Source organism: Barbus barbus (genome assembly GCF_936440315.1).
Source record: "Barbus barbus genome assembly, chromosome: 8".
In the NCBI taxonomy this organism is placed as follows: domain Eukaryota; kingdom Metazoa; phylum Chordata; class Actinopteri; order Cypriniformes; family Cyprinidae; genus Barbus; species Barbus barbus.
Window position 1 is genome coordinate 3,163,429 of NC_136736.1, and position 51,771 is coordinate 3,215,199.

The following is a 51,771-nucleotide window of genomic DNA, read 5'->3' on the forward strand; positions in this document are numbered from 1 at the left end:
ACAATTTAAATGCAAACCAATTATATGATATTTCTTCAATTACCACTAAATAGACAACGAATCAATAGGTGGAGTCCTACCATTTCATCAGCAAGGATCCCGTTGATTCCGTTCTCATAGAGGGAAATGAGCCAGTTCAGTCCACGGACTTGGTAGTCTCTCATTTTGCCATTTTTCACATCTGTTAATAAATGTTCATTAGCCACAATAAGCTTTCCTTAAAATTACCAAGAGGCCTTTGACCTAATTTCATATAAAAACACTGTTCTAAGTGTTTATAAAAGAGATGAAGGGTTTTAATGTGCATTTAACTCACAGGAAGGAGAATCATCAAAACGTGTGCAAACGCTGGTGGCCTTGCTGCTTTCACTCAGCAACTCCTCATCCTCCTCCTGCTCAGTCCGACGGTGGCGGTTACTAAAAAAAAAAAAAGAGCACACAATCAGTCAGGAGGAAGCGATTATCTGATAGACACATTACTAACACATGGAGCTTAAACTACTGGAGTTACGAATTAAATCAATAATAACGGCTGCATGATTTATGGCAAAAAAAATAAAAAATCTAATTGCAATTACAATTTAAACGGATTTAAAAAAAGAAAACAACTCCAAGTTTTGCTCTGCTCGTCTGCAGGGATGCACAATTTGGACACAAATTTGAGATTAAATATATTAATAGGACTCTAATACTAATATAATTACCAAATAAAAATATTATACAAAACATATTACTGACAGAAACTACATAAAAATAATAATAACTTAAATTATTACTAACGCAACAGACAAAACTGAAGTTACAGTCACTCTAGGAAACAAAAGTGTTCCCTCAAGTAAAATTCCCATTATTTTTCTCCATGGAAAATTGACTTTTAATAACATATGTTGTTGTTAAACATCTATATCACTGGCAGCATGATCTTTATGGAGAACACAGATGGGAAAAATACTTGTGAAAGCAATTCTGCTGGAACAGTGTGGGCACAAACTCACTCTCCAGCAGAGAGCAGGTTCTGCTTCTCATCGTTTTTAATGCGAGGGCGGCCAGGCTTCATCTTTAGAGGTGAAGTCGGGGTCTTCTGGGCAGCTGGTTGGATGAAATGAGCAAACAATTCAGTTTGCTTCAGGAGGTACTCGAATCTGTTGGTCCGGTCTGTTTTCTGTTGAAACAAAGCAATAGAAGTCAACAACACACACAACGTCACGTCTACTTATGGATCAACATTCTTGCATAACCATAATATGCATTTTATACCTCGACTAACTTTGATTTTTATGGAAGGCTAAATGCATTACCACTTTTTCTTCATATCCACCCGGCTGGTCCTTTTCCTTTGCCAAGGGAGGTGATGACGACTGCGCTTCACTATCCATCGCTGTATCCGATGCTTCATCTTGACCGTTTTCTGAAGCATCATCCTTAAAGAGTCGTAGTATATGTTTTATTTAATGCCATGTCTGCACCTTAGGTTATTTTCATGGCAAATACAATAAAAAAATAACAGCAAACAAACATTACACTTTTGTTTTCATCCTTAAAGAGAAACAATGTAGTTTATGCTTGAACTGCAAGATAAAAATGTAAACCATTTTAAGAAAATAACGATTAACTGTTTCTTTTATTTTCCATTTCCTAATGACACAGGAAGTTTAGACAGGGCAAAGTCGTGAGGAAATTTAACTAGAGACAGATATGTTCTTCTGTATTGTGATGTACAGTTAATCAAGTTACAATATTTTGTTTTAAAAATTACCAGGTCAAAAAAACAACAAAAACAGCTGAACCATTCATAATAAGATCTCCAACATGCACATAGAAAATGGGTGAATTTTCATAGCATGCCGACTTTAGGTTAGGGATATTTCACTCAAGAAGCATTTGATTGGACAATATTGTGGATACGCCCACGAGGACACAGTTAGGTCATCATTACTTTTAATCTGTTTTCAGGAAAATAAACATACATAAATGCCTGCATCCTATTTTAACGACATACAAATGACCTCAAAATATCGACACATCCCTGCTGGAAAAAAAAAAACAGTAGAACCCTGCCCAAAACACAATGGATTTAATGGTTATAATGGGAATTGTATTGGTTTTAATGGAAACTATAATGGTGTGTACTGGTATGTGATGGATTCTATTGGTGGGATGTTAAATCCTATTGGGAAAATGCCCAAACCACACTACAAAAAGGAATTTTTAAATGTTTTACTGGAAAAAGCTAATAGTTTATCATTTTAATGGAAACCATTGGAATTTCTGTGATGGTTTCTATTGTTGTTTTTAGCAGGGATGCTAGTAAGAAAATATCATGAAGGCATAACCTGAAGATCATTCGCTGAAGGCCATTACTGCGATTCTAGACGTTCAGTCGTACTAAAGCTCAGTTTAATAACACGGTTACTGAAGGCGGCACAAGCCTAAACGACAACGTAGTAAGCATTAAAGTAGGTCTAATAAATGTAATTGCGGTGACTTTTGTGGCATGGCGTCGCTCCGATGGCGGGTAATTCCCTTCTCAGCGTCACATGAAACCCCACAGAACGGAACTTTTATTTTGAATAAAGTCTACAATAAGAAGAAGAAGAAGAAGGGTGCAAACTTACTGCAGCTCAAGCCGTAAAAATTATCTGTCTGACCCATGGTTAATTTATGGTACCGCTTTAAAAGCAGAAGAATAACACCACCATTGATTGACATATTAAGTTTATTTAGACGATAATAACGGCCATCTGTCCAACTCCATCCACAGATCTGCTAATTTACGGGTAAAAGTGATCAGATGTTGTTATGAGTGTGAAAATGGACGCCGATCTGCTAATCTATTCATCTGAGCCGGAACAATACATGCTAACAAAAACTTTCAGCCGCGCTCGTTTCCAGCTCCATCAGCCCGTGTTTTAAAGTCCCAGATAAAGTGAGATGTTAGTTATGAGTGAGAAATTATGGGGAAGAAGGGCTCACCTCTGCCGGACCGACCGACTCGAGTTGGCTCGGCTCTTCCCGCTGTTGCTGCTCCATGCTAATTTCTGTTTGGGACATGATGGGCTGGCTACTTCCGTTATTTCGCTATGGACACGAGTAATTCCGTTTAAAACGGGTCCGAAAAGCCGAAGAAGTATGTAGGTTTGATTGGGAAGTTTCGAAATATTGCCCAAATAGAGCAAGTACACCACGCGTCATTCACGGCCCCCGGCTTTTCTGTTGATACTGTTCCCGCAAAACGGGCCCGGCTGCAAACTATCGCGAGATTTCAGACGCGCGTGGCGTCATTCGTACGTGAAATGCAAATCAGCCTGGAGGAACAAATTTTGGATTGATTTGGCCGATTTTATATTTAATTTGATGAATATTAATTATTGCTTTACTTTAAAGGATGTTACCTTGTTTTATGAAAATAAAAGCAATAAGGATCTAGAATTTATTGTTAACCTTTTTATTTTATTAGCAAAATTTCACATACATAAACAAAAATTTCTTAATTCATCTCCTATGTTAAATATTTCTGTGAAATGTTTAAAATGCTATGATACACTCTTCGATCCCCCTGGTATTTTGTAATATTCTTATTTGTTAAAATTGATTATGAGCTATGCTTTTATGTATTATTTACTTTTTCTTTTGTCTTGTTCGTTTATATTTTTCTGTATGTTAACTTGTTCTAAAATAAAAAATCAGCCTGGAAGAATGTTTGATTGATTCCAAATAGATTCTTAATTACTAATAAGATACAAGAAGTTTCCTTTCGAATGATCTATCATCCTGTTAATACTTTCTTAAAGAAATATAAACAAGGTATTGATACAAACTGCTCTTTTTGCAAACAGCACCCAGAGACTATAGTGCATTTATTTAGGCACTGCTAAAATTGTTGTGGAAAAACCTCTCTTTATTTGTTATTGAGAATAAAGATTTTACTTTACTTTGGGAAAATGTTTTGTTTGGTTTTGTAAGTTCAAAAAAAGTTCATTTACAGAAAAATAAATTGTCCTTAATTAATCTTGTTAACAAAATTTTATATACATAAATGTAAATTTTCAAGTCAGAAGTCATTGTTTTATGTACATACAGCACTCCTTTGAGACTATTTCTAATTCTTGTAATAATAAAGCTTTAAAAACTGTTGAAATTTGTAAACTGTTTAATATTTTCCTTTGAATACAATGTATTTTATTTTATACCCCTGTCTTGTAATTTATTTTTGTTATAACTTTATTATTATTATTTAAATTTATTTTTATTATTATTATTATTATTTTGTATTTTTGTGACTGCTTTTTATTGTTTGACAAAAAAAAAAAAATCAGTCTGCACGTTTATTGCTATAACTTACTAAATTTTACCTTCATAAATTTTCAAAGAAAATACAAAATTTTTAATTTTCATAAAAATGTTGATGTATTTGAATTCTTAAAAAAAAAAAAAAATTCACTTGTGTAATAAGTTTTAGTTCATTTAAAACATTTCATAATGTAATAATCCACTTATAATTATATTGTTTAAAATATTTTGTTTGCTTTTATTCGTGTAAATGTTACCTTTTCTGGTAATTTTGTTTTGAGACTGTCTATATATATATATATATATATATATATATAAAAAGTTAGCTTTTTTTTTTTATCTTGGGGATGTCCATTGTTTTTTAGCAATGCTCATTTTGGTCAAAAGAAATATATTTTACTGTTGCGAAAATTACATACTGAACCTAATTTAGTAAACAAACAAACAAACAAAAAACTGCATATGTAAATTCATATAATAAAATGAATACAGGTTAAAGCTGTTTAATGGTTGAAAATGATTTTAGTAGTTTGCTGATAGAATATATTTATATTGTTACACATTTGTTTCTTAATGTGCATTATTTTTTAACATGTGACAACATGCCCCAATATAGCACTGTTGAGTTAAACTGTCACAACAGGTAGCTGATTGTTATCTGAATGCATGCTTGTGCGGTCACTTGTTTCACAGCTATTACAAAAAATACAAATAATAATAAATAAATATATATATAACATATAATAATATATGTTATTAGATCAAACAGAATTCACAAAATTTATTCAAGTTTTTTGTTGTTGTTTTCAAAACCATTCTAGAGACAACCAGCACTTTTGACACAAATCGTTGTAACTACTAAAATAACTACTGATTCTCCCATTTACCATTTAATAATTACATTATTAATACACCATATTCACATGGTCCTGTAAGTACTTTGAAGAGTACTGTAATAATACCATTACGCTTTTTCTTAACTATTTTCCCAGTTTGCTCATTCTCACACCATAAAGGTATATTTATTAAGTCAAAAAACGAATGGAATGTGACTCTTTTCCAAAGAGGATTCATATCATAATTTGAAATCCGTTTCCTATACCCCCTAATTTTTTTATATGTTTAACAGGATTCCAAAATACACAAACAGAAACCCGAATCTTTTATAACACATAAATGATGTTCACCAATACAGACTCCTGTAGTGTTTGTAGCGCACGCATTCACGCCGTGTGCATGTCTTTAAATAAGCTCGCGCGCCAGGAATCTTCTGCCGTGTTGAGCGCGCGCGGCGTCTCGCGCAGCAGAATCAAACGAGATCATTTAAACACAGACACATGTTCCATTTTCAGGTAAATGTTTTCTTTCTTTACAAAGTGTATGTCGAAATGGCTCTTGTCAAGGAGATTTAATCTGACAAGTGCTGTTGAGAAGATTTGCTCTCATATTTTGATGGAAAATCGCGGCTTTGTTTTACGACACTACAGTTAGCGAGCTAAAATTGTTTGTGAGGCCTAACCATCAGTTTCCTCTGGTGTTAGGATTGAACAAGATGTAAAAGCTTCTTGAAATCTGTAACAGCCACCTGTCCTTAGCGAATACCCGCTGTTTTGAGTTTAGTGTGGCCCAGATGTGTGTTATTAAACCTTTGGCATTGTTAGCATGTTAGCGAGGCCGTGCTAGTATTACGTCAACCAACCGAGGCAATGGAAACGCACTGGCATCGCTTTCGTTTTCCAAGCTTTTTTATTTATTTTGTCACTCTGAGAGTGATGTTTTCAGGGCGAAAGAGTTTCTGTTAGATTTCTTGTTTTCTGTAACGTTAAAGGTTCCTGTACTCAGCATTGGAAACATGTAAAAATCGTTTCTAAGGCGCGATGCATCTTTTTAGTTGTTAAAAGACCTAAATAATTAAGATTAATGTCTTCTACCACTGATCATGTTGGTTTTTGGTGAGCACAAGGACCTGTGCGTGTGGCTACAGCATCATCTTTCCATAGGACCACTGTTAAGTTAGATCCACCTACTTTTTTATGACATGTTGAAATGTGTATATTTAATCTATATTGCTTCTGTGTTATTTTGCAGTCTTTTGACGATGACTGCACCCTGGAGGAGGAAGGGTTGGTAGAGGAAGATGAAATTGACCAGTTCAATGATGACACTTTCGGTGCAGGGGCAATTGGTAAGTTTTTCTCGGCAATCCTTACACCTGGACTTATGAATTTACTCAACAATAAATCTACTATATCACATTTGTGACCCAGGACAACAAAACCAGTCATAAGAGTCTTTTTATTATTGAGATTTATACATCATCTGAATAAATTAGCTTTCCATTGATGTACGGTTTATTAGGATAGGACCATATCTGGCCGAGATGCAACTATTTGAAAATCTGGAATCTGAGGGTGCAAAAAAATCAAAATATTGAGAAAATCGCCTTTAAAGTTGTCTAAATTAAGTTATTAGCAATGCATATTATTGATCAAAAATTAAGTTTTGATATAGATTTACGGTAGGGAATTTACAAAATATCTTCATGGAACATGATCTTTACTTAATATCCTAATAATTTTTGTCATAAAAGGAAAAATCGATCATTTTGACCCATATAATGTCTTGGCTATTGCTACAAATATACCCGTGCTACTTATGACTGCTTTTGTAGTCCAGGGTCACACTTGATGCATGGATTTCTGATGCCTCTAATGGTTAAAACTGCTGAAAAACCTGTTGTACATAATCTATTACATGCAACTGATAGTTGGTACTTTTTAGCAAGTAAGAGGCTCTTTAGTGCAATTGTAAAAATGTTCATCTTCAGGTCATGATTCACATGTCTTTTTGCTGTGAAGTCTTTTCTGATTTTTATGAAGTAAACATAAGAATATCAGTTGTTGTGTTAATATTTCACAATTTCAAGCAACTTACACACTATGAAAATTTAATGTTTCTTTTTGGTATAGATAAATATTAGCAAGTGCACCAAATTGCGTATTTTGCTCTGTTTAGGCCTCTGAATAAAATGTAAGTGTAAGTTTCATATTCTCAGAACTGAGTCATAGTAAATGATCTATAAAAGTAAGAGGTGCATATATTTTGTTTGAAGGTAATGTTAAATTTAAAAAATGTTTTCTGACTATTATTTCATGTCTCTAAGTTACATTGGCATATCAGATTGTAACATCAGCTCGTATGTTCCTCTGTAGATGATGATTGGCAGGAAGAGCACACCCGCCTCGCAGAGCTTGATGAGCGGGTACGAGACGGAGTGCATGGAGCGAGCGACGCCTCCTCCGTTGACCTCCCTCTCACTGGCAGCAATGCCCACTCTTCGGCCCTCCCTCAACCCTCCTCTTCCTCCCGGCTTTATCCTGACATAGATAAACGGGGTGGCGGTGACCTGGCGGAGTCGCTGACTCGGCTCATCTTTGGCTCGGATCCTGCTATAGCTGGAGTAGGCACCGCCAGGTCGGACAGAACTCACTTTCCTCCTCAGCCCTCAGCATTAGCTGAACAGTCTTCTCTGCTGCTGCTGAGCTACCAACAACAGCAGCAGCGCATGCACAGAGGGCCGGCTCCTCTTCCACAGGTTTGTGTGATTGTATCAATAAGCGATTATTGATTATAATTAGTTTGTAAAGCTATTTGTAAACATGAAAATGCCATCATCAGGGTGTGGACTGCAGCAGGTAACTTTAAGAAACAGGTATTTTAAGGGTGTGGCGATATGTTACATGTTTGCCACATGAAAAATAGCGTTGCACAATTAATTAAAATAAAGCAAAAATAGTCTAATTATTGAATTGCAAAGACTGATTTAATAAAATATATTCGCTATATAAGTGAAGCACAGTACTGTTCTTTTACATGAGTAGCTCATGATCCAGTGTTTTCAACATGTTGAAATACAATTTCTTAGATACATTTTTACATTAAAATTACAATAGTAATATTTAGTTTTAATATTTTTATTTAGTAGTAATAATTAATTGTCAAAGAAACTAAAGGTTTTTTTTTTTTTTTTTTTTTTTACGTTTTAATGACATTTTTTATCAGACAAACTCATTTTTTTTAAGTTATATAAAAGCATAGTACATTTACTATGTGTGCATATAATCATAACACCGATATACAACAGGGTCTGAAGCCAGGACTTATTAAACAAATGTGCATATTTAATTTGAATTTAATTACAGAAAATTACAGAGAGCCCTCTGTTGGAACTTGATGCATGTTTTATATTCTTTGGATTCAGTTTTAAGGAACCTACCCTCTCAAGTTTGACCTTTATAATAAAGGGCAATGAGCATTTGGGAATTGCCGGTTCGATTTACATTTTCTTACCTTGATTTTATGTTTAGTCTGCCCTAGGGGTGGGCGATATGGAAAAAATATCAGATCACGATTTTTTTTAGAAATATTTTTTAGAAAATTCTTTGTCATGTTGGTTTTACTATTTTGGTTTTACAAGTTGTCTGAGCATTACAGCCAAACTAGAAAGACAAAGCCTTTCGAGGTAACAAAAAAAAAGACATGGCAGATATTTAGGCCAAAGTGGGCGAAGATAAAAAATCTTCGTCATTATTTTATCTTTTTTATTAAAAAATAAGAACAAAGATACACATGACAAATACATATATAATCTATAAATAAAACAAACAGTGCTTTATTTTCAGGTACAATAGGTGTATTTAGCAGGAGCATTCAATGAAATTGAATGAAGAAATATAAAAATAAAACACTACATAGACTGATTCCTTAAGCAACTGTATTAAAGTTTTTCAGTCAAGAATAATGAGTGATTTTCTGTATGCAACATGTGAGTGAGTAAATAATGACAGAAATTAAATTTTAGGGTGAACTATCCCTTTAATGACAGTCGACAGCATATTTAGTGTCCTGTCCCTTTAAGAGCTGCACGCATCTAATATACAGGCACGCATCCATTTCTCTCTTAACTATTTACTTTAATTTTAGAGATAACCAACTGAGTCTGTATGTAAACCTTGTGTGTTTTGATAGTATTAGCGCAAAAGATAACTTAGTTGAGTAATCAGACGTTGTTAGACGTTTTAGTGCGCGTGCTTCAGGTGTATGCGCTCAGAAAAAGCACGTCAGACCAGCGCGCGAATTAAAAATGTAACCAGCAAGGCTTGTATGCAAATAATGTACTTTTGCGATCGTGAATAAGTGCAGTGTCCTGTCAGAGTAACTCTACTGCTGTATGTCGTGTTGTACAGTAAATAGAGACGGAGGCCAGAACTGTATTTGACATAATGTGTGCTGTTGCACGATACTGAGATTTCTTCAAAAGCAGAACGTGGAGACATTTTTATCGTCCACGATCAAAAATCGTCATATCACACACCTCTAGTTTGCCCTATATGAAAGAATCTAGTGTGCACTAAGGTGGATAAAATAACATTTAAACATATGTAGGAGCCTTCAGGTAAAATTAGTAGTATGCTTGGCTTTATTTTGATACGTAAAGTCGTCAACTAAAACCATATGGATTCGTCTCTGTGATATTTATCTTACAGCTCTTGAATATTCAGTATAAACGACCAATATTTCCCTTTTTCTCCCTCTCCCCCCCCATAGATAAACACTCACAGTATTTGGGAGAACAGTATGGGCTTCAGTCCTGTTAGTTCTGGACTAGTCACTCAAAAAGAGGTAAAGCACTTTTGTATATAAAAAAAGCTTTCTTAAGTTTGCTTGATTGTCTTTCTGTGCTGTTCTTCTAAACTTCTTGATTAACTGCTCAGGACAACACGCTTATGTCCATTATCAAAGAGGTGGGGCTTCCTAATCGGCCTCCCGCACTCAGCAGAGAAGGGCGAGATTTATCCGAAAGGGTTCCGCCTCCTCGCTCCAGCTCACCTGTGATTGGAAGTCCACCTGTAAGGGCTGTACCTATTGGAACACCTCCGAAACAGCCCATGAGTCAAGTCCACAATCAACAGGTAAGATGTCATCCGAAATGCATTCAAATATTTATATTTAATCATTTAGCAGAAGCTTTTATCCAAAGCGACTTACAAATGAGGATAATAGAAGCAATCAAAACCAACTAAAGAGCAATGATATGAAAGTGCTATCACAAGTCTCGGTTAGCCAACCAGTTATTTAATGTATTAAGTAAAAGTGTACTTGAAAATTTAGTATTTTTTTCTAAATTAACCTAAGGAATGTTGAAATGTTTGTATTTAATATTTCTGGGTGATGCAGTGATTTACATTGAATTAAAGTGGTTCATTGACCTTTCTTCTTTTTTTCAGAATAATCATCCTTCAGCCATTCACGTGAGAGCCTCTGTGCCACTACGCTACCCGTCTCACTTCCCTGAGCGTCTGTCCCCTAACCACCTCCTCAGCATCGCTGTGAGTCCCAGATCAGTTCAGAATCAGTCAACTCCAGCAGCCTGATGGTGGTGCTATAATACAGTGAAAAAAGTGAACAAATTTCCACACTTTCATGCCTGTTTGCTAATGCTCGAGGAGGCTCTCTTTAGGGGACATCTAATGTCTGCCTTGTAGGGCTGCAGCGATTAGTTGATGTCATCGATTGTGAAAATACATCGATTAGCATGGAATGTGCCGACGAGTCGCACCTTTAGCCACGCCCATTGCGCGAGCCTGCAGTTACCCCTACTTAAGACTGTTTTTCCTGACATGTTTAACACAAAACAAGGCTCTAGAGCCGAAGGTAAAGGCTAGTATGGCAATATTACTTCATAGAGCATTTTATTATACAACCGTCAGAACCGCATATAGCCGAACTGATGCCTTTACATTGTCAGGATTCACAACGGCATTCAAAGCTGCACTGAATGAACGGAACAGCACGGGACATCGAGTTGCCTATATAATCATGAGGGGTTTAATTCACGCACAGAGACGGAGGAGGAGAAATGATTCGCGTTCATCTTAAGATCCTCTGGAGCTGCCGTCAGTGCAATAATAAAAAAAAATAATCGATAGATTAGTCGACGATAAAAATAATCGTTAGCTGCAGCCCTACTGCCTTGCTTTTGGGAGGAAAATAGTCTGGTTTCATATCTATTTTGAACAGTATTGAAATGACAAATTATGATAAACCCTTTTTCTGCTCTCTCAGAACTCACCGTTGTCTCATTCTCCATTCCCTGCTGGTGTTGGTCCTGTTCTGTCTCAGATACAGCGAGCCCAACTGCTCAACTCTCAGGTATTAGTATATACCATTTAATAAGAGTGATTCTAGAGCTTCCAGCATGTCCTAACCATAGAAACATGACAAACTTTCTTTCTATCTTGTGCTATGCTCTTCCGGTTGGTCAGTTCCCACGCGGTCCAGCTCCCCCATTATTACAGGGAGGTGTCGGGGGTTTCAGGCCGTTCTTTGGGCAGTCTGGTCCTAGAATGGGTCTCCATGGGCCACCTCTTGGATACGCACCCATCCGACACAACACCACACACCTCCACCCGCAGCACCGTAGGATGCTCAACCAGAGGATGCAGAACAGAGGCTTGGGGTGGGTACCATCTGTCCTCTCTCTGAATGAAGCCTCACTTTGAATTGTCTCATGTAAATGTTTCTGTGTCTCTCATACGCTCAGTGATCACGTCGGAGGGAGAGGTGTTGGAGACAGGAAAAACAGAGATCCTTACAGCAATCTGATGACTCAAAGAGAGAAGGAATGGGTAGCAAGAATCCAAATGATGCAGCTTCAAAGCACCGATCCATATCTGGATGACTACTATTACCAGGTAATCACTCTTTTACCCATACTTACCCAAGACTGACACATTTCAAAAGAGAACCTTATTTTTCAAAGTTTTTAAAACTATTTTAGACTTTTAGACAAGGCTTGAAACAGAGTTTGTGTACCGTCTAGTTATTTTGTAAAAATATTGTGTAGATAATTTTATTGCTGGCTAATGATGGCTTTTAATTCTTGTTTTGCAGAATTACTATGAAAAAATGGAGAAGCGTCAAGAACGAGACAGAGACAACAGGAAGGAGCACACCACCAAACTCATCACTCCTCAGGTGGCTAAACTGGAGCACACCTATAGGCCAGGTAAAAAAAAACAACACATGGCAAAATGACAATACAAAATGCCTGTCTTAGCATTCTTATAACTACAAGCAAACAAAAAATGTATATTTTGCAAGCAAACTTAACATTTAGTTGTTAGCGATTTAATTATGCATTTCTGTCTGGTCTATCATTTCTATCTGTTCAAATGGTCTAATACTCTGATTGTGATTTTCACAGTGCAGTTTGCCGGCTCGTTAGGAAAACTTACTGTCTCCAGTGTGAACAATCCAAGGAAAATGATTGACGCCGTGGTGACCACTCGCAGTGATGACGAGGTCAGCACTCTATTCCCTCACCCTTTTACATAGACAATTCTATAAAACCACTTATGATGCTGTTTTTCAGTAGCCCCTCGCTGCAGAACAAAGATCCAGGGGGCGGGGTTGGATCCACATCTAGGGGGTGGAGATTGGTAGGTTTAGGGGTGGAGATGGGTGTGTTCAGGTATCAGGGGGTGGCGACGGGTAGGTTCAGGTACACGTAAGGTTGGAGGAGTTGGATCTAGATCCAACCACGCCCCCTGGATCTTGTGTTCTGCAGTGAGGACCATCTCCTGTTTTTAGTTACTTATGAGTGGACCCATGCAAACATGCAAAAAAGAACTCAACAGATTCTTTTTGGTCCTAGTAATGCATTTTTCTTCATGACTAGTTTATTCAAAAGGTTCATGTTATTGTTGTACCGTTTCTTTGTACCAATGTTCGTTCTTTTGTCATTTTCAGGAAAAAAGAGAAAAGCAAGTGTGGAACAAAAGACGGCAAATCCTTTACACTGTGGAGAAGGTAAGAATGGAGTGAAGTGAAGCTTTTGTAACCGTAGTATTTTTGATTAAGGTGATTCAAAAATATATATGTATGTATGTATGTATGTGTATATGTGTGTGTATGTATTATTATTGTAGTCCTAATTTTGGGCTCAAGACTAGGCATTATTTCTACTAGCTCAGTCAGTTCAGTTGTTCAGATTTTTTATTTTCCCTGCTGAATTTTTTTTTTTTTTTTTTTTTTTTTTTTTTTTCTGGCCACAACTAAATAAACACAGTTTTCAGAAAGTTATTGTTGAGCCCTGTAATTAAATCAGTATTCCACAAACTATACTAAGTGTAATATGCAATACAGTAATAACCTGTAAATTTTATTATGCAGATGTACAGTCTACTATTAGAAGTGCAAGACTTTGAGAAGAAGTTCTTGCAGACCCCTGAGCACCAAAGAGATGCCCTGCTAGAACAGCATAAAACCCACACGCTGCAGCTCTACAACTCCCTCCGAGAAAAAGAGTGGGACGACCGGTGAGTGTGACAGGAAGAGCCACACGAGTAAAAGCACATGAACTAACCTAGTTGAGAGTTTTATAGTTATGTTTTTAAATTTAGATTGTCATTTAGCAGATGCTTTTATCCAAAGGGATTTAAAAATGAGGACAATAGACGCAATCAAAATCAACAAAAGAGCAATAATAATGTAAGTGCTGTGACAAGTCTCAGTTAAACTAATGCAGTACGCAAGGTTTTTTAATATAATAAAAAGAAAACAAGTAGATAGAATAGACAAAGAATGGAGAATGCTAGTGTTAGAGGGTGATTTTTATCATTTTAAAATGAAAATAAGTAGTTGGAGTAAAAATAGAATAGAGAGAGCAAGTGTTAGAGGGTCAAAAGAAGATTGAAGAGATGTTTTTAGCCGTTTCTTGAAGATGACTTGGGACTCAGATTTAGTTGGGCAGGTCATTCCACCAGGAGGGAACATTTCATGTAAAAGTGATTTTGTGCCTCTTTGGGATGGCACAATAATGCACTGTTCACTTGCAGAATGCAAGCTTCTAGAGGGCACATAAGACTGAAGTAATAATTTAGGTAAAGAGGTACAGAGCCAGTGGTGGTTTTGTGGGCAAACATTAATGCCTTGAATTTTATGCGAGCAGCTATTGGTAACCAGTGCAAATTGATGAACAGATGTGTGACATACATTCTTTTTGGCTCGTTAAAGATTAATCTTGCGGCCGCTTTCTGGATTAATTGTAGAGGTTTGATAGAGGAATTCCTTGTAGAGGAATTGACTGGAAGACCTGCCAAGAAGGCATTGCAATATTCCAGCCTGGACAGAACAGAAGCATGTTCCGAAGAAAGGGCCTGATCTTCATGTTGAATAAAGCAAATCTGAAGGATCGGGCAGTTTTAGCAATGTGGTCTGAGAAAGTCAGCTGATCATCAATCATAACTCCAAGGTTTCTGGCTGTTTTTGAAGGAGTTCTGGTTGATGAGCCTAACTGGATGGTGAAATTGTGATGAAACGATGGGTTTGATGGAACCACAAGCATTTTGGTCTTGGCAAGGTTGAGCTGAAGGTGATGGTCCTTCATCCAGTTAGAAATGTCTGTTAGACAAGCTGAAATGCGAGCAGCTGTCGTCGGATCATCAGGATGGTATGAGAGGTAGAGTTGAGTGTCATCAGCAGCATAGCAGTGATATGAAAAGCCATGCCTCTGAATGACAGAACCTAGTGATGCCATGTAGACAGAGAAGAGAAGGACTGTAACTACCAATTATTTTCATAAACGATTAGTTGGCCGATTATTTTTTTTCGATTAATCAATTAATTGGATTTTTTAAAAAGAAAAAAAATTTTTTTTATTGACAACCCATTTCCACCGCCTGAAATTGGACGTGCACTGTGGGCAGACCCGATTAATCGATAATGAGAGAAGTGGTCCAAGAACTGAGCCCTGAGGCACCTCAGTAGCTAGATGTTGAGTCTTGGACACCTCAACCCTCCAAGATACCTTGAAGGACCTATCTGATTAAACCTAACTTATTTTTAAAAAATAAACAAGCATGTTAAAACAGCATAGTTTTGTGCTGTAGCCAAGAACTGTGTGAAGTCACTGATATTGGTATCAACTATTAGAAGGTTTGTGATTTGTAACAGACCTACTTTCCACCCTTCTGCAGAGTGAGCGATGAGCAGTGCTTGATGATCATGTCTGTGCGTAAGGGGAAACGCCTCATCTCCAGACTCCTCCCCTTCCTGCCACAGCCCCAGGCTGCTGCTGTTGTCATGGGAATAGCCAGGAACCTTCCAGCTCTGGCCAAGAAAGACAAACAAGACCAGGTACAGTCACAGACGAGTGGGTCTTTTATGCTTTCAGTGAAGTGAATGAGATGTGGCAAGTTCTATATGTTATGATTAGCACTAGGAAAAAGGAGTCAGCTTAAGTTTTCTCATTTGCATGTTCTCTATCGTAGGTACTGTGTTGGTTGGTAGAGCCAGTGATGGCAGTAATCCAGTCCATGTCGAGTACCTCTCTCACTGATCTCCTTCAGGAGCTGCAGGGCAGTGAAGGACAGCTTCCCCTTGTGCTGCAAAATAAGGTATCCCTGTCAAATTTGATTTTTTTTTTTTTTTTATAAATGGCAAACTTGCGCAGTCTCCTCTGGCTTTTTGTCGAACTAAACCAATGATAATTCAGTAATGTATGTGTTGTGTTTGTCAGTTTGGCGTGACGTTGCTCTATCTGATTCTGAGTGAAGGCGAGAGGATGCAGAGCTCTGATCCCAACTGTCAGCTCATGGACGATAACCGCTGGTGAGCATCTGTCTGTGTATTATCTATTTCCCCTACAGGCATGCTTGGTATTCATGTGTGAAAATGACTAGTGTTGCAGGATTTCATCATGATTCATAGGGCTGGGTTTTGACATTTCATTATTCGATTCTCATTCACAAGCTTTTGATTTGATTCAATATCGATTAGTTTGGATGTATATCAGGTACACATGCCAAATTTTCTCATGGAAAAAAATTATCTGAACTAATGCTGAAAAATATACATGAGAGTCAGTTGGTACTACATTACTATAATCTTGACTGGTATAACTGACTGATATTTTTAGGCTGTACAACTGCTTAAATTACACTTAATTTTTTATAATAAAAGTTACAATTACTTAATATTTCTACTTCAATTTGTTTTGTTTTTTTTAAATGTAAGCATTTAAATGGTGGCTGTCATAAAAAAATAAACATTGTAGAACAGTAAAGAATTATAATGAATATATTTTGTGGTGCATATATTTAGCAAAATGCCCCTCTCTACAGTTTATTTTTCTAGTTGACTGTTAGAATTTGAGTAGATGCAGTCTAGTTGAGAGATGGAGCACAAAAAGTGGGTACCCAGGACCAAGAATGATACAGACACATGTAGTGTAGTTCACTCAAGGTACAAAGCTTTATTGTGAGGGTACATTATATGGGTAGTAGAGGAAGTGAAACTTTCAACTCGGCACAAATAAAGGAAAAAGATTTGTATAACCAGTTAAGGAAGATAACATGTCCCGTGACCACGATGTAATTCTGCATCCTTAGGAGGTACAGAAGAGCATAGGGTGTGCGAGAATCTAGAACCGGATGTCTTGCCTATCGAAACATCCCTGTGCCTTTATACAGAAAGTTTAAGAAGCTACTTAATATTGCCTTTTAGTCAAGATGTATTCTATTACATGGCAAGCTAAGAGGAACTCTAGTTAGACATATTTACATTTCTCTTTCTGAGTCTACATGTTCTTCAGGTTCCAAATGAGAAGTATGAGCATAATCCTCATAAGTATGAGTAATGAGTTTATGGTCATCGAATATGTTTTTTTCTGAGGTAAATGTGACGTTATGTGACATTGTTTACAAGCCGCTATATTGACGTCTTTGCGGGGCTGAAACGCTGATTGATCCGATTACATGAGACAGGATATGGATTATAAAGTTTTAACTTGCCTTCGGATGTTTAGTTTATTTTGTGCTGAAACTGGTGTTAAATTGGAGGAGATGATCAGTTCAGTGAGGCGCTACAGCGATCTGTCACTCCAGATTAAACCGCGCCAAAATGGCATTTATTGTTTGAATACTGAAATACAATGGACACAATTTGAAATCCGTGACTTCATTTCATATTTAGAGTACCAAAGCACAATGCTTATTGCAAATTATTGTATGGGAGGTGCCCTTCAATGTTCCGTCCATTAACTGAAAACAGGCTAGACTAATCGTTTCTTGGGATTTAAGAATAGATTTTGTTCCGTAAAAATGAGAATCAATTAAAATCGAGATATCAATATTTCTTTTTACCCAGGTCTGATTCGATTTGTCCTGTTCTTCATACCAATTTTTTTCATTCTGTTTCCAGGACTGAGTTGGTGTTCTCTGTGACGCGGGAGCTTTTGAAGGTCCCGTCCTCTGCGCTTTCATCACCGCTGTTTACTCCTCCAAACCTAGTGTCACTGTTCTCTCGATATGTGGACCGGCAGAGACTCGAGCTCTTGCAGGAGAAGCTACAGTGAGTTTGTCCTCTAAAACTCAAGATTTCAAATGGATATAACACAATAGAACTGTTCCATATTTCTAACTATTCTATTTTAGAGCAAGTAACATTTATGTGCATTTCAAATGTTAGTTATTTATTTGTATATTTAATATATGCATGAATGCTTGATTAAAGTAAGCATTTTTGCAAATATATAATCACAAATATATCATATCGACCAGTCCTGGAATGTTTGGACATTGACTTGACATATTGAGATTGACTTGTCTTCATTTTCTTTTCAGGATCACAGCCCTGTCCAGGTAGAAGTGACCTCAAATGTGGCAGTTGTTGAGAGACTATCTGTTAATGTATTTGTGAATGAGCAGTTTTATGTGTGATATGTATTGGAGGGTGAGGCCAGGTCACTTTTCCTTTCTCGTTATAAGAGTCACAATAGATAAGAATAATGACACCTGTAATAAACTGTTGTCCATAGGTTTGTCAATAAAGGCGATCAGGTATATGTATTTTAGCTTCCATTAGGGTCAGCTCTGAGCAGAAGAGCCAGGAAAGGGGCCGCAGCGTGTGGCAATGGCTCGATCATGACAACATCCAACCTTATTTATAGACATAGATTTGAGGAGAATTTTGCTGTACATTAATATCTTAATTTTCTTATACGCTGCAGCTTGCTGTATGTTTGCAAAAGAGTGACTGTGCAAGTGTGTCTGTGAGTTTAAACAAAGGTATTCTTCATTTTTAAATATCTTGACATGATGCCTGTGATACACATGAAATTAAAACTTTCTATTATACAAAGATTGGTGTATTAGTGTTTTGATCTTAGCACACCTGGACATTTCTAAGTGAACTTCCTCCCGAATTCTCATTGCTATATTGCATATTTTACATACTAATTTTCCTTAATTAACATTCTCAATCTTTTTTTTTTAATATACTTTTTTTCTAAACACCTGTACGACACATTTTTTCATGATGTGTATAAAGGTGACAACACTTACCCTAAAAAACTTATCCTCATCCAACTTTATGTCCCAAGAAGTGACAAATATTAAACATTTACACCACCACCATAAACAAGAATCATTCTTTTTTTTCTATTTTTCCTTTATAGTGATACTTTCTTTTTATTTTTGATTTGGAGGTCTTAATTTCTTTGTGCAGAGCAGACTTTGTAACTTTGAGAGAACAACTGTATCATCTCATACACTGATTCCCTTCAAGGTCTTAACTAGTCAACAGGAAATTTCTGTCCCTTTTACTAAGACCTTGAAAGTTTTCTCTTCATGCGCTGAAACAAGCTGATTTGTAATGAGAGCTCATGAGGATCCTTCCAGCCGTCTTATCAGCTGACCTTCCTGATGCACACGTTTTTATAGAGCATTCGCTTGTACTGTAAGTGCATTTTTTATAACCCAAATTTTGCCTTTCAATAGTATTTCTAATTTGAATTTATTTTTAATTATTTTTGTGATAATCAAAAAAATGTCACAAATACTGTCAAATGAACTCTGAATATAAATTTAAAATCATGGCTTATTGAGGCTTTTCACACTGTTTAGGTAACCCTGGATCATTCTATAAACCCTGCTAATGTGTCTGTCTTCTGGTGTCATTCACTTCCAGATATTTTTACAAGACCGCTTGTTTTGCATCCATTTTATACTTGTCTGTCTAACCGAAATTGTTAATTCCAGTTCTTTATTGGCAGAGATGGGCAGTATTTCAATTAAATGTATTTGAAACACGTATTTTGTATTTTGCTGGGGGGGAAAAATCTAAAGTAATGTGTAATTAAATACTTTGAGAGACAGTATTTTCTTTTTGAAATACTCAAAATACATAAGTAGGCCTAGTTCTTTTTTTTTTTTCTCAGATAATACAATATCTTTCTTCAAACACACAAAAAAACACTATTTATGCATGCATTTATTTAATACACCAAGCATTTACATTTACTTGCATCAATATATTGTGTAGTGTTGGGGTTAAAGAGTATGTTGTGTATAAGTCATTTATCTTTCTCTTTTATGTGTATCTAAATGTTATGGCACGGTCTGCTGCACTTGATTGCTTGAAGAAATTGTATTTTCACATTACAAATTACTTATTTTAATGAAATACAATTCTCACAACAGTTTTTTTTGTATTTTAATTAAATACATTTGATGAGCTTGTATTTGTAATTTGTAACTAAATGCTCTTTGATGTAATTGTGCCCATCTCTGTTTATTGGTTGTGCCTGTCTGGTTTGCCACAATTAATTACTAGCTGGTCCATTTTTAATGGAGGAATTTGGTCAAATAAGCCATTTAAAAAAAAAAGCTTTTATTCCGCTGCCTCCTATTGGTTGGCGGTGGTCACATGAGACATTCATCACAGTTGTTTACATGTACCTGTCATATTCTGGAAATCACCTAAAGTTCATAGAGTTATTTAAGTTCACTGGTACTGGAAACCATCAGTACTGCCCAGGATGTTAGTGGTGCAAAAGTGGTGGTTTCATAACCCGCTTCTAAATGAATAGTGTGAATCGTTCTTTTACCCGGTGGGAAAAACCCTGCTTACTGAGATTTCACTCAATCTGCCCAACTAACATAAGGTCTCTATAGCAGAGTGGTTGAATAAACATATATAGTGCTGCTCTTTTACAGCAAACACCCTGACAAGACGGTTTTCTCTTTTGCCTGCATTTATTCACAGCTGAAAGTAACAGCGACTCAACGACCAAAAATCCCATGCATGTTTAAGTCAAAAGAAAGCACAAAAATACTAAGGTTACATGTTTACTTCATGACAAGTTCAGTCTGTAGATGAGCACATCTTTCTGTTACTAAGCATATAAATGTTACTGTTCCGCTAATCCAGCTAGCACTTGTTTCAGACCTTGCACATGTATCTCAGAGACTTTCCCTGCAACTTTTCCTCCCAAATAATTTCAGAGTATGGTACAGCTACAGACACAGTTTCGAGATGGTGTATCAGTATCTGTGGAAACATCGCAAGTTGCTTCCAACATAGCCATCTGGAAAACTAGGTCCTGATAGCCAACGGTCTGCAGAAAGTCTTCTAGATTCTGGAATGATTTGATGTTCTTCAGGAGGCTCCTGGAGATATGAAATGTGGCGTATGGATCAAAACTTGACTGATCTTTGTGCGTGGTCATGTAAATTTTCCCAAACCTCTGCTCTCCGTGAGCGGTGACAATGATGCGGTCTGCGTTGTTGTGGTCTTGCTGGTAGGTGTTGTGTGCCTTAATGTAGTTTGGCAGCATATCAGCTCCTGGTGAATTCAGATTGCCCAACAAGTAGTAGGGAAACTCCACATCTGGAAGAAGTTTCTTTTTATGTTTAGTGAATCTATTCTCAAAGAGGTGAAAGCCGAAGACTTCCTTCGCCGGGTCACATGCCAGAAACATGTCGTCGTCATTAATCCAAATACAGTCTTTAGCAAACCAGTACAAGAGCTTGAGTCCATGTCTGGGCCAAGGCTGACCGAATCCACACTCTCCTAGCTGGGATATAGTTGTGATTTTTTGCAGCATGGGCTTCATCTGATGGAAAGATGAAAAGATAAACAATTGTTAGTTATTACATAATAATGCATTCATTACTTAAAAATGTAAGGGTTTTGAAGCAGGTGTTTGATAAAACATTGTTTTACTTTCTGCATTCTACATATTTTTCTACTTTGTCTGAGCACAAGTAGTGATATGTAGAATAGTCTCATCCTTATCTCTTTGACCTCAAATTCAGCTCTACACAGTCGTCTCTGCACACACATAAAACTCTGCAATGCCTTAGAAATCTTTGCACATCAGACATGATGCAGTAAGCTTTAAAGGGTTAACCTGAGTCTTTGTTAACATTTGACAAATTCCCTTTATAACAACTATCCCCGGTTCTAAATTTCAGAGCTTTATAAATGGAGAGGTTACTAATGATAGTAGCATGCTTAAACTTCATCACACACGACTAATCTCGCAAGAGTCAAATCAAAAAGTTACAGCCGAAATAACTTTTTGAGTGCAAACAGAAAAAGAATAATAAAACCCAAAGGCTACTGTACCTCTGTTATCAAATATCGTTGTAGTTGCAGAAATCTCTTCTGTGTTGCTGTTTAGCTCGCCTCAGCAGGAGTGGGGTAGAGGAAGAAGAGAAGCTCAATTGGGAAGGAAATGCAAGCAAATGAAAGTGGGTTTGTCTTTCTTTCTTTTTCTTTTTTTAAACGTTCTGGTTTCCTCTAACAGTTGTTTTGAGTGCCATCATCCGGTATAACAAATACGATCCAAGTCAGCTAACTGATCAACTGTTAAATGGTGCAGTTGATATTATTTCCACTGAAGTTAAAGTTAGGCACATTGCATTGTGGCATGCTTTATTTCTATGGCTGTATATTTCATCAAAAGTACAGTAAGAAAAAAAAAACTGTAATACCATGCAAATTGTATTGCTATTTGAAATATATTTTAAAATGTAATTTATTGCCGTGATCAAAGCTGAATTTTCAGCATCATTACTCTAAGTGTCACATAATCCTGGAGAAATCATTCTAATATGCTGATTTGCTGCTCAAGAAGCATTTCTGATTACGGTTTAAAACTGTTTTTGTTGCTTTTTGTGATACGTTTTTATTTACAGGAGTGACTGATGATTAGAAAGAAGAACAGCATTAAAAAACATCAATTAACTTGTTAAAAGCCCACGATGACGACATTGAAGGCACTGCATGAACTTACAGTATTTGTGACCCTGGACATGAGGTCATGAGGGTCAATTTTTCGAAATTGAGATTTAAACATCATATGAAAGCTTAATATATAAGCTTTCCATTGATGTATGGTTTATTAGTATAGGACAATATTTGGCCGAGATACAACTATTTGAAAATCTGGAATCTGAGGGTGCAAAAAAAAATCGAACTATCGAGAAAATCACCTTTAAAGTTGTCCAAATGAAGTTCTTAGCAATGCATATTACTAATCAAAAATTCGATTAAGATATAATTATGGTAGAAAATTTACAAAATATCTTCATGGAACATGATCTTTACTTAATGTCCTGATTTTTGGCATAAAAGAAAAATCGGTAATCTATACAGTGTATTTTTGTCTATTGCTACTTAGGACTGGGTCCAGGGTCACATTTTGGATAAACAGGAATGTTTTGTTTTAACTACGAGTGACTTTGGGTCCAGACTGCATTGCATAGATAACACAAAACACACACACACACACACATAACACAATGTCAGTAACGAAAGTGTAGATTACGGCGCTGCTTGATCTTAACTTGGCCTATGAAATCTGATCATTGCAGCAATATAATTTAGCCAAATATAACAAAGGATACTGCACCTGACAGCTCTCATGCTCTTATTCTTCATATCTCTGTTAGTGGGCAGAAAACAAGTCAAACCTCCTTCTGTGTACGGAAACTGAAACTGGATTTTTACGTATTGTTCTCAAGGAAGAATCATTGAAATGTTTCTGTGCAACTAAACTACACAAGACTCATGAATGTCAACCTAAAGTTGAGTAAGAAATAACAGGGCATTGTTTTAATAGGATACAATGCATTATACCTGCAAAATACGGAAATGCATTGTAAGTGTGTCTGGTGAAAATAGTCAAATAAATTAATAAACAAACCATTATTAGAGTATTTATAAGTGTCATGCAAACCAACTGTTATACTGAATATTATAAACTGACATCTGTATATGTCACACTTTATATTTCTGTGAATATTTTATATATAAAGCTAATTTCGTACACATCATACACTAACACATATGCAGTAAAGCAGCTCTAAAAAGAGGACAAAAGTAAACAGTCTATAGTTCAGTTAAAGTCAGTTCATCGTTGATTCAGTGATGTCATCATCCAGCTCAGTTCCCTTCAAATAGCGTCTCTGCAATCAAGTCATTAATATTCCCAAAAATGAAGTATCCCCAAATAAACAAGCCAAATGTGACAGAAATGGAGAAAAAACGTTGGTAGAAAGCAGGCTCAGTCGGGGAGCCAGACGAACCATCGTGGTCTTTGCTGAGGTTTTGTGCCAATGGCCGTATAGTTGATGAGGCCTGAATTGGGGGAAAATTTCAAATTCATTTTTATTTCAACTGCAATTAACCAATTAAAATTCTGGTACATTCATTATTCATGCAATAGTCAAGTGTTCACAAAAATAACACCTGCATTTATTCCACAATAGTGCACACATCAGGGCCTCCATACAGACAGAGTCTGGTATGGCAGATGGAACTAGAACTAATTTATTTTTATTTTTTTATTTTTTTATTTAATGGGCCACCCTTTGTGCAGTGTGAAGACCAAACCAAATCTCTATGTTCTCTTCTGAAAAATGAATGTGCACCTCTGTCTATAACATGTCATGCACAAAGGAGCCTTTTCATTGAACACAAAGAAATGAAGTTTATTGAACTTAATTGCAATGCTTTAAGTAACAGATTGTAATAACAACTCGATCAAACTGAGTAATGTCAACAGAGCAGAAACAAATCAGATGAACGTAATTTTACTAAGTTAACAGTGCATTATCGTTTACAGTGCATTAACCTGGCTTAATGCGTCAGTTTATGGGCGTCGGAAGCAAAATAAATACGGGTGGGTCCTCCCCCAGAAAAAAATTACTGGAGTATATCATGGGATCATATAGCCTAATCACCCACCCAGACAGCAACATAGTTTTGGCCCAGATCCGGCCCACATGCGGGCCAGATGTGGTCTGGATCTGGGCCGACACTGCTTGCTGTCTGACCCCGACGATTTTACTCTGAGTACCGGCAACATGTCAGAAGTGTCAGTACGCACAAAAAAGTGCAGGTACTCTAAAGACTAAAATATAGAAGTGCCGGTACCGGTGCATACCGGCCCACTTCAAGCACTATAGTGATAAAAAGAGCAGGACGGTTAATGAATTGTAATGTCTTATAATGTCACTCTAAAATGTAAAATAATTTAAGAATTGTACTTAATGATTTATACTTAATGAATAGACAAGTTTACATTGTTAAAAAAACAAAAAAACAACACACACACACACACACACACGCACACACGCACACACACACGCGCACACACACACACACACGTCAATTGTTTTTGGAGTTTTATTAATACAGTCTCTGTATTTTTCAAAGAATAAACACAAACAAATACAAATACAGAAAGTAAATTACTGTAAATTAAGATATTGATTGAGATGTGATGTGTAACCAAATATTCAGATTAATATCAATATTTATATTGATTCTTATAGTTTTAAATTTGGTCCTTCTAAATCTTAAAATGTATTTACATAATTGCAATGAACCATTAAAAAGTATGCTGATAAACATGCCCTCAACATTGCATTTCATTCTATATAATATTGAATGTGTTAATAAATGTTTCATTTCATTTAAATAAGCAACTGACTTAAATAAAACAAACTACAACATGAATTTTCAAAATTAGCTAGAATAACAAACAGCAGTGGAGGAAAACTATATTTTCATTTTGACAATGAATAGACAATAGCAGCAATAATAAGCAACAGTATCAGCAGACCACAGCAAATCAGTGCACCGCAGCATTTCTTACTCTGGCAGGTGTTTGTCTGGTTAAGTTGCACTGACTGAGGAATGTCTATGGAAGGATCCGAGTGCTCTCTGAAGAATTCTTCACGGCTCAAGTCTTGAATGTCCTGTATGAGTTCAGTGCTAATACTCTGACAGCTGTTAGTCTGAGCTGACTCATGCATGTCTATGGGTATATGTGAACAATTCATTTCTCTGAGGAAGTTTTTACGGCTCAACACTTTAATGTTCTTCATGAGACCAATACTAATGCAGTAGGTGTGATTCTGGTCAAAGTTGGTCTGATCTGAGTGCTGTGTTACATAAATCTTCACAAATTTGTTCAAATTTGAGGAAAAGGAAACAATGATGCGATCTGTGTTGCTGTTCTTTGACTGGCTGTAATTCTTAGTGACATATTTAGGCAGTGAGCCAGGGGTGCTCAGGTTGCCTACTTTATAGTATTCCAGGTGTCCAGTGTCTGGAAGAAGTCTTTCCCTATTATAGAATCGATCAAAGCCAAAATCTCCATTTGCAGGGTTGCAATTGGCAATCATATAGCCATTAGAGTCAATCTGAACACAATTATGAGCAAACCACCACAACAAGTTCAGACCGTGTCTGGGATGCGGCTGACCAAACCTGGTCTCTTTCAGATCAGACACGTCATACAGGGTTTTAATGTCCATGACCATTCTGTTGGGAAAAGAAGTGCACTTTTTTAATTACAGAAAACTGCAAAATATAAAACCAAGAAGGAACATTCTTCACCAGATTCTGCAGAACTGGAACATAAAATTCTGTAAATCCCCTGCCATTTACATGTTTATTTATTTAATATTTTGGCTAATTTGATAGTGTTTTCAGTAATAGTGCTAAAGATTTTAAGCAGCAGATTTTTTTTCTCTCAAAAGCAGCACATTAAAGTCTGTTTTGTCCTAGAGTGACCAAAACCAAACAGCAGGCTAAAGGGAACTATTTAAAATACATTTACAGATACTGACCACTTACACAAAACTGAGAAAAACTGACCTTTCAAGATTACTGCAGTGAGATGAAGGGTTAATCTGTACTGTGTTGATCTACCATTTCTGTAAAAGTATAAAAGCAGTTAAGAATGAATAAAAAAGTATATATATATATAAATATGATGATATATGAGACATCTTACCTTATGGACGCCAACCTAGATCTTTGGCACTGACTGCTTCATTTATATGACATGATAATAATGCATATTTGCTGATGTCACTGAACACATGACATAAACTACGCTATAATAACACACACAGTAGTTGTCCTACAGGTTGTATGTGAATGTGTGTGTTTCTGTTTTGATGAATAGAAACCCATACTATGGAAAGCAAAACTTGCAGAAACACATTAGAGCAGATGGGACAGATAGTGAGGAGATTTACATTAGAGCTACTTCATATTAAACTATAATGTCTCACTCATATTCAGACTTCATGTTATATATTCATTTTATTATACAGTATTCATAAATGTTATCAACAACATGGCATGGCTTTTATATTTATGATATATAAACCGTCTTATCAAAGTTTTATCTTCGGCCTGCCTCGATCTGGAACATTTATCTACATCACTGTAATAAATCATTAAATGAATCCAGTGATAAACATGCAAAGCTCAACATCATATCTTACATTTATAGAATGATGAACATCTATTTATAATTACATTTACATATCAAATTATACAGTTACTCATAGCAGACCTTTTCATTCAAATAAGCCATATGTCCAAATGGAGCTACAACACAGCTTCAAAATGAAAAACAAACAGCATGAAAACTATATTTTCATTATTAAAAGCAAGAAGAAGACAGCAAAAATGAACAAAAATTTAGATTTTTTTATTGATATGTAATATTCAAATTTTCTGAGACACTGAATTTTGGGTTTTCATTATCTGTAAGCCATAATCATCAATATTTCAAGAAATAAAGGCTTGAAATATTTCACTCTGTGTGTAATGAATCTATATAATATATGGGTTTCACTTTCTGAAATGAGAGACAAAAATATTGACATTTTTCAAATTTCAAATTTTTGAGGCGTACCTGTACCTCCATCTCCATCTGTTTATCAACCTCTCTCTCTCTCTCTGTCAGCTTTTCCTTGCCTTTTTTCTGAACTGTTATTCATAATTCATTTACACATTTTTTTCTCTCTTGTTCATCATGGCATATTTTCAAAGCTCAGAATCGAATTTAGATCAGTTATGTCAAAAAGCTGCTAATATTAACAGGTAACTTGAACTCAAAGCTCCCAATGCTGAACATGAAGAAGCTGCCAGGGAGGCTAAAGTCCTTCAAAGGTTCAACATTTTCTGTTTTCTTTGTTTCAGCTAAAAAGGAAGACCAAAGGAAGGCCTGTCAAACTCTTGTCTTGTCTTGTTTGTGGCGAGGGATGAATTTGGCCATCTTGTGTGTTTACGAAGAAGACCAAAAGCTGTCTTAGATCTGTCTTAGAAGCAATGTCAAATCAGATCTTCAGTTAATTTGACCAAATCAGATCACTTAAAGCTGTTCACGCCAAGAACAAGGACTATAATGAGAACTACAGTTCATAATTAAATGCATTGGTAGAAATGCGACAGACAGATAGTTCCATTAGGCCACGACTTCCCATACTGTAGTTATCTATAAGGAAGGTAACACCAGTGACTAACACCAGTGATGCTGCAGTGATACAAAATGTCTGCTGCAAGGTATCAAACCACATGTTGTCAATCATGGTATACTCTCTAAATTAAGTAGTTTCATCCATTTGTATTCTATTTTTTTTTTTTTTTTGTTTACAATTCCCTAACAATGAGGGGGAAGTTGTGGCCTAATGGTTAGAGAGTCGGACTTGTAATCCAAAGGTTGCGAGTTCGAGTCTCAGGTCCGGCAGGGATTGTAGGTGGGGGGAGTGAATAACCAACACTCTCTCCACCCTCAATACCACGACTGAGGTGAGACCCTTGAGCAAGGCACTGAACCCCCAACTGCTCCCCGGGCGCCGCAGCATAAATGGCTGCCCACTGCTCCGGGTGTGTGTTCACGGTGTGTGTGTGTGTTCACTGCTGTGTGTGTGCACTTTGGATGGGTCAAATGCAGAGCACTAATTCCGAGTACGGGTCACCATACTTGGCCGTATGTCACATCACTTTCACTTTTTTTCTCTTTCAATAAATAGGTCATACCAGTGACGTCAACTAAAAGCTTCATATGAAATCATGAGATAAATGAGAAAATTTCTGATAACTGAAAAGAAACAGTGGACATAACATGGGCCTTTTTTTCAGAGATGTTTATTAGGAAGGAGGAAGCCATGTGATGTCATCAGTGTGATTTTTATTTCAAAATAACACCAGTGACACAACTCCAGGGGACCACTGTTTTCATTATATATTTTATAATATTTATTCAGCATTTTGTTTTATTATGCCATTTATATCATATATTTAATAGTTACGAACACATTATTGTGTTTTAAATAGTAGAAAAACGTGTTTTTGACCAAAATAAAGCACTTTCCCGCTATGCATGTCTGTGGGGACGAGCAGTTTTGTGGTTCTTGGAATTCTATATAATCGATTAAAAACCAAGTATTGCCACATTGATGGTTCACGAGGGTGTAATTGTTCAAATAACATATAGTTTCATTTTAAAATATAAAGAAATTGTAACCCTAACGTGTTTTTCAAGTGTTTTTGTAAAGGCTAGGGACAGAAAAATGGACATTTCCATAGAATGACCCATTAACAGAAACAATCGGTCAAAGTGTGACTTTCCAAAGTAATTTTATTTCAAACCAAGCCAGAGAAACCATACATAAAACAAAAGAGACCATATATACAACTTTTATTAATCATAATCATGACTCGAGATCAACTTATATTACCCATTGTCAGCCTGCTTTCAAAACAGTAGCCTTGTTTACTGAAATCACGTTAATTGTTCAATTTGATGATACCAATGATAATACGTCCACTGCGTGCGCGATTCAAACCAGATCATTCATAAAGGTTTCAAATCTTCGTAAAAAAAAATTTTTAACTCACCCATCACAGATACTTTAATCAGTTCTATATATAAAACATAGTAGTATTATTATTAATCATAATCATCCAAGGACAGAACGAGAGAATATTAATAGTTAACAGCTCTTGGTATTTAAAGAATGGTACATGAGCAGGAATTGTCTTTAGGCGCAATCTGCTCTCTACTTGTTTTGACATCTTCCTCTTCGGTGTCAGAGAGCTGGAGAAACTGCTCCAGACTCGTGATGTTCTTGATGATCTGGAGGAGGCCCTGGCTCACTTGGTAGGTTTTGCTGCTGTCGAATCGTCTCGGGTCGTTGTGTTCAGTCACATACACTCTGTTGAAGTTGCCACTGGTGTCCTGACGCACAATAATGCGATCCTTGTTACTGTCAAGATTGTTCTGGCTGTAATTTGCTCTGACATAATCTGGGAGCTTGTCTGCTCCTGGAGCGTTCAGGTTGCCCACCTCATAGTACGGGAGACTCTGACTGGGCACAATGGGATCCTCATCATCATTTTCGAACTTGTGAAAGCCAAAGCATTTATCTTGAGGAGTATATTTGAAGACAATTTTCTCGTTTCTGAAGTCGATATAGTCATGAGCAAACCAATACAACAGATTCAGGCCATGTCTTGGCTTTGGCTGACCGAAACCTGATTGTTTCAGCTGGGACAGTTTAGTCAGTGTATCTTTCACCATGATGATGACTGTGAGAAAGACAAATAAAGACACAGGAATAGACTCCCACTACATTTAAACAAATAAAACATTCAATGAGGCAGTAAATACAAATCAATCAGTTAAATATAGCCTTGAAGCAGAAAGTTGAAAATCTCAACTGTACCTTGAGAATAAAGACTAATCCTTCAAACTTTTTTGCAGAACTGAATTTTCTCTAAGGGAACGTCTATGAAAACCATGAAGAGAAATAGAGGAGTTTTAAGCATTATGGCTGTTTAAAATTTGAACACAACAATTTGAACATAAAATTATCCACACTTTTGGTTGGCAAAAACAGAAATGAACAAAAACAGTCGAATGTGACTCCAATTTAGTAGAGTAAAAAAAATCCAAACCTACCTGACCTTGTACTTTTTTCTAGAGACGTCTGTAATACAGAGATGTCATGTGTGTTGGTGTCTTTAGAAGATGAGGAGAGTGAAAAACAGACTGAACCAGATTGACAATCCTGAGGGTGTACCCTTACGCGACGTGTGTGTGTGTGTGTGTGTGTGTGTGTGTAGATTTTAGAGATAACAAAACCAGTTGAAGTTTGTCACAAAACATCATCAAAAAATGAACTTAATACATAATTATTCAATGGTGTAGAGAATGTTACAGCGATGTTCAGTAAACGAGGAATTATCTTTCACCTAATGCATCATATACATATTTGGCCCTGAAAGTATCATTGAGAACAATGCAAAAACTATTCTGTAGTAACACCCTAGTTATACTTCTATTATGCTTGAAATTACTGCACTGTGAATAGATTATGGCATATTTCTGTAGGCCAACCCAGAAGTTACTATCTCTTGTTCCATCAACAAAAACCTGATAAGATTTTCCATTCGATTACTGCAGGAAACAAGCTCTGTGATCAACAAAAGTTTAGGATTCCTACATGTTTTGCTCATAATGATAATCTTCACACATGAACACAGCGTTTGAGTTAGAATAGCTTGAAAGAGTGCAATTATAAACACAATGAGGCTGTGAAAGCAACTAGTGAGTAGATTAGTTGACCTGTTCTATGCGACCCTATATCTGTAGTCCTATTTAGCCACTTGCTAGCAACCATATTTCTGATGCATTTTATGTTGTAGATTAAAGATAAAATTTAAGTTAAAAATTGGTCTGTGTTCACCACAGACCTTACTTGTTTCTAGGTTTTTGGCCTACAAAAATACATCCTCCTGCTGGACTTTAATAGCATGAGATGAGCAACATATATGTGCATGTGACCCAACTGTTATAACTATTTATAAACCCACAAGCCAGTGTCATACAATTGAATTCTATTATATAATAAATTATTTATATTATATTAATCACTGTAAATTGCAGTGAACATTTTCTGGGTCTGCTTGGTTTTGAAAGTCGGTATATTGTAAATAATGACAAAATTTAAATTTTTGGGTAAACATTTCCTTTAATGCAGTGAAATTAGATATAATTAAAAATAAACATTTAAGAGAGAACACAATGCATTATATTAATTATACATAAAGAATCATAAAGCTTCTCATCTAGAGCAAAGTAATGAGACAAATGAGCCATTTATGACCCAAATCAATTTTTATTTGAACAGATTATTTTTTTATTTGTTGTGAAAAGTCCAGCATTTATTTGGATGGAATGTTTGATTTCAACTATGAGTGTCTGCAGGATCCAGACTGCATAGATGAGCGTGCACACATAACACAAGCTCAACGACGACCACGCCGCTGCCGGATCTTCACCTCCCTGATGAAATCTGACCATTCTTTGTTCTGAATGATCTTAATGAGGCCTTTGCTAATGCGGAAGGTGGAGTTCTCATCGAAGCGCCCCTGACCTAAATGATGTGTCACATAAATCCTGTCAAACCATGTGTCATTCTCATCTGAGTTGACCGAAGCAACAATGCGATCTGCGTTACTCTCACGCACATCTCTGTCGTAATGTTTAGTAACATAATCAGGCATTGCACCCGAATAGCGCAGGTTGCCCATTTCAAAGTACTGTAGACCATTATCAGGAAGAATTCCTTCTGAATTATGGAATGGATGGAAACCAAAATCTCTGTCTTCTGGGTCACATTGTGCAATCATATTGCCATCATCATCAATTTCAACACATTCATCAGCAAACCACCACAGCAGAATGAGACCATGTCTGGGATACGGCTGACCAAACCTGGTCTCTCTCAGATGGGCCAGTTCATTCAGCGTTCTCAGTTGGGCCATTCTGCGTCTAGAAAACAGACAGGGGGGAAATAAATAAGTAAAAGAATAAATGGGACTGGGTTGCAGGATGGGACAATGGGTTGTGCAAAATTGCAGGACTTAATTAAATAGAATGAATATCACAAGTATGATGGTATAATATGTATAGCTAATTTATTAAAATATATTAAATAATATAACCTAAAAATATTATTTTATTTATATATGTGATGTATTACATGTATATTTTTTTGTTAAATTGAGAAGGATCATAATAGAGCACTAAACTAATCAGCCTTCATTCATTTCCTCAATAATGTGCACATGTGGACCTTGAAGAAGACTGACATGGTAATGTTTCTTATATATTTGCCTTCAGCTTGGCACATGTTCTGTGTATCTTCAGTTTGTTTGTTTTTTAAATAATATGCTAAATAAAATGTAATAGGCCTATGACAGATATTGATTGCATAAACAAGTGTGCAGGGTACAGATCAAAATGAAAAACAAAAATGCAAAATGTAAAGCAAAATGGTCAAAAGATGGGCCAGTATATATATATATATATATTTTTTTTTTTTCCTTGACAGTTTACCCAGCTATAGTTAGTATATTTAGGTTGGCTATTCATTAGTTAGTTAGTCAGTTTTACAGCCATTTTCAATCTAGTTTGAATCCACTCTAGTATTATTTGAGGTTTCGTTTCTCTCTAAACACACAGCCCATCTGCTACAGACTGCAGGCAGAGACGATCAACTTGACTAATTTACTGAACAGCTGTTTGCCGTTGTTTAATAAAGCACATTTAAACAGTAATATCCCGCGTTAAGTTTAAAACGAACCTCTAATGTAATTAAAGTTAGTCTCGATAACAAAAGCAATTCAAATCAGACAAATAGACATAGAATACTGTACCTTATTCCTGCGCGTGAACGATCCGAGTCTGTGCAGCGCACGCGCTCCTATTAATATTCATGTCTCTGTCAGTGGGCGGTGACAAACACAAACTTGCAACTAAACATTTCAACAAGATCAGGCTACACCAAGCGATGGAACCGATTCCGCCACTGAATAAAAATAAAAAAGGTTATAGTTTTTATCTCACAATTCTGACTTTTTTTCCCCGTAATTGCGTGAAAAAAACTTTTTTTTTTTTTTACAGAAGGAGTGTTTATTTTCTATAGCAGCGGAAAAGGAGAATAACCAGGAAAGTGAAAGTAAAGCAGACGAGGAAAACACACACCAAAAAACAAAACAAAGAAAAAACTCCCACAGATATTATAAATAGATCTTGACCGCCTCATTTTTGTGACATTGATAATGCATATTTGTTGATGTCACAGAACTCATGACAGGAGCTATAACACACAATAATTGTAGCTGCTACAGGTGTGTGTTGAACAGAAACTCATAAGAGAAACACATTATTGCAGGAAACCAATGAATTGTATAATGCCTTATATTCATATATTTCATATCAAATAATAATATGATATATTTTTCATTTAAGAATATATTAGGAATGTAATTTATTAACATTTATAGTTAATGACATTAAATATTGTTGACACTTATGCCAAAGTTAATAGACAAGTTTACATTGTTAAAAAAAATATATATATATATTTTTTTAATCACACAAACACAAGTCAATGGTTTTGGGATTTTTAGTTCAATACACAAGGTAATACAAATAATATATTTAAAAAAATAAGCACAAAAAGTACAACAATTATCATAAATCAAGACAATGATTAGTATGTGATGTGACACCCAAAGTCTTAAAATCTTAAAATGTATTTACATCATTGCAATGAACGTAAACGTGTTAATAAATGTGTTAAAGCTCATTTAAATAAGCAACTGACTGAAAGGAAGCAAGCTGCAATTTCCGAAATTAGCTAGAACAACAAACAGCAACAGATTAAAACTACTTTGTTTTTAACCAAATATATAAAGCAACACCAGCAATGAGCATTAGACCACAGCCAATCAGCGCACAGCGGCATTTCCAACTCTGACCGGTGTTTGTCTGCAATGGCTGAGGCATGCTTGTGGAAAACTGTTCAGAACGATTTGTTTGTCCTCTGAGGAAGTCTTCATGGCTCAAGACTCGATTATTACTAATACTCTGACCGGTGTTTGTCTGCAATGGCTGAGGTATGTCTATGGATATATGTTGAGATTGAGAACGATTCTTGGGTTCTCTGAGGAATTCTTCATGGCTCAAGTCTTGAATGTCCTGTATGAGTTCAGTGCTAATGCAGTAGGTGTGATTCTGGTCAAAGTGCACCTGATCCGAGTGCTGTGTCACATAAACATTCGTAAATCTTCTCCGCCATCGGTCAAACGAAACAATGATGCGATCTTTGTTGCTGTTGTCTGAATGTCCAGTGTATTTCTCAGTGACATAATAAGGCAGTGAACCAGCGTTGTTCAGGTTGCCCACCTCATAGTATGGTAGATTAGTTTTAGGAAGAAGTCTGTCCCTATTATAGAACCGATGAAAGCCAAACGCTCCATTTGCAGGGTTACACTGTGCAATAATACGATCATTAGCGTCAATCTGAACACAATAATGAGCAAACCACCACAACAAGTTCAGGCCGTGTCTGGGAGGTGGCTGACCATACTTGGTCTCTCTCAGATCAGACAGTTTATTCAGGGGTCTCACCATGTTCCCGACAATCCTGTTGAAAAAAAAGTGCACATTTAATGCAATAAATGTTACAATATTGTGTTTATATATATATACGTTTTATTGATTCTGAACCATGTTTATACTTTTATAGAATTACAGATTAACACTTCACCTCAGTTTTTCGGAAGTTATCAGTATCTGTAGTTCATTTTGAGCTATATATATATATATATATATATATATATATATATATATATATATATATATATAGAAGCATTAAAAAATGATGCATCTTACCTTGTAGAAGCCAATCTAGGTCTTTGGCATCAACTGCTTCATTTACATGACAGCTTTGCATGTTTGCTGATGTCACTGAACACATGACATAACTATAGTAACCCACACTAGTTGGCCTACAGGTTGTACGTGTGTGTTTGTGTCTGTTTCTGTTTCTGTTTTGATTAATAGAAACTCATACTATGGAAACAGAAACTTGCAGAAACACATAAGAGCATAATGAGGAGATTTACACAAAAGCTACTTCATATCAAACTATGTCTCACTTATATTTAGGTTTCATATTAAGTATATATTTTTATAGTATTCATAACTGTTATCAACCGCATAAGATGCAATTTATAGCTTATGATATATTAATTGTATTATTTCTGCTTTTTAAATGATAGAGTTGTATCTTTTGTCTCCCATGATCTGGAACATTTATCTACATCATTGTAATAAATCATTAAAAGAATTCAGTGATAAACATGCAAAGCTCAACATTATATCTCACATTTATAGAACAATGAACATCTATTCATAATTATATTACCATGCATCAGATTATACAGTTATTCATTTAGCAGGCCCTTTCATTTGTACAAATGGAGCTTCAATATACAGCTTCAAAATGAAAACCAAACAGCATGAAAACTATATTTTCATTATTAAAATCAAGAAAACAACAAAAATGAACAAAAACATACAAAACAGCATTTTGCAACATTTTGCACAGACATCCTTGATAGATTTAGACTCTTGACTCCGGTAAGGTTCTCTCTTTACAGACTGAGCTGGAGATGGAAACGGTGTGTGTCTGCATTGCATTTGGTAAGAAATCTGATAAGAATCATTCATAGTTTCTCTGAGGAATTTTTTCAGGCTTAACGCTTGAATGTCCTTCAGAAGATCAAGGCTGATGCGGTAGGTGTGATTCTGGTCAAAGTTCACCTGATCTGAGTGCTGTGTTACATAAATCTTCTCAAATCTTCTCCACCATGGGTTAAAGGAAGCAATGATGCGATCTTTGTTGCTGTTGTCTGAATATCCAGTGTAATTTTCAGTGACATAATAAGGCAGTGAATTAGTGGAGTTCAGGTTGCCCACTTCATAGCATGGTAGATTAGTTTTAGGAAGAAGTCTTTCCCTATTATAGAACAGATCAAAGCCAAAATATCCATATTCAGGGTCACACTTTGCAATCATCTGACCATTGGAGTCAATCTGAACACAATCATGAGCAAACCACCACAACAAGTTCAGGCCGTGTCTGGGATGCGGCTGACCAAACCCCGTCTCTCTCAGATCAGACAGTTCATTCAGGGTTCTCACCATGTTCCTGATCATTTTGTTGGGGAAAAAATTCAAAGAACAGATCTAGTTTTATTCAATCAAATGTGCATGTAATGCAAAGAATGGTATATATTTTTAATATAATATGTACAGTTACAGAAAAACTGCAAAAACTAAGAAGGAACAAAACATTGGAACTCTGCAAAATCGGAAAGCGTGTTATGCAAATGATTTAATTCAGATCTGCTGCTCTTTGAATATTCATTTATTAAATATACTGTATAGGCTCATTTGATTGTTTTTTTCAGCTATAAATAAAAGTGTAGCAATATCGGCTCACTTTTTGACGTGTTAAAATACATTCAGACGATTCTCTCAATATCAGCAGAATAAAGTCTGTTGGGAGCTATAGCCTGACCATCTGCATGCATTGACCACTTACACAGAAATACAGCCAGAAAGATCTCTGAAGCAGTAGAAAGACTGATCCTCTAAGAATCTTTCAGTAAGATGAAGGGTTAATCTGCAGTTGGAGTAAAATGTAAAGTAAAAGCAAGAAAGTCAAAATCGGCTGTTGTAGTCCAGCTAACTTGATACTAATTCATACATTATTTTTTCAGACTAAGTAAACAGCTGGGACAATTCAGTGCTCTTACCGTGTTTCTGGTCACGAACCGTTGTGTCATATAGTTCCTTGTATGTAGCAACTTCCACTGTGTCTTGTGTGAGGTCAAAAATACTGCTATAGATGCTCCAAACCGGATCTTGTAACTATTGTAACTGTTAAATTGAGAAGGATCATAATAGAGCACTAAAATAATCAGCCTTCATTCATTTCCTCAATAATGTGCACATATTTTTTATTTTTTTTCCCTTTACAGTTAGTTAGTTAGTATATTTAGGTTGGCTATTCATTAGTTAGTTAGTCAGTTTTACAGCCATTTTCAATCTAGTTTGAATCCACTCTAGTATTATTTGAGGTTTCGTTTCTCTCTAAACACACACCCACAGTACAGCCCATCTGCTACAGACTGCAGGCAGAGACGATCAACTTGACTAATTTACTGAACAGCTGTTTGCCGTTGTTTAATAAAGCACATTTAAACAGTAATATCCCGCTTTAAGTTTAAAACGAACCTCTAATGTAACAAAAGCAATTCAAATCAGACAAATAGACATAGAATACTGTACCTTATTCCTGCGCGTGAAGGATCCGAGTCTGTGCAGCGCACGCGCTCCTATTAATATTCATGTCTCTGTCAGTGGGCGGTGACAAACACAAACTTGCAACTAAACATTTCAACAAGATCAGGCTACACCAAGCGATGGAAGCCCGATTCCGCCACTGAATAAAAATAAAAAAGGTTATAGTTTTTATCTCACAATTCTGACTTTTTTCCCCATAATTGCGTGAAAAAAACTTTTTGAATCTTTTTTTTTTTTTTTTTTTTTTTTTACAGAAGGAGTGTTTATTTTCTATAGCAGCGGAAAAGGAGAATAACCAGGAAAGTGAAAGTAAAGCAGACGAGGAAAACACACACCAAAAAACAAAACAAAGAAAAAACTCCCACAGATATTATAAATAGATCTTGACCGCCTCATTTTTGTGACATTGATAATGCATATTTGTTGATGTCACAGAATTCATGACAGGAGCTATAACACACAATAATTGTAGCTGCTACAGGTGTGTGTTGAACAGAAACTCATAAGAGAAACACATTATTGCAGGAAACCAATGAATTGTATAGTGCCTTATATTCATATGTTTCATATCAAGTAATAATATGATATATTTTTAATTTAAGAATATATTAGGAATGTAATTTATTAAGATTTATAGTTAATGACATTAAATATTGTCGACACTTATGCCAAAGTTAATAGACAAGTTTACATTGTTAAATATATATATATATATATATATATATATATATATATATATATATATATATATATATATATAAATCACACAAATACAAGTCAATGGTTTTTGGATTTTTAGTTCAATACACAAGGTAATACAAAGAATATATTTCAAAGAATAAGCACAAAAAGTACAACAATTATTATAAATCAAGACAATGATTAGTATGTGATGTGACACCCAAAGTCTTAAAATCTTAAAATGTATTTACATCATTGCAATGGGCCTCATTCATGAAACACGAGCAGAACGAATTTTTGTGTAAATCGTTCGTAAAGCCGTTCTGACGTAAATTTTCGGATTCATAAAAATGTTCGTATTTTCAAAACGTTAGTTGCTACGAAAGAAATTTACACCTGCTCCCTACCAGGTGTAAATGGTGCGTAAAACATCCGAATGTTTTTCTCATTGATGGCGCTACATTTTAATAAAAATATTTAGGCCTACCTTACATAATCACGTATGTATTACGCAGCATTTTTGTAAAATAATATACAGTAATTATATACAGTATGTTGTGTTTTTGATTTTACTATTATTATGAACAACAGTAATTGAATCTGCAAACTTAACACTTAAGCCTAATTAAATAATTAATTACTTCTGTTAGGGATGTATAATTAGACTTACAATTATTACAAAAATGGTTTTCTATAAAATCGTCAGAATCAGGCAGTAAACATTTTCTATGGCTGATATAGCGCTATTGCTTGATTTGGCAGACAGAGCGCTGCATAAAAGACGTATTTTTAGAGACCGTGCAGACTTGCTTGCAGAGAATGATGACTGGTTGATTAGTCGTTTCAGACTACCCAGACCACTTCTTTTGTATTTATGCAATATATTGGAGGCCAAACTCAGAAGGGAAACCAGAAGATCCCACAGCATTCCTGCACACTTGCAGGTGCTGTCCGTGCTTGGTTTTTTGGCAACAGGAACATTCCAGCGGGAGATTGCAGACAGGTCAGGAATATCTCAGTCATCCATGAGTCGCATCATCCCAGATGTTCTTGATGGCCTAATACGGCTACTGCCTCAATATATAAAATTCCCCTATAATCTGGTTCATCAGTTGGAGGTGAAGCAGAGATTCTTTGCAATTGCACACCTGCCAAATGTCATCGGGGCAATTGACTGCACACATATTCGCATCAAGGCGCCATCAAATGATGCATTTGCATTTCTAAATAGGAAAAACTATCATTCCATCAATGTGCAACTAATTTGTGATGCTAAATGCGCACTACTTAATGTAGTGGCCCGCTGGCCGGGTGGAACCCATGATAGTTTCATCCTTCGGAGCAGCTCAGTTTGCAGACATTTGGACAGTGGTGCAGTTGAAGATGGATGGCTAATTGGTATGTAAACCCTGTTTTTATAAATAACTGTTGGCCTGTTTTAATTTTTCCCTCCCCCTTCACACTTAGGTGACAGTGGTTATCCCCTGACACCATGGCTTATGACCCCTTTGATAAATCCCCAAAGCCGGCAGGAGCAGGCATACAATGAAGCACACGCAAAAACCCGGTCAGTTGTTGAACGCACAAACGGGATCTTAAAGGGACGCTGGCGGTGTTTGGACACATCAGGTGGTACACTACAGACCAGAAAAAGTTTGCAAAATAATACTGGCCTGCTGCGTTCTACACAACATTGCCATGGAACATGGTCTGCCAGACCCAGAGGATATACTTAGACCCGATCGAGCGTGGTATGGTGCCTCCAAGGTCGCCTATCCGAAACATGGTCATACCCGTGGCTGCAGTTGCAAAGCGACAGGAACTAATTCTACATTTCCAGGGGTGTATGTATGCGATTTAAAACAAGCACACAAAATAGTTTCTGTAAAGTTATTTTTTATGTTTAATTACGTCACATATTTCTCGGATGCTTGCATTTATTTCCTTTAACGTGTTATTTATTGCCAACACAGCTTCACAAATTTTGTCTTGCTTATCCAGCACTTCTTGACTTAAAACCGTCTGTGCAGAGCCAACACTGCGGGATGGTGCGGAATAGGCTACCGGTCCAGGTGCCGTAGAAGTTATGGGTCTGGTTATCGCTTCAGTGGTCTCATGGCCGGACACAGTTGGCATTTGTCTGTCTTTACAAAGAATAAAAAAAATAAATAAAAAAAAATCAGCTGAAAAGTGCATTTCCTCAAATTATTATATCTCTTAGTTTTAACACTTTCAAATTGACCTAAATTGTTTAATAAAACTGTAGCCTTACCACCTGACTGTGGCGAAGTGTTTTCCTGCAAGGGAGGTTCATCACTGTCACCATCGGGAATTATACCTGACAGAGAGGGTTCACCGAGTATACTGATGATGCGTTCATCGCATGCAGATACGTTCGATGATGATGGTGGTCCTCCTCCTGTTTGTATACGATTTTGTCGAAATTAAGTAATGCGTTTTTTGCAGTCAAGCTTCATGTCGAACCATTTCCTTTTAACTTCCGGGACAGTTCGATTAACAGAAGAAACTGCATTAACAGCATCTGTAATGTTCTGCCAAGATTCCTTTTTTTTAGGACCTGATACTCCAGTATGTACACTTGAAAATAAAATGTTGCGTTTTGAATGCACTTCTGATATTAAAACTTCAATTTCTGCATCTGAGAAATTCTTCTTTTTCATTCGCTTTTGAGAGGACATGATGAAATCCTTATTTTCGTTTCATAATATGATGCCCATATATAGTTGACAGTCGTAATTCATAGGCGGGGATTATGCTAATTGTGAATGAGCGTGCACGAGCGCCCTATTTACCAATGATTGGAATTCATTAACATACGCATGTTTAACTATCAAATCGGACGTTTACGAAGCGTTTGTGAATCCAGAGGAGAGTTTTCGGGAAGGTCTGTTTTACGCGCAAATTACTCAGAATTTACTCCTATATTTACGAATGTTTCATGAATGAGGCCCAATGAACGTAAACGTGTTAATGCTCATTTAAATAAGCAACTGACTGAAAGGAAGCAAGCTGCAATTTTCAAAATTAGCTAGAACAACAAACAGCAACAGATTAAAACTACTTTGTTTTTAACCAAATATATAAAGCAACACCAGCAATGAGCATTAGACCACAGCCAATCAGCGCACAGCGGCATTTCCAACTCTGACCGGTGTTTGTCTGCAATGGCTGAGGCATGCTTGTGGAAAACTGTTCAGAACGATTTGTTTGTCCTCTGAGGAAGTCTTCATGGCTCAAGACTCGAGTATTGCTAATACTCTGACCAGTGTTTGTCTGCAATGGCTGAGGTATGTCTATGGATGTATGTTGAGATTGAGAACGATTCTTGGGTTCTCTGAGGAATTCTTCATGGCTCAAGTCTTGAATGTCCTGTATGAGTTCAGTGCTAATGCAGTAGGTGTGATTCTGGTCAAAGTGCACCTGATCCGAGTGCTGTGTCACATAAACATTCGTAAATCTTCTCCGCCATCGGTCAAACGAAACAATGATGCGATCTTTGTTGCTGTTGTCTGAATGTCCAGTGTATTTCTCAGTGACATAATAAGGCAGTGAACCAGCGTTGTTCAGGTTGCCCACCTCATAGTATGGTAGATTAATTTTAGGAAGAAGTCTGTCCCTATTATAGAACCGATGAAAGCCAAACGCTCCATTTGCAGGGTTACACTGTGCAATAATACGATCATTAGCGTCAATCTGAACACAATAATGAGCAAACCACCACAACAAGTTCAGGCCGTGTCTGGGAGGTGGCTGACCATACTTGGTCTCTCTCAGATCAGACAGTTTATTCAGGGGTCTCACCATGTTCCCGACAATCCTGTTGAAAAAAAAGTGCACATTTAATGCAATAAATGTTACAATATTGTGTTTATATATATATACGTTTTATTGATTCTGAACCATGTTTATACTTTTATAGAATTACAGATTAACACTTCACCTCAGTTTTTCGGAAGTTATCAGTATCTGTAGTTCATTTTGAGCTATATATATATATATATATATATATATATAGAAGCATTAAAAAATGATGCATCTTACCTTGTAGAAGCCAATCTAGGTCTTTGGCATCAACTGCTTCATTTACATGACAGCTTTGCATGTTTGCTGATGTCACTGAACACATGACATAACTATAGTAACCCACACTAGTTGGCCTACAGGTTGTACGTGTGTGTTTGTGTTTGTTTCTGTTTCTGTTTTGATTAATAGAAACTCATACTATGGAAAGCGAAACTTTGCAGAAACACATAAGAGCATAATGAGGAGATTTACACAAAAGCTACTTCATATCAAACTATAATGTCTCACTCATATTTAGGTTTCATATTAAGTATTTATTTTTATACAGTATTCATAACTGTTATCAACAGCATAAGATGCAATTTATAGCTTATGATATATTAATTGTATTATTTCTGCTTTTTAAATGATAGAGTTGTATCTTTTGTCTCCCATGATCTGGAACATTTATCTACATCATTGTAATAAATCATTAAAATAATTCAGTGATAAACATGCAAAGCTCAACATTATATCTCACATTTATAGAACAATGAACATCTATTCATAATTATATTACCATGCATCAGATTATACAGTTATTCATTTAGCAGGCCCTTTCATTTGTACAAATGGAGCTTCAATATACAGCTTCAAAATGAAAACCAAACAGCATGAAAACTATATTTTCATTATTAAAACCAAGAAAACAACAAAAATGAACAAAAACATACAAAACAGCATTTTGCAACATTTTGCACAGACATCCTTGATAGATTTAGACTCTTGACTCCGGTAAGGTTCTCTCTTTACAGACTGAGCTGGAGATGGAAACGGTGTGTGTCTGCATTGCATTTGGTAAGAAATCTGATAAGAATCATTCATAGTTTCTCTGAGGAATTTTTTCAGGCTTAACGCTTGAATGTCCTTCAGAAGATCAAGGCTGATGCGGTAGGTGTGATTCTGGTCAAAGTTCACCTGATCTGAGTGCTGTGTTACATAAATCTTCTCAAATCTTCTCCACCATGGGTTAAAGGAAGCAATGATGCGATCTTTGTTGCTGTTGTCTGAATATCCAGTGTAATTTTCAGTGACATAATAAGGCAGTGAATTAGTGGAGTTCAGGTTGCCCACTTCATAGCATGGTAGATTAGTTTTAGGAAGAAGTCTTTCCCTATTATAGAACAGATCAAAGCCAAAATATCCATATTCAGGGTCACACTTTGCAATCATCTGACCATTGGAGTCAATCTGAACACAATCATGAGCAAACCACCACAACAAGTTCAGGCCGTGTCTGGGATGCGGCTGACCAAACCCCGTCTCTCTCAGATCAGACAGTTCATTCAGGGTTCTCACCATGTTCCTGATCATTTTGTTGGGGAAAAAATTCAAAGAACAGATCTAGTTTTATTCAATCAAATGTGCATGTAATGCAAAGAATGGTATATATTTTTAATATCATATGTACAGTTACAGAAAAACTGCAAACTAAGAAGGAACAAAACATTGGAACTCTGCAAAATCGGAAAGCGTGTTATGCAAATGATTTAATTCAGATCTGCTGCTCTTTGAATATTCATTTATTAAATATACCGTATAGGCTCATTTGATGGGTTTTTTCAGCTATCAATAAAAGTGTAGCAATATCGGCTCACTTTTTGACGTGTTAAAATACATTCAGACGATTCTCTCAATATCAGCAGAATAAAGTCTGTTGGGAACTATAGCCTGACCATCTGCATGCATTGACCACTTACACAGAAATACAGCCAGAAAGATCTCTGTAGCAGTAGAAAGACTGATCCTCTAAGAATCTTTCAGTAAGATGAAGGGTTAATCTGCAGTTGGAGTAAAATGTAAAGTAAAAGCAAGGAAGTCAAAATCGGCTGTTGCAGTCCAGCTAACTTGATACTAATTCATACATTATTTTTTCCGACTAAGTAAACAGCTGGGACAATTCAGTGCTCTTACCGTGTTTCTGGTCACGAACCGTTGTGTCATATAGTTCCTTGTGTGTAGTAACTTCCACGGTGTCTTGTGTGAGGTCAAAAATACTGCTATATATGCTCCAAACCTGATCTTGTAACTAATAAAGCAATAAAAATCAGCTGTATGAACATAAAATGACTCCATCTTATTCTGTGGAAGTGACGGACGGGAGTGTTCGCACTCTGATAATGACTTTTGTGGGTGGAGAAACGTCCTGCAAACAGAAACTGATGCTGCTTCGTGCCAGATATAGCAGAGAAACTGACAGGCAGTTATGTCTGAAGTGGAGTAATTGTTTCTTGCATTTTAACACTAAAATCACAGTGGCGCCTCAGTTCAAGCGGGACGTGAACCTATAATCTCTAGTTATAGCATGAAATAAACATGAATGAACATCAGAACGGATATTGTTTCAACCGTGGAAAGACGTCAGCACACACCATTTTTCAAGTCTGGTTTGTTGCTCCGACAAAAATCACAGATTCAGCGTTATGATTGGTCAGATTGATTGTCAATCAAACTACCTGCGAAAGGTCAATTCAATGAAAACACACTGGCCTTTTGTGACCGTATACCCCAAGAGTAGAGTTTTGTGTATTCATCTACACTGAGCAGAGGTTAAGTATAACTGCATGTATTTGAGTCAGAGGTGAGGGTATAATAAACATCCAAAGTTGAACAGGAAGAGAGAGAGCAGCTGACTATGAAGGAAACGGAAGCAGTGTATAACAGTTTTTTAGGATTTATAGTTAATGACATTAAAATATTGTTGGCAGTCATGGCAAAGTAATAGACAAGTTCACATTATTTAAAAAAAAAAATATATATAGTCTGGTTTTTGGAGTTTAAGGCAATACAGTCTCTTGTGTATTTCAAAGAATAAGCACAAACAAATATCAACACAGAAATTATGTAATACAATTAAAAAGAATGCTGTGATAAATATACAGTGCTCAACATTGCATATTATTCAACATAATAATAAACGTGTTAATGTTAAATTTCATCTGAATAAGCAACTGACTTAAAGAAAACAAACTGCAGCATGCAGTTTCAAAATTAGCTAGAATAACAATGAAAACTATATTTCCATTTTCAACAATAAATAGACAGTAGCAGCAATAATGAGCAGCAACAGCAGACTGCAGCAAAGCAGCACACCACAGCATTTCTTACTCTGGCAGGTGTTTGTCTGGTTGTGTTGCACTGACTGAGGAATGTCTATGGAAGGATCCGAGTGTTCCCTGAAGAATTCTTCACGGCTCAAGTCTTGAATGTCCTGTATGAGTTCAGTCCTAATACTCTGACAGCTGTTGGTCTGAGCTGACTGATGTATGTCTATGGATATATGCTCAGAACGCTTCTTGGGTTCTCTGAGGAATTCTTCACGGCTTAAGTCTTGAATGTCCTGTATGAGTTCAGTGCTAATGCGGTAGGTGTGATTCTGGTCAAAGTTCACCTGATCCGAGTGCTGTGTCACATAAACATTCTCAAATCTTCTCCACCTTGGGTTAAAGGAAGCAATGATGCGATCTTTGTTGCTGTTGTCTGAATATCCAGTGTAATTCACAGTGACATAATCAGGCAGTGAATCAGTGGAGTTCAGGTTGCCCACCTCATGGTATAGTAGGTCACTGTAAGGAAGCAGTCCACACCTATTATGGAATCGATGGAAACCAAAAGCTCCATTTGTAGGGTTACACTGTGCAGTCATACGACCGTTGAAATCAATCTGAACACAATCATGAGCAAACCACCACAACAAGTTCAGGCCGTGTCTGGGAGGCGGCTGACCATACTTGGTCTCTCTCAGATCAGACAAATAATTCAGGGTTCTCACAGTGTCCATGACGGTTATGCTGAAAAAGCAAAGAACTGGACTGATTTTACTCAAATAAAAGTGCATGCAAAGGTACATTTTTAACAGCATACATACAGTTACAGAAAAAAAGCAAAATTAAGACACTTCAATTAAATTTCCTCATTGGATAGTCACTTCTGTCACTTCTACAGACAAATATTTTTAGTCTCTATAGTATCTGCTCACTTTAAAATCCATTCAGACTATTTTCTCTCAATATCAGCAGAATAAAGTCTGTTGGTTCTTAAACTGACCATCTGCATGCATCGGTCACCTACACAGAAATATGATCAGAAATCTCTAGCAATAGAAAAACTGATCCCCTAAGAATCATGCAGTAAAATGAAGTGTTAATCTGCAGTTGGAGTAAAAAGCAAGGAAGTCAAGATTGGCTGCTGTATTCCAGCTAATTTATACATTGTTTAATAAAAAAATAACTGGGACAGTGCTCTTACTGTGTATCTGGTAATGAACTGTTGCATCCAGCAGTTCCTCATATGCAGCAGCTTACACATTGTCTTGTGTGAGGGCAAAGATACTGCTATATAGCCTAGCCTATTTTGTAACTAATAAAGCAATAAAAGTCATGTGTCCACCTTATTCTGCAGAAGTGTTCACACTCTGATAAAGGCTTTTGTGGGTGGAGAAATATCCTCGAACAAAAACTGATGCTGCTTTATTCCAGACATTAATAGCAGAAAAACTGAACATGCGTGGAATAATTGTTTCTGTTTGTTGCTTCCCTTCTATCTTGTTTCATCAGAACATTTCTGACAGAAATACTCAATAAGAAATGAAAATTGTGTGAACCATCTCCAGTCTCCCTCGCATGCTTTGTAGGCACACCTGTTTTCGAAGGGCATCTGATATTATGCTACTAAAAGAGATCAATTTACACAAACAAAAAAGAACAGTTCAAATTATGAGTTTCCAAATTAATTTTATTTCAAACCAAGCCAGAGAAACCATGCATATATTAATTTCGGATCATTTTTAACCAAAACAAGTTACGGACAGCTGCTGTATATTGTAAAAATGACTCGGGATCATTTACAACCACTCGTTCAATGCATTTAACACAACACTATCCTCATACCACAGACACTTTAAAACAGTAGGATGTAGCAAAGCCTCCTCTTCTGAAATCGGTAGGCCTACCTGCTCCGATTCACTCCAAAACACATTCAAAGCTTCATGAAGCAGTTATTCGAACTCGCCCATCACTAATAGATGCTTTAATCAATTCACCATTACATGATAATAAAATGTATATACTAATCGCAGATATAATGAAAGCAGGGTAACGTAGTGGCTCTTTGAATGGCTCAAAGAATAGTACACCAGGAGTTGTTGCCAGGCGCTGTCTCATTAACATTACAACTCTGTAGTGTGAGTCTGCCAAGATCTTGAGTGTTGGATGTCTGTTTGAGATACTGCTCCAGACTCGTCATGTTCTTGATGATCTGGAGGAGGCCCTGGCTCACTTTGTAGGTTCTGCTGCTGTCGAATCGTCTCGGGTCGTTGTGTTCAGTCACATACACTCTGTTGAAGTTGCCACTGGTGTCCTGACGCACAATAATGCGATCCTTGTTGCTGTCAGGTCTGATCTGGCTGTAATTTTCCCTGACATAATGCGGGAGCTTGTCTGCTCCTGGAGCGTTCAGGTTGCCCACCTCATAGTACGGGAGATTCTGAATGGGCACAATGTGATCATCATCATCTTCAATTCTGTTATGGTACTCGTGGAAGCCAAAGTCTCCGCTTTGAGGCCTGTATATCGGGACAATATCACCATTACTCAAGTAGATATAGTCCTTAGCAAACCAATATAACAGGTTCAGGCCATGTCTCGGCCACGGCTGACCGAAGCCGGAGGATTTTAGCTGGGACAGTTCATTCAGGGTTCTCACCATGATGGACGACTGTGTGAGAGAGAGAAGCAGACAATTTAGAATAATAGTAAAATCATATAATGAGGCAGTAAATCCAGTCAGTTATGTTTATAAGGAAAGTGCAGTGTTTTCCACCGCTGTCTTCCAATGGTCATGTTATGACAAATTAATTTTTAAAAGTATTAAATATAAAATGCAAACATTCTAAGTCTTTCATTTAATGTATAATTCTATTACAATGTAGTATTTTTATTTTTTTTTGTTGTCAATGCAAAATAGTTGGATACAGTTCAGCCAATAGCTTTAAAGGGAAAAGCAAGCATTGATCATACTTTTGTGTTTTATTTTGCTACATTTATTTAGAAACACCTTTCAACTAAACATCACACCACAGGTTAAAAAAAACAACCTTTCTCACTTTTCTAGAACTTGTTTTAATGGTATTCTCAACTGTATAAACTTTGCATTTTCTCATGAAATTGCACCATCAAAATTAAGACATTTTTGAGAATGCTGTAAATACACATTCTTGTCATGAAATTATGGGCAAATTTTGTTTTTGATGTTTCTGCGTCTCAAGACAATGCATCTAAAACCATGTAATGACTTAAGCATCATATTGTCCAACATCTCAAGTTTTACCTTGTATGGTGAAGACTGATCCTCCAAGTTTCTTGCAGAGATCCGGTTATTGATCTGTAGTGAGTCTCACTGAACAGTTCTTTTTTAAATGATTCCTTCAGGACCTCCTTCGAAAAGCTCACAGCTGGGAAATAGAAACTTAAGCTGTTTGGAAGGGAGTAGCCAAATAGTTTTTTGATTTCTGAATAATGCACAGTATGTACTGCACCCTAAACCAGTATCTGGAACAGTATTAGTACTCTATGTCGCATGACCACATTGCATTGTACAGTTTGTTTAATACAATGGATTCTGGAAATAATTCTGGAAATAAAAAGCTATTTTGCTTTTCTAAAGCATGTTTGCTTTAGAAACAAGTAAAAGACAACAAAAGTACTAAACCTAAAATGAAAAAACTAATGTAAGAACAAATATGGGATGTACATTTAAACTGAACAAAAAAGAAAAATATTAAACCTAATTCAAAGCATTAATAAATAATACATCTCTAAAATAACACTGGTGAGCATCGAGTTAAATGTTCATATTTTCCAATAGTAGTTATTAGGACCTAAAACATTTACATAATTTAGTCAAATATAGGTGTAGATTTCTTGACCCAAGACACTAAACAAATTTTGACCAATGAATTTCAAAAACTCTTCCAAACAATTATTTTGAATAAATTTGTTTGCCAGGTACTAATGCTTGAAAGTAATAATTATAATTCTAAGGGTGCAAAGTTCTCAAATATCTAGCAATATTTACCCAATGAAAAATTTTGGCGCAGAACAACCAGGGAAAAAAAAAACAGGTCTGGAAATCTCATTGAAAGCCTGCTTCAGCTGCATAACTTCAGGAGAAAAAAAAAATGTTTTCCTGTAAAAAGGCTGGTGGTCCTCCAGAGCAAAAGACGGGAAACCGAAACTTACTGTTTATCAACTGCATTTCAGCCATGATCTCTAAGAACAGTGACTTGCAAAATTTGCTAAATATGTAAAGTGATAGATAAGCATGACAGACTGTTGTTTGTTCGATCATGTCCTTTTCAAACCAGCTTTTATTACACCATCATCTGCACCATGACGACAGTCAAGAGCAATATTGTAACAATGATCAGAGGCCAAGAGAGGGACAACACCAACAGGACAAACAAAAAGAAGAAGGACAACCAGCGGTAGTGAGGAAAACTTGAGGAATGACAGTCAAAGGAAAGAAATCAATTGTACAAAGACTGCAAACAAAGAAAGTAGAATCTGCAGTTATTACAAACAGCTGTAAAACTGTGAATTCACATTTAAACCGCTGTTTTAACGGAACAGGAGGATGATGGGATAGATGTACACATATATAAAATTTCCATTAGTCTGAATCCATTCAAGGACAATGAGCAAACGTTTTGATTCGAAGAAAACACGAATGTGTCGTCGCTTCCCACATCAAATAGACCAACAAATAAAAATCTAAATAATTGTGCTGAACCCTCAAACTACATCATAATTATAACTCTAGCTGTCACTTAATTATTTGATAAATATACACAAATATCCACAATGCTTTTGCATTGCTGTATTCTTGCTTTTTCCCCCCACGCATGTGTTTAAGTACACTTGAAAATGAAATGCGATTTTTCTTTTTTGTTTCACTGGAATATACAACAAACCCCAAATACGTCACTCATGATCACACACATACAGGTTTGAGACTCCCTTGACCTCACGTGCCCATTTGAACACACACATACACTCGAGCGCCTCAGTTTGTGGACACCATCCTTCTCTTCACAGCTTTCCACGCGAGCATAATGCATCTGAGGGGAAACCTCAGCAAACGGGTAGTTCCTTTGGTGTCACATCACAGCGACTTGTCAGTTTGAAATGCTGAAGCTAAACTCGAGCAGTGCAGCTACATTGATGCTTGTAAGTGGCTCTCCTGCTTAGAGCAGCACGATCCCTTGGGAGCATCGACAGATATGCTGTTCTGGAGGTTATAAACACTCTGGACAACTGGTTAGTCATTTTAGCGGGCGCTAGTAGGAATGAGGAGGATGTCAGCAGAATGGATCGAGAGGACGGTGCAGTTGTGATGGGATTTAAAGGAACAGTTCATGCAAAAATGAAGCCATTGTTTACTCACCCTCGGGTCATTCAAACCCACATGTTGTTGATTTTTTTTAAATTCATCGGTTGAAAAAAGAAAACAATGACTCAAAGGCACCATCAAATTAATGCACACAAATTGTGTTGTATTTCAAGTAATGTGAAAAGACTGAAATTTACATCGTTATTCACTGAAAATCTTTTCTGTTAAAGCTCTGACATTCATTTGGGAAGAAATTGTGTGGTTTGATAGTCATTGACTCCAAAATGCTATTGATTCTTGCATTTTATAATTGTCATGCCAGTTTGAACAAATAAAGAAAACCTTGCATAAAACTAGGAGACTTGTAATATAGCATCACAGATTGCATAGACTACTTTCATGAAACTTTAATGTTTTTTTTTTTCTGTAGAACAGGTTATGGGCTGTCCAGGTCCAAAAAAGGACCAAAATAATGACAGAAAAGTCAAATGAAAGTGATGCATGTGACTTATGAGTTACATTTCAAGTAATAGGATTGCTTATTGTGACGGAAAAGACTAAATTTTACATTATTCACTGACAATCTTCCAAAGCTCTGAAATCTTATTTGCGAACGGTTTAAAAAATATATGCAGTTTGATAATCATCGATGCCAATGTGTTCTTGTGTGTCGTAAATGCTGTACCAATTCAAACAAGTGAGAATTTTATGCACAAACTACTGTGTAGATTCAGAAACATATTGACTACTTTCATTATACTTTTATGGTGTTTTATCTTTTGTAGAACAGTTTATAGGCTGTCAAACTCCAAAAAGGACCAAAATAATGACTTAAAACCACCATAAAAGTGATGCATATGACTTATATCTCAAGTAATTAATTGGCTTAATGTGAATGAAAAGATTGAAATTTACTAAATCTTCCAATCTGCCAAAGCTCT

The 51,771-nt window shown here is 36.4% G+C and overlaps 5 protein-coding genes and 2 long non-coding RNA genes across 8 annotated transcripts in view; 1 reads left to right on the forward strand and 6 right to left on the reverse strand.

Annotated features, from left to right (window-relative positions):
• The window catches only part of LOC306874390 (SWI/SNF-related matrix-associated actin-dependent regulator of chromatin subfamily A member 5-like), a 12,308-nt gene extending 9,062 nt beyond the window's left edge, over window positions 1-3,246 (reverse strand). The window contains exons 1-5 of the mRNA XM_079424403.1: window positions 2,974-3,246; window positions 1,299-1,421; window positions 996-1,162; window positions 317-417; window positions 81-181 (exon numbers count right to left, since the gene is read on the reverse strand). Coding sequence (XP_079280529.1) covers window positions 81-181; window positions 317-417; window positions 996-1,162; window positions 1,299-1,421; window positions 2,974-3,051 — 570 coding nt within the window. The 5' untranslated portion in view covers window positions 3,052-3,246. The remainder of the gene's footprint in view (window positions 1-80; window positions 182-316; window positions 418-995; window positions 1,163-1,298; window positions 1,422-2,973) is intronic.
• A 2,304-nt stretch (window positions 3,247-5,550) lies between these two features.
• On the forward strand, window positions 5,551-18,768 carry LOC306874391 (protein PAT1 homolog 1-like). Its single transcript, XM_079424404.1, has 18 exons — window positions 5,551-5,642; window positions 6,379-6,475; window positions 7,503-7,885; window positions 9,898-9,972; window positions 10,065-10,262; window positions 10,578-10,679; window positions 11,416-11,502; window positions 11,616-11,809; window positions 11,894-12,044; window positions 12,244-12,358; window positions 12,557-12,654; window positions 13,102-13,161; window positions 13,525-13,670; window positions 15,330-15,489; window positions 15,624-15,749; window positions 15,872-15,963; window positions 17,554-17,703; window positions 17,976-18,768. The coding sequence occupies exons 1-18, from the start codon at window positions 5,628-5,630 to the stop codon at window positions 17,995-17,997; spliced, it is 2,271 nt and encodes a 756-aa protein (XP_079280530.1). The 5' UTR covers window positions 5,551-5,627; the 3' UTR covers window positions 17,998-18,768.
• A 1,247-nt stretch (window positions 18,769-20,015) lies between these two features.
• Window positions 20,016-21,802, reverse strand: LOC306874392 (uncharacterized protein). Its single transcript, XM_079424405.1, has 2 exons — window positions 21,763-21,802; window positions 20,016-21,247 (listed from the first exon to the last, which is right to left on the reverse strand). The coding sequence occupies exon 2, from the start codon at window positions 21,245-21,247 to the stop codon at window positions 20,633-20,635; it is 615 nt and encodes a 204-aa protein (XP_079280531.1). The 5' UTR covers window positions 21,763-21,802; the 3' UTR covers window positions 20,016-20,632.
• Window positions 21,803-31,469: 9,667 nt separating this feature from the next.
• LOC306873481 (uncharacterized protein) lies at window positions 31,470-33,241 on the reverse strand. Its single transcript, XM_079422806.1, has 2 exons — window positions 33,175-33,241; window positions 31,470-32,287 (listed from the first exon to the last, which is right to left on the reverse strand). Exon 2 carries the CDS (start codon window positions 32,278-32,280, stop codon window positions 31,762-31,764), a length of 519 nt encoding a protein of 172 aa, XP_079278932.1. The 5' UTR covers window positions 32,281-32,287; window positions 33,175-33,241; the 3' UTR covers window positions 31,470-31,761.
• Window positions 33,242-33,910: 669 nt separating this feature from the next.
• LOC306873980 lies at window positions 33,911-37,710 on the reverse strand. Its single transcript, XR_013784554.1, has 5 exons — window positions 37,664-37,710; window positions 37,129-37,252; window positions 36,915-36,995; window positions 35,198-36,518; window positions 33,911-34,949 (listed from the first exon to the last, which is right to left on the reverse strand). It is a non-coding gene; the product is annotated as an uncharacterized lncRNA (long non-coding RNA).
• A 4,989-nt stretch (window positions 37,711-42,699) lies between these two features.
• LOC306873981 lies at window positions 42,700-44,564 on the reverse strand. The gene is made up of 3 exons (XR_013784555.1): window positions 44,357-44,564; window positions 44,143-44,223; window positions 42,700-43,748 (listed from the first exon to the last, which is right to left on the reverse strand). It is a non-coding gene; the product is annotated as an uncharacterized lncRNA (long non-coding RNA).
• A 2,595-nt stretch (window positions 44,565-47,159) lies between these two features.
• LOC306873551 (uncharacterized protein) lies at window positions 47,160-49,698 on the reverse strand. 2 transcript variants are annotated; one of them, XM_079422935.1, is made up of 3 exons: window positions 49,517-49,698; window positions 48,770-48,913; window positions 47,160-48,157 (listed from the first exon to the last, which is right to left on the reverse strand). In XM_079422935.1, the coding sequence occupies exon 3, from the start codon at window positions 48,146-48,148 to the stop codon at window positions 47,561-47,563; it is 588 nt and encodes a 195-aa protein (XP_079279061.1). In that variant the 5' UTR covers window positions 48,149-48,157; window positions 48,770-48,913; window positions 49,517-49,698; the 3' UTR covers window positions 47,160-47,560. The 2 variants fall into 2 exon arrangements, with proteins under 2 accessions (XP_079279061.1, XP_079279062.1); XM_079422936.1 differs by having other exon boundaries at window positions 48,770-48,893; window positions 49,517-49,671.
• Between the last annotated feature and the right edge of the window lie 2,073 nt (window positions 49,699-51,771).

Excerpts from the sequence above, each read along its gene's own strand:
- LOC306874391 (XM_079424404.1), top strand. Across the intron at positions 9,973-10,064 it reads GACTAGTCACTCAAAAAGAG|GACAACACGCTTATGTCCAT; the intron begins GTAAAGCACTTT and ends TTAACTGCTCAG. Across the intron at positions 12,045-12,243 it reads TGGATGACTACTATTACCAG|AATTACTATGAAAAAATGGA; the intron begins GTAATCACTCTT and ends CTTGTTTTGCAG.
- LOC306874392 (XM_079424405.1), bottom strand. The coding sequence starts at position 21,247 with ATGAAGCCCATGCTGCAAAAAATCACAACTATATCCCAGCTAGGAGAG.
- LOC306873481 (XM_079422806.1), bottom strand. The coding sequence starts at position 32,280 with ATGGCCCAACTGAGAACGCTGAATGAACTGGCCCATCTGAGAGAGACC.
- LOC306873551 (XM_079422935.1), bottom strand. The coding sequence starts at position 48,148 with ATGGTGAGAACCCTGAATGAACTGTCCCAGCTAAAATCCTCCGGCTTC.